This window comes from Coloeus monedula, assembly GCF_965178545.1.
Source record: "Coloeus monedula genome assembly, chromosome: Z".
Classification (NCBI taxonomy): domain Eukaryota; kingdom Metazoa; phylum Chordata; class Aves; order Passeriformes; family Corvidae; genus Coloeus; species Coloeus monedula.
In genome coordinates this window covers 28,310,841-28,382,715 of record NC_138822.1, presented here as the reverse complement: position 1 = coordinate 28,382,715, position 71,875 = coordinate 28,310,841, and the positions used below count along the sequence as shown (strand labels likewise).

The following is a 71,875-nucleotide window of genomic DNA, read 5'->3' as shown; positions in this document are numbered from 1 at the left end:
AGCTACACAAACTACAAACTTTTCTTGTAGACTGCAGAAAGTGTCATCCCCAACCGGCAGTCTCTATCATATTTTCTTAGGTTAAAAGAAAGGGCAAAGGATCAGATATGTGGATATTTTTTTAAAAAGCCCCAGAGCCAAGAAAAGAAGAAGGCTGTCTGCCTAAGTCATCTGTAGGTACTACAATTTTCTGCCACAATCATGTTTGCATACTGAATTCTTTTAAAATGCTGATTTTAAATGGAAAGCACTGTCAACACTTAAAGAGGATCTCAGCAGCAAGAGCTCATACAAATTTCAGAGAAGAAAGACCCCAGGGACTGGCTCTGCAACTTATGGTATGCTTGCTAGAGAGATGTTCCCCATGACAAGAATTAATTACTTCATAGTAGTCTAATGTATTAAAATGATCTATGAACTATCAGCATAGTTTACACACTTGGAAGTAAAGGGGGGTTTGATTTTTCGATGAAAAGAATAACCAGGTGGCAAACAAAAAGCTGCTTCTAGAGCTGAATCATTTATATTTACTATTGAAAATAAGGATCCCCCTGCAGCAGTGCCAAATTTAGTGTGGTGTATCCAGAATATGCTGACTACATTATAATTTAGAAGACTACTTCTCTGCAGAATAAATAGGTACAAATAGGAAATTGGCTGAGGAGGCACAAGGAACAGGCCATTGCAAGTAATGGGAAGCAACTAACGCTGGCAGAGGGAAGGAGAACTTTTTTGGTGGAGGATGGAGAGGCTGTGTATGGACACAGGTGCTGAGGCTGCTGTGATGATCCATAGGACAGGAGGGAAATATTGATCAGAGACCTCATTTGTGAAACCAAACAGACACTATTTGGTCAACAGACCAAATTTAAGCTTTCTGGGCATCAATGGCTCCAGACAACTTCCAGTGGTTGTGACTATGTTCCCCACGCCAACTCTTCCCCACTTTCTCTCAAAGTTCTTACAATATATACAAAAATTTTATAACCAGAACGCAAACTGGAAGATGAAAGCAGAAGGATACTAAGGAATATATGTGAGTTACAAAATTATCCTCTAGTGGCATCTCATTTTCTCATTAAATGGTAGGTCAAAACTATTTGTTGCCTTCTGGCAGCATTAGGAGAGTATCACTAGCTAGATGCTATCAACATGTGCTTTCCCTGCTCCCCATTCCCCCATCCACAATTTCCTGATTAAATTATCACATATGTTTTATCACTAAAATATGGAAATCTTCACGGAATTTACATTTTTGCATCTCAAGACTTTTTAACTTCCTGAAAAACTGTTGTACTCACAGTTAGTGCTCACATCATTGCTATTACCAATATAGCACATGCTCCTTCTGTAACAGCATTAACTGGCTGGGAATTTTATTCCCAGCAGGCATCAAATAATTCACCACATGAAATCACAAAAAAAATTATTAAAGACCATGAGAGAGCAGACTTGCTGAAAATGTCTCCTAGCCTAAAAAAAATAAAGACAGAGGACAGTGTGAGTTAATATGGCTGCAAATCTTTGCTGCCTTGCAGCTGGTGAAGTCTCTTCATTTGAAGACACAAAGTAAAATCTTAAAGGTGATGCTGTCCTCCAGTTTAAAAAATATCCTGGACAGATTATAATCTGTGAACACATAACAAGAATCAGCTAACATACTGCAGACAGCATGTAGAGCATTTATGGTAAAAAAAAAAAAGGAAAACTTAGCATCTTGAATGCAAAAATGAAGAAAAAAAAATTCAGCATTTGTTCTATAAATCTGAAGAGCCTTCACTTGCTGAGGTGTGCCCACCTCTCCTCCCTCTGCTATCTCCTATTGTAATGAATGCATTCAGTATCACAGATGAAGCCTGTTGTCCAGGTCCAGTAAAACTTACATCATGAGTTCCTTTTTCTTTCTCAGACAGTATCTCTGCAATGGTGAAATCATTAGCTTCTATGACGAAATCCAATTCCTTCACATAGCTTGAAAGGATAATAAAAATATCATTATTAAAACATGATGATGCTTACCACAGAGGAAGAATGTCTGGGCTTTTTCAAGACTAAGTAATTGCTCCTAAACAGACTCCACCAAAGTACATGAATTTTGCCCCTGAGGCTCTGCTGGGCTGGAGGTACTAAAGGTAAGGACGCTGCAAAGGGACAGAGTGCTGTGAGTAAATATTCAGGAACTTGATTTTCAAGTCATCGCCAAACTCAAAAATACTCTTTTCTGCCTCTGAGTCCAGAGCCCATGACCACACTCCTCACACATCTCACTCACCACAAGGATGAAAAGTGCCCCATTCAATAGAAGGAGCTGACCACCAACACTCCATTGTTACATCTTTGTAGAATTTCAACATTCTTTTATGTTATTCCCACATGCATGGGATAGATGACAGTCTTTTAACCGCCTGCCATCAAAAGATTATTTCCCTGTCCATAATTCAGAAGGCCAAACATGAAAATTCTTCAGGAATCTTAATATGACTAAATTTGACACTTGTGATCAAGCGGCGCCAATATAAATTTACAAAAAACCGTATGCTTGTCTGGTTTGAGTCAGGTCCAGTGAGCTTTCCACCAGTTCCTGTAACAGACATCGCTGGGAAACATTTTTCTCTCTGACACACTCAATCTTAAACAATCTAGGTTACTGGGAAAAGAATGAGCCTTGGAAGGCATCCAAACTACTCAATCATTCTGGCAGTGATGGAAGGCCAACTGCTGGAAAAGTTTTGCAAGAGCTAAACGTAACTGTTCTAACAAGACATGTATAAGCACAGTATGACACTCTGGCACAAAGCAGGCCACAGCCTTTATGTGCCTAAGTATTACTTGCATATTGAGAAGGATATTTCCTTCTAGTCTGCCACTTTTTTTTTTCTCTCATTTTTTTAAAAAAATCCCTTGAATTCCTGGTAACAGTGACACACTGAGCATTGATTCATTGACGAAGGATTCAGGAATACATTACTGATTTATTTAAGGCACTGAGAGATGGTGACATCTGAGAAAAGAACTAATATCTTTCTGCTCTAGTTTTGCATGGCAGACAAGAAAATTCTGCTTTTCTGCAACCCCAGTACTAACTGCAAGCTTTTACCTTTTTCAACTTTGTTCCTTCTTGTAATCCTCCTAGTGTATTTGTCCTTACAGAAGTGGAACTGATCATGGGAATTAGAAAGACTTCAGGCAGCTTAAGCCACTAAACAGATAAATAGATAAGATGAGCAGCCTGAAGAGCCACTGAGAACAAGTACCCTTAATGGGAACAAATACAGGCAAACAATATGCTGTAATTTCCATTAGCTCTGGGTCAGCACAGAATGGAGCATAATAAATGTCACATATAATTTATCAATGCCCAGCATTCACTTTACAGTACTTGAACATTAACACTGAATATACTTTTTGAAGTTTGTACAGAGCCTCAGAAAAGCTACCGAGTCTGCAAATAATGTAAGAGATTCCATTAAATTATATAAACATTTAAATGTGTGTGCAAAACAGAGAACACAATAAACTACTCATATTCTCAGCAATTTTGCTGCCTGTTTAAGTGTTAAACACCAGGTCATGCTTTTGCAACAGAGATGCTCCGCAATGACAATCCAAAGCCAAACACACTTCACCAGCTGCCAGCTCACCCTATACAATGAGGGAGAGGAAGAGTGCTTTGATCATGACATCACAGATGAGGCTGTTCATTTACTGCTAATGGATCCATACATTGAAAAGAACAAGCAAAAGCACACTCTCTGCATTTCAGAGGGTCAGCACAACCTGAAGACCTGTCCTCCTGTGCCCAGATCTCATCTCTATTTAACATAAAATTTCCAAGGGAGAACAATGTTATTGTGAAATGGTTTCCCTGTAATGAAATGAAATCAAGATTTTGGAGTTTGACAAGCAAGGGCATGTAACTGACAAAAGGCTGATACCCACTGAATAAGCTCTTGTTTTTATAATCCAGAAGTGGTAATTGTTAGTTCATTAAGTATCTGAAAACGACAACTGAAGTTAGTTACCTTCACTTGCTCCTTTGTGAATTTTTATGTTTGTTTGTTTGGGGTTTTTGTTTTGTTTTGGTTTTTTAAGATATTCTTAAAAACTGGGATGTTTGCCTGTGTTTTCTTTCCAGATTAATACACTGCTTGATAACTAAGAGGATGATGTGGCCAGCAACTTACTCTGTGATGTTTCCAGTTACCTAAGCTGCCTGCAACTCCAAAAGTAATCAGTCTTCATGATTCGTTATGAAAGCATTCAAAATATAAAATGATTGTAAATATTATTTTTAATTTTATGAAAAAGAGTACCTACACTGTTCAGTGTTCATACATACCCATATCTACTTTGAATATGTAGAAATTTTTCCTTCCCTATACAAGGTCTTCTTTTCAACTGCTTCTATTTTAATTTTACCCATATTGAAGACCTAGAAAATCAAAAGAAGGGGGCAAGAGGGGAGGGAACACAGGTTGGACGAGAATCAATTTTTTGCTGCTATTTTTCAGTGACAGAATTAAGGGAAATAAAATAGAGTTAGTAAGAAGCCAGCTTCAAACAAGCAAGAGGAGGCAGCTGTAAGCTCTGAAACCTCTTGCCATGGGATACTGCAGATGCCAAAAATGTAGATGGATTCAAAAGAAGCCAGGCAGCTTCACAGATGACAAATCCACTGTTTGATATCCCAAAACACCTAGAAACCATCTTTGCCTTTGATAGTCCATTAATTTCAACTTGGTAAAGCCTGAGAAAATGTTTCAAAGGAGGTAGATGTCCTATTGTGTTTCACTTTCCCTGGTCTTTTCTGGCCACTTCCATCAGCTCTAACAGAGTTGCACTTGTTACATAGAAGTTTCACATTTTTTACCTCAGCATAAAGCAGAAGTTAAAACACCAGGTCAGATAAAAATATGATCTTACTGAAGGGATTTTTCCTGTAGGTTATTTTTCTAAACAACTTTTCAATTCATCACAACACAGAAAAGCTTCCTCCAAGAAAATTTCCTGTTGTGTGGGGACCTCTGAAGAGTCTGGCAGAAGAGACTAATTCCCACAACCTCCTTTCAGGTATTTCTACAGGGTTGTAGAGAGTGGCTTCCCTTCCCGTGCAGTGGGGCCCTGACCGTTTGCTTTAAGAGGCCACAAGTCATACCTCTGAGGTTCACAGACTGAAGGGTTGTAGATGTACAGGACAGAGCAACAAAAAAAGCAAGAAGGTAGGCCGTTGTCATCTGCCTGAAATTTTGGTGTACTTGGTTTTCAGGACATTTATTACCTGTGGATCCAGTAGTGTGATGCAGTATCAGAGAGGCCTAACATTTCACCTGAGTTTCTGGGTTCACCTGCGTCTAACTTCAATCATACATGTACTGGATGGCATCCAGACCCCATGTCAGAATCCTTTGCGACTCTTAGGCCATAGCGAGTCACCATATGGAGTTCCAAGCTTTTGGGCTACAAGATATATACATAACCAATTTAGTAATTAACTAATCATTGGTGCAAATGCCTTACTGTGAGTCAAACCCACCACTCTTCAGCAGTACGCACACAGCAGGAGATTTTCTTGGAGGAAAGGATGGGAGCAAATGGCCTTAAGTTGTGCATGGGGAGGTTCAGACTCGATAACAGAAAAAAAATTGTCACTGGCAGAGTGCTCAGGCACTGAAATAAGTTGCCCAGGGAGTCTGTGGAGTCACCGTCTCTGGAAGTGTTCTAGTGTAGAAAGAATGAGATGGCCAAGGGTCAACAACACATTCTTTACTGTTACTTTGGCTATCCAGGTACTCACCTTTGTAGGGAAAAAGGAGCAGATAGAATACAGTTTCCAACAAGATTATAACTAGATTTATCAGTACTCACATGACAACACAATGACTCACATTAGTGAAGTATTTTGAATTCACAGAGTAATTTCTCATTGTATTTCTGGATAGGGTAAAACCCTGTGGTTGCTGTATCTTCATTTATGAATATGAACATTATTACGTGAAGCAGTCTCATTAGGAGCCAGACTTGACCATTTAGTATTCTTTTATTTTGCTAGGAAGAAATTGTTGTGGGTTGAGTTAGAGTAATGCTTAAGCATTTGATTGTGTGAATAATTTACTCTGTGTAATGGTAATACATCACTCTATTTTCCCTATAAATCTAGAAGTGCTGTTTGGAGCTAACACCAGTGAGCACTGAAGGCTCTTGCTGGAGATGGAGAAGATTGAGTCATTAGCAATTCCTGGGTAAAATACTTGAGCAGCAATCTTCACAAAAATACAGTTGGTCACACCATGGAAACTAAAAGATAGTTTTTTCTCTTGTCCAGCTTTACCATTAATGCAGAAATCTTGATTTTCATTACTCTTCTTCTTACAGTTCCAGTTTTCTCAAGACAGGATTAATACTGAGTGGTAAGAAAAGGAGCCAAGAGTCAGAATTCCTCTGTACTGTATCTGGTCATTCTACAGACTTGTTAGACGACATTCAGCAACAACAGATGTATTAAGATTGAGTGATCAGAAAAGCAAGAGATAGCAAGCTAGCACCAAGCTTTTTAGGCCTGGAAACCACAGCTGGGAACTGAACCTCTGGCTAACACTACTAAATGACAATATACAGATATTTCTACATGGCACTGTAGATGATCCATTTTCCTACAAGTCACACCATTCTGATAACACTTACCTATTCATGGCTTGCTGTCAAGTTAAATTTATCCAAGTCAAGCACTTTTAATCTTTGAACCTTCCATTGAGGAAGTGGAAATTATTACCAACATCATAAAATGAGTGGGTGCCGCTTAGACTGAGAATTAGCTCCTCAGAAAGTGGTTGCTCACAAAATAACAATGGAAAAAGAAGTGCCTGCCTTTCAAGTCAGTCTCTAATAGGAATAGAAGCAGTCTGTAACAAAGGATAGTTGTTACAGTTTGAATCCTACAGTAGAAATTTAAAAGATTAATGAAACAAATAAGATTTTTCCTTTATCTTAGTACAATCTGAGTAACAATCCTGCCATTTTAGTAAGACATCCTCCCTTATAGGCAAAGGAGAAAAGCATAACTAAACAATGGAAAGAGAGAATCTTGTTTAGAACTATGGAACACAGATAAGAAAATGCTGAATTCACCAGATGTGTCCACAATATTTGATTCAGCTCTTTACATTTCAGTAGATATATGGAAGCAGTGGGGTGAATACTGCAAGAATAATTTCAAATAAACTGAAAGAGGATTGACAACCATTGTTGGAAACTGAATCAATTAATGCTAGTAAACTGCTTTTCTGGTTTTGGGGGGATAATAGTCATAAGTTAAGAAGAAATCTTGTGAGAAATCTTTTGACTGATCGGAAAAGGAGGAAAATTACACAATTCTCTTAGTCATGAAACTTTCTATTTTATTTGGTTTAAAATAATTTTAAATAGTTTTCATTTGTCTGTTGCTTTTCCAAATATGTGTTTCCAATATCTAGTGAGGTTAGTATTTGTGGGAGGTGAAGTCTGTGGCCATGTAGATTAATTACAACAGAACAACAGAGGCTGGAACATCATTTGAAACTACCAGTTGTCCTTTTCTATTTAAAGACAGTGAATTACTTTGTTTAACGTTCTCCAATGCACATAAAAACAGTTCCTTAGCTTTTCTGAATGTAGTTCTCAATCATGATTAAGTAAAATTCAAAAACTTACTTAGCAATCTTGTCTTTGTAAGTTTTACAAAAGTCTCATTTAAAGCTTTTACCCCAATCTCTTTTCAAAACAACATACTATTTTATTGTGGAAAGACAGTAGAAAATTAATTTATAGTCTATTATAAAAAATATTTTTCCTGTTATTACAGCAGGCTGTCTTGTAGCATAGAAGCCTGTTTCTCGTCACTGACTAGAGATTCATTGTAGGTATCTCTAACCAACAGGAATCTGTCATTTTAATTGACAGTTCACTTAGGACTGACAGTTATTAAAAGCAGACAGCTAAAACAGCTCAATAGTTACCTAGACCACAGCATCTCTTTTAGAACTGTAACAAGTATTTTTAAAAGTATTTAAATCAGAATAACAAACAAATCTGGACTACTGTACAAAGCTGAACTTTGGAGAGGCTGTTGTAAACATTCTTTTACTGATGGAACACATTGAGATGGTAAGAATATTCTATCATCGTGGTTTGGGTTTGGTTCCTTCTCCAGCACCAGCTTTCAGCTTAACACTGACACTCCACTCCGGGGCACTAGCCCGCAGCTCTTGATAGATCAGATAAAATGGGTTTAGATTCATCTTATTATTGGAACATCTTCATCTGATGCCTTAGTCAGTACCGTCTCTGTTTAGGCTGTCCAGGCCTATCAAGGAGCTCATGGTCCATGCTGAAGTTGAGTAACAACCCACAGGGCTAATCCCAGAGCTTCATCCATCTTTCTTAGTCTGGAGACTTAAGTGGAGTTGGGGTGATAAGGGCGGGTTATGTCAAGATTAATGGTAACATCTGTAATGATCTGTGGCTCTAGGATTTCCTTCTTCAACATATCAAGATGATAAATAAGCTGAGGAACTAGTATCTAAGCTGTGCTATGTTTCTGCTTGAAAAAAATTTGCCATATTTTCAAAGCCTCTCCTTAGAGAATGAAAGGAAATGGCATTCAATGAAGAAAAGCACCTCCTCAGTTATGTCAAAATAGTCTGTTTACATATGTATGATACAATCAAGACTTATTCTTTAAACACCAGGTACTGGGCTCAGTTAAAAAGTATTCTCATATGCATGAAGCAGAGAATCTAACATGGTAAGCCTTCATTAGTGCATAATGTTTTCAGTATCATTATCCCTTAGGATTAAAATTTACATCATTTTTTGCTCCTAATATTTCACTGATGTTTTTTCTTTTCCTTTTGACAATTTCAGTACTTCAAAATAGATTAATTAAATAGTTATAAATTAATTTTAAAAATTGCCTGAGCTCACAGAAACAGATATTTGCAGGAAAAAATAATTTGTACCTTAACCTTCTGTTTGGAAAGACAAATCTGTTCAGGTCTTCACAACACCTAGAAACATTCAATATATGTCACTAATTCAGTTGCGAAAAAATCAGTACGTTTTTCACATAGTTTTATCAAGTTAGTATTTTGGCAATATCTTTATATTTATCCACTACATAATTTCTTTCCATCGCCCTTTAAGATCTTGACATTGGCAATCACAGTATACAAGCTTGAATCCCAATTTATATAGAAAACCAAGTCATTCCTCAGAAAGGCAGTATTCCAGATTTGGGTCTTCTGTTTATGAGGAAATAATTCTTTTTGGTCCCCTAAAGAAGGCCAGGATTGCAAATTGCATGTTGCCATGCATGTGATATCCTCAGTGTTTAACATTAGCCAGCTGGGGCCACTTTTGGATTCTGCGATTCTGTCTAAGCAGAAGGGCCCTAGGAAAAACCTAAGCATAAAGGTAAGATCTTGCAGTCAATTCACTGTAAGGGCAAAGAGTGTTTCTACAGCACAGCCACAATGCTTCCACAGCTAAGCAGGGAAGAGGAGAAATGTGAATGTTTGTCTTTACTCATTATGGGCTTTCAGCAATCAGACCCTTGCTTCCCTTCAGGAACACTGGTATTACTCCATTGTCTACAAGTCCTCTTGTGTAAAATGAGGCTCTGCGTTTTCTTCTTCCAAGCAGTTTTCTTTTTATTGTTGTAACTCCTGTGATATTCTCATTATGAATTTCTCATTAATTATTGAGAGAGATGCTGCAACAGGGACAGCACCTCTAGAGGGGACGTTCTCTCCTGGGTCAAGTACCACTGTACTGGGGCCCATTCTCTTCCTGAGGACAGACAACCTTTCCTACTTCCAATTGCACAGATTCCTTACATCAGTTCATGCATTTTCCCGACTGAGAAATGACATTTAATCACAGTAAGCACCCAGCTCCTGATAGATCACAGTCTGTTTCTTGTACAATTTGCTGTCTCCAAGCCTAAGCAGCAGTCTTGTTCCAGAAATACATTTCTAGGCACCACCTTCACACTAAGAAAACTGCACTTTGTGTCTCTTTCTCAGCTGGCTATGTGGTTTTGCAGTTTCTTTTAAGAGTGTTTCTTGGACCTCTCACCATTCCCAGAGTAAGTACCCTGTACCCCAGGAAAAGTCCTTGCGCAGGCACAAATTATGTTACCAAACGGTTATAAAATAGTCAGGCTGAAGAAGCTATTGTAAAAAGAAGAAAGATCTATAGCTGCAGCAGGAGACATGACACAGTGCTGATACACAAAATTGAAACCTCAGTAGATAAAAGGTAAAAACTTATAAAACAGCCAAGTGTGTTGTGGTACACACCAATTTTAGAATAATTTTTTACCAGCCATTCACTTGAAATACTTTCAACTCGTTTGGCAGTCTAATTCTTCTATGCCTCAGTGCAAACCTCTTGAATGCCATTAGCATTATTCAACATTCTGCATCTAATTTATTGAGCTTCTTTGCTATGGGATGTTAAACAAAATAATCATGCATTAGGCATAATTAGAATGTGACTAAATTAATTTCTGTAATGCTGATTATAATGGGTAACTGCAGAAGTAATTCACACCTCTGTGCTGCAGAACCAATATGATGCTTAAGTCAGCTTGCTAAGTATAAAAGGTACATGGCACATAGACTGCCATGAACAAGCACCATAATTTGCAAAATATTAACTGAAAGCATGCCTGTTGACTTTCAGAGTAGCAATTTACACTGTTTCATAATAGACTATGATAATGTAATCACAGACTGCTGTAATTGCACTGAATTTGATCATTGAATTCACAGCTCTTCCTTTGTGCACCCAACCAGCCATTTCATCCTAGAATGCAACCACCTTGGGCAAGCACGATTTGCCCTCGTGACTCTCTGCTGGTTGTTCATCATAATCTTTCCCTTTGTGCACTAGAGATGGATTCCAAAAGCACGTGCAGTGTGTGCTCCATGACTGTTTTGGAGACTGAGGGAAGTTAGATGAACCAACAGTTCCCCGTATCCTCCACTTAACGTCTGTTAAAAATGGGCACAACAGCCTCAACCCAGTTGTCAGGGAGCTCCTTGATGCCAGTGCTGTGATAGGCAGTGATAGGCAGTACTGTCACACTGGACAGCATTCGTGCACAAGTCCTGTGCAGCCCCATGGTTACAAAGTGACTTCAGAGCTCTGCACTCTAAAGTTTCTAACCCATTTCTCCCCCACTGCTGGCAACTCCTTTCCCTCAGAGAGGATGCTGGTACACACTGAAAACGGAGGCAGGCTTTGCCTGTGGAGACTGAAGCAAAAAAAAAAAAAAAAAAAGTATCAAGTATTTCTGCCCTTTCCATATGCACCAGTGGGTTGTCATCCTCACCCACCAACACAAAGGGAGCTGCAGGGATTTCTGTACAGATGGTGCTGTTTACTCTAGCACCATGAATAAACCATCTCAATTAAGCACTGATGTAAGCACTGCTGAAATAGCTTACATTTGTCTTGATTCTGTTGAAATTTAATTCTTCAAAGAGAACTGGGCAGTCATCCCTCAGCCTTTCATCAACCCAAAGCAATGGGCAAACACAAAGGTTAATCACAAATGTGAAGAACAACAACCAGCTGCACAACACTGTGTGATCAAACCTGATGTTCAACAAAATATGTAACCTGATACACTCCGAAAACACATTTACCTGGGCTTTAACCTTTGCTCCACAGGACAGGAAGGGACATGTTGCATTACAACAGGCTGGTGACTTTTCAGTTCCAGCCGTGCCAAACAGATGGGACACTTCCAGAGCAGCAGGAACACCACTGGTTGTAACAAAATAATGTCATGACTACGTTTTTTTCAGTGAGCTATACTTACAAAATACTTCTGAGGCATGTGAATCTGAACAACCCTCAAAAAGTGTTTGGAGTGCTAATGGATGGGATGAGTTGCTAAATTCATGTCTCATTCTGAGACCAACACTGGGCAACTTGAGAGACAGTAAGTGATAGATCTTCAGCTGTGTAACTGTAAGGTGACTATCAGCTTGGCTACAGACTAACACAGGGTGAAGGAATCCTCTGGACCTAAGTTTAGTAGGTAAATTTCTTTTTATTTCCATTGCCTCTACAAAAATAGCAACTGAGTGAGGATTCTACAAGTATTTTATTCTACCTTATTCTGACTTACTCTGTGGGTGATTTCACCTAACTGCAAATCACCAAGCTGGTCTAATCCTTCAGGGTGAGCAGCCTTAACCCTGTCATAATCTAACACTCATAGAGCCAGCACATTTTTTAACACACTGGATAGTCAGGGAAGTAGTATGTAATTCCATTTAGCCACATGAACTGTGTCACAAACCAGCAGTGCATACATCAGTGGAGGAAACTTTTCAGAGACTGCTACTAAACAGCAAAGCTCTGTGATGTGCCACAAGCATCAGAGAGCTCATTTAATCCTTCTGGGGAACACAGAATCACAGAATAGAACACATAACAGCCAGGGTAAAAAAATCCTAGTTATCTTTCATTTTTCTTTCCTCAATTCACCACTGCTTCACAAAAAGAAAAGCACAGGTATTAAGGACATTTAATGACAGCATTTTGGTCTCCTCTAACACATACTGCAAACACATCATAAAGGATGCCAGTCCTTGCACTGGCATCAAATAAGACACTGATTGGATGCCTCATCTCTAAAAAGGTAAATTATTTTTATTAAAGGATCATTTTTCATAAAACAAGTAATTCTTAAGATACATATGGTTATGTGCTAAGATTAACATACAATGTTCAAGAAACATCAGCTGATGCCAACAAACAAGACAAACTATTTATATATTAGTGATATTTAAACAATGCTAAATTCCTTCAACACAGATCCTGAACAGAGTTCAAATATGCCAACAAATACCCTACCTTTTCTAACTCACAGAATGCAACTATCTTCCAGTTTCCTTACTCTGGGACTACAACACTTGCAGTATGACAATTTGCACAGATATGAGAACTTTCTAACTTTTTTTTGAAGAAGAAGAGTTAAATTTGAAATAATTTCAATAACTCCAACAAGAAGTTGGAGTGCTTCAAATCAGAGGTCTATGCTAGCTACTGAACAGGGTAGCCAATGCGAACATTTGCATCCCCTTACTCTCTCTGCATGTTTGCATGCATCTCCTCATAATACCTCTATTTCCACTTGAATGAAAAACGAAAGCAAAGACTCCTAAGATTGAAAATTTCTTATGGGTCAGAGAAGAGCAAAATTCACTGTGCAGAGTCTGAATCCACTCAGTAGCAAATTCAGGTAGCACAGTCCAACTAGCTGGCTTAGAGTCAAAACAACCACAAGTACCAAATCTGTTTGGAAAAAATAAGTCAAAAGAAAATAGTGGAAGTACTGAGACCTAACTTGACAGTACTGCTGTGTGCAGGAGTAGCTAGGAGCAGCAGCTGCAGTCAGGAGCCAAAAGAGCTGAGAAAATCATGGTGAAAAGGAAGCACAGGAACAGAGGCAGGCATAGGCTAGAGAGGAAGCTGAAAGGAGTGCTGCGACACACAATAACATGGAGAATTTTAACAGCAAGCTGCTACTCAGAGCTAGCTTAAGATGGGCTTGACATTGTGTAAGAATGGTAAAATCCTCAGCAGCTGCCCTGCTTGGAAGAAAACCTAGAGTTAACAACTATATCCCTTAATCCATCTAGATATTTTTCCACACCCTACTGCATATGCCATTACAAAAGCACCAGGCTAAAGTGAGTTCTTATGGGCAACACAAAGCCCAAATTATCAAATTCAGCTGTCACGTGTGTTACTTGTAATCAACAATTTTTGACTCATACCACAAAATACTGTCCTTGACATCTCAAGTAAAGGAATAATGCAGGAAAGAGCAGGTGAAATATCTACTTTCATCCACTAGCAGGAGGAAATTATTTTTTATTTCTGAAGAAGTTTTTTATTAATGGCAAAAAGTTGTTCATTGTTTTGATATGGGGTAAAAATGACAAAATAAAAAGACCAAGAACAAGAAGCAATCAGAACTATTGGTGGAAGACTCTGCAGCTTTAATAATAGTAAAACACTCCTGAAATAGCAGTGACGAATAGAAATATTGAGAAAAAGACAAAATAAAGGAGGTGAGATATCACTTACATCTAAACACTACATTCTGAAGGTTATTGAAGTGTTCCAGGTGGACTTAAAACATATCTGTGTATGATACATGAAACTGCATTAAAGACATTTAATGAGGTCATACAGACTGCAAATATTATGTCAACTGTGTTATACATACATCAGTCACAAAAATTACCCTGATGTTTCTGTTCTAAGAAGAATAGCCTGCTTGGCAGAGCATGTCTTTTTTCTTATGATGACATCAAACAGACCATGAAAACAGAAGCTGAAAAAGAAAATCCACTACTCTACAATCCCTACAGGTTTTGTAGATAAATCTTGTACATACAGATTTAAACATCTGTGCCCAGAAAGAGTTCTTGGATATCAGTGAAAAAACAGACACATGCACTCAGCAAAATGAAGTATGTCCTTCATGAGTAGAAACCCTTTTACCACTGCTCTGTGGCAGTCTGTGAAACATGAAGACCAGAGCACAATTGATACTTCCACATTCAAGGAGGGGCATACAACATTAGAAGATAGCAGGTCTGGAGTATATAAACAGAAATACATTATTCCTGCTAATTAAATTGTAGGCCCCATTACTACAGGATGTTGCGAAGGATAAATGGGTTCTAAAAGAGATTAGATGAACTCAGAGAGAACAAAAGGTCTGTCACAGAACATTAAACACAACTGTCAGGCCACAGCTGGGTCACAGAGTATCTAATTGTCATCTGCTGAAAGGTGCTATGATGTGCTTGAGAAAGGATCACTTTATACACAACCAGGCTGCTATACTACATCTTTTCCTTCTTCCTGCTGGAGACAGAGTACTGGTCTTGACAGACCCTTACTCTTATCCAAGATGAAAGTTCTTTATCCACTTGTCCTTCTTCCACTGAGGCAGGTCTGCCCTTATTAACCCTAGAACATTTTGTCTTTCTTCAAAAAATGATTCATTAAGATCTTCTAAAGGAGTTACAGTAAGGCCTGCAAGCTGAGAGGTTCATTATATACTACATCGACATTTAAGGGATTTTGGACTGGTTCAGATCAATCCAATAAATAATAAATTGGGAGCAATGGGTCCTTGAGAACCATATCACCAGAAACCAGTAATTCTGTGGTACAAAGGATTTTCTTAAATCTCAGTAGCAAACTTCGTAAGAAACCTCAGGTATACATGATGGCTTTAGACTCAGGGACAGTAGGTTCAAATTGGACATTAACAAGAAATTCTTCCCTGTGAGGATGGCGAGACAGCAGGACAGGTTACCCAGAGAAGCTGTGGATGCCCATCCCTGGAAGGGTCCAGGGGCAGGCTGGAAGGGGCCAGAGGGTTGGAACTAGCTGATCTTTAAGGTCCCTTTTAACCCAAACCATTCTACTGTTGTCTGATTCTATGTTTGCAGATAATTTGTTCCAGTACACACAACTAAAAGGAGTTCTATAACGTAACGGCATTAAAAAGAAATTAGATATACGGTACAACTAACCCTCACTATTGCTTCAGTCTTCTGCCAAATGTAATGAACCACCTTTCAAGTTTATTTGTTGAAATTGCACATATTTGTATTAGTTACTCTGTTGGTCTGTGTATGTAGCTCAAGCACGTGAAATACAGCAAAGGCCTTGTTCAGGAGATTCTTCTGCTGGGAGGAAGACTCTGAAGTAGCACAGTTCAAGTTAATTTCACTCATTTCCCAAACAATACGCAAACCTTATTTTTTGAAACCTAAATATCAATTTGTAAAAAACCCCATCTGATTTAATTAAAAATTCCCCAAAACAAAGCTTTTTTTCCAGTAATCTTTTCTCCTTAAGAAAAGATACAATTTTCATATGAAATTTGGCCTCCCAAAGATCTGGTTTTGTTTGTTTAGTATGGTGCTTGGGTTTCTTGGGGTTTTTTTTGAAGTTCAACCATTTTTAGTACAGCTGGAAATCTTTGCCTTCAGAAATAGATGTCTGCAAAAGCGAGAAGACAACTGATTTTTACAAACATCGTAAGAAAAGAGCTCTAATTGCAGAGGAACACAATTTTTAGTTTAATTTGCTTTAGACTAATCTTAATAAAGTGTTAACAATTCAGACTTCTTGTTTTATTTTTGCATCAACAATGACTTTATTAAGAATAATATAGGTTTTGATCTCCGGCACAGGAGTTACATTCCCACTTCTTTATTTTCCCTGCAAGTCATTTTTTCATTATAAACTACGTTTTATGCAGCCATAGAATCAGAGAATGATTGAATGCCTTTGGGTTGGAAGGAAATTTAAAGATCATCTAGTTTCAACCCCCTGCCATGGTTGCTCAGGGCCTTGAATCCAAATGTGTGTCCATTGACAGAAGAGCCCAACACAACAAATACTTTAGCTGCACATAGTAATTTTTTCTCCAAGTGAAGTGAAGAAAACTAGGCAGTTATGCATGTTCTAAAATACTCTGTCATATGTAGATGCATAAAATACAGCACCAGAAGAAGCACTGGAACAGGAAGGTGTAATCACCATCCCTGGAAGTATTAAAAAAATGAGAAGTCTGGCACTTAGTGATATGGCTTAGTGGGCATGGTGGTATTCAGTAGAAGGTTGGACTTGATGGTCTTGAAAGTCTTTTCCAACTTTAATGATTCTACGATTCCAAGACCTAGTATGATTTTTGGAATCCAGTATTTTTGGTAATTGTACTGTTACTCAGAGGGAAATCTTATACAGACAAAACCCTGAAGTATTTTACAGCAAAGCACTTTTCATGTATGTTAAAACACACAGACTCTGATTGAAGAGACTCTGCAAGTGAATCCAAGTTTCCTCAAGTTGCATTGACAATTTGGATAATTCTTCCAAGAGTTTTGGCTCCGATGAGAGAATCTTAAGATGTAACTGAAAATGAAAACAAGCAGTTAGTGAAACAAATACAGATAACAAAAAAATTAAGAGACTGTTTTTCCCATTCAGTTCCAATACTTTGCTTTCAGGAAATGTCCCAAGTAAGTAAAGGACACTTTTCCTTTGATTAATTTCCTCTACTTAATACTGCCTCCCTTTTGCTAGTCTTTAAAATCCATTTTCCATGTACTAGATAAGGCAACAAAACATCTTAAATATGCTATATTTTTACTAGATCATCTTCTGGCAAGGCTGCTGAATCTATCCTCATTACACACGTCCGTAGAGGGTAACTTTCTCCACTTTCTGACCTGCATCACAAATTCCTCTTTAGGCTAGAAAGGCTAGACAGATGTGCAAAGGTCAATCAGGATTATTATTTTAATTATCCATGTTGCATACATCAAGAAGAATGATGCCAGCACACTCTATAGAGATGCATGGTGTCTCCTTATGTGACAAACAGCAACCTTGTTAAAGCAGAAGGAAGAGAAACCTTCTGATCTTGTAGCAATTATTACCACTTAGCGGATGGAATAGTTATTTCTCCAGGCTATAATTTAGGAGTCTTGATACTCAGCTTTAGTCTGAAAGATAGTAGGTTTAGTTTGGATACTAGACAAGTTTTTTTACCGTGAATGTGGTGAGGCACTGGAACAGGTTACCCAGAGAAGCTGGGTATTGCCTGATATTACACGTGTCTGAGTGTTTATAACAATGTTCTCCAAGTAAACTGTTATTAATTGCTTTCACAGGGTTTCAAAAATCAGAGTATCTTAAGCACTTGTATATCAGAAGGGTTTCAATCTTCTGCAGAACCATTTCGTCTCTAAGAGTAACTGTTACTGCACTTCAGTACAATAACTTTCTAACTTACACCTGCCCTGGAATAATTTCATTAGCTCTGTGAGACTCAACAGGTAACACAAGAAAGGCAGCCCACTGACATGGAAAGTAGGTCAGGCTTGCAATGTCTAGTGATAAAGCCAACAAAATATCTAATTTATTTCCCAACCACTGTGCACTAAATTCTTTGCTTATTTAAGATGTAGCATACCTTAGTTTTATAATTAACAACAACTAAGAAGTTAAGCATGTACCAAAAAAATGAAAACAATTTCAAGAACAAAATAAGAACAATTCTAAGAACTAGAACAAAACCTATGTGGCAGGGACCTCTTCACAACATCTTTTGTTTTGCAAGTTTTTCTTGACTGTCAGCAAATGAGTTGCCAAATCATCCAACACATTCAGTTAGACATTTTATAACCATTCTCAACCAAAATCACTTAAGGTAATTCAAGCAGACAATTTATACGTTTTTACTGCACAACCATAATTCTAAATAGAACTAACATAAAATTTTTTAAGAAAATTGCTACCTTTAAAAATAGTGCCAGGTACGCCTGAGCAAGTTCAAAGTTGTACTTCTTGTTCAGCATCATCCCAATCATTCTCAGAAAGCTCAGCATCACCTCCGTTGAGCCACCACCTTCAGGGGCCAAACCCCGTAGTTCTATCTCAATATTAGATGGCCCCAAGCTTTTCAGTAAGTCAAGTGGAGCTTTATCTGTGTGAGGATATTGAGGGACACATTATCAGTAACATCTGCAGAACAGAATCTTACAGATCTTTCATAAGATAGGCTTATTCCAAAATTCTTAAGCAACGACTAGGAATTTCAAGTTTTTACTGTTTCCTTGTTACTTTGTTTTCAACAAAATATCTTCCTGTCTTTAATTTACTGTCCCACCACATACTAGCAGTTCAGATGCATTTTAAGTTCACCTTGAAAAATACAAGCAACATCTTTGTATGTTTCACTTTTTTTTCCTTTTCTATCTTCTAAGTTAAACAAATTTTCTAATTAACCACATAACTTTTCATTTCACATGACAGAAAGAATGCACATACTTGAGATTTCGAGCGTTAACTGTGAATATACTCTGAAAGACAGAGAGCACTACTTTTACTAGGCATTTTTACTCTAGTTGACATTAAGCAAAACCAGAGATCTTCTGGTGCATCTAACATAACTATTACTTTTGTTAAGTGAATGCCTTATGCTTGCCTGGGACCTGGGGGAAAATTTTTTCCATAGCAGAAATACATGCAAATTACAAACTTTCTTCCTCTTAATAAGTGTTCCTTCTCAGGATTTCTACCATCCTACCTGATGATCTATGAGGATTCCATCCATTTGCTTTAAAAATGAAACTAAAAATATGTTTGGCTGCAAATGCAACTGATAGTCATAACATTTTTAAAATGTATTCTGATATTTTTTTTGCTACCAAGTTGTTAAGAAGACCGACTTCATGGTAGCTAATGGTATTAGACACTGGCTAATATTCTTTAGGTGGCATAAATCAATATTAGATCCCTACACAAATCATTAGCTAGTTTTAAATATAACTGATTTTAACAGTACTAAACAGATGCATCAAATATCTTTTTTTATGACATTAAACAAATGAAGCTTGGAACATGTTGTGAAGTTGACACACATACAACATGGAAAAAGTTGCAGCTCAGTCTGTGTTCCACACTCCTGACCCAACGTGTGAAACCCTGTTTCCATCCCCACAGTAAATCAGAATGGTTTCCAGCATGATTCTTTACTTGCATGGTCCTTCACCTTTAGAAGAGATGGTTGTAATCTAGCAAGCAAAGAGCCATGATCCCCATCAGCAGCTTCCCCAGCCAGGATCACTGGGCTCCCTGGATTGTGGCTGTGGCACAGACCCTGGAGCACACCTGCCCTACAGCAGAGGTGGCCCGAGGCAGATCCACATGTCCACTACCACAGTGCATCAGAGTGTACTTGCTGCCTCCAGATGCTTGGCAAGGTTTTGAAACACGCACCTCTTCTCTGAGTGGATCTGAAGCAGTTTAATAGAATACTGCCAATCAAAACACTAAAAATACAGCATAAGAACACACACCATTTGTGACAGATAATAAAGTTCTGCACACAAAATGTTTTAAGTGCACTTGAGTAAGCTGGTCATCTCAACATGTTTAAGCAGGGGTAGAAGAATTCCCAACAGAACTGCTTTGTGGACAAGCTACTGTCCATTTACATTTCAAAGTTAGCTATATTAGCAATCATTTCCAAAAATTTGAGTTTCAAGGATTCTGCAGCATCACAAGACAAACATGAAAAACAGCTGGTACATTCCACAGGTCATTTAAGTGATTGAATTTCAAAATGAACTGAATGTTCAAAGAAATCCAACACCTTATTTTTGTATCATTTATTTCTTCTTAAGCTTTAAATTATAAGGCAATGAATTAACACTGTAAGTTTGCTGAATGTCTGGTGAAGTAGCCCTTGAAAGGAGAACTTACAAGCACATTATGCTTCTATGTTTCAGTGAATCACCAGACTATTCCTTACCAAATCAATACCTTCCTTCCTTCCTTCCCCTACAAATAATACATAGCACCTTTTCTGGGTGAGATCATCACAGTTTTCAAAAAAGGTTAATGACCTTAGGAACACAACCTTCTTTCTCTGTAAGGGTTTTAGCCACAATTGGGTTCCATGCTGCAGACAAGCCGCAGTACCAATGGATCTGTGACCTAGTCTGGCTATCTGTTTTAAGTCATTTTCTTTGCCTTTTCTACTGTACTATGCATATTTTTTCCCTCACATCTGTTACAATTCTGACATTAGAAATCACATATATATCTCAAAATAAAAGCAGCATCAACATTTTTTGTGAAATATTTTGTTAACTTACATTTGTTGGTGCTCAGGGCTTCTTCAAGATGAATGTAGAAATCAGATTTTTGTGCCAGCACTCCGAGGTTTACTACCTTTGACTGGACCACAAAAGCATAACAGTGTGTACATGAATATGCAGACATATTTTTACAACTCAATTAGATTATTTTCCTACTGACAGAATAAGACTTTGAGAAATAAAGCAATAGTGTAGTGAGTTAAAACTGGTACTTTGAAGTCTAGTGATTTAACTCAATCCTAACAAGCATTTAAGATTTCTTTTAAAACACATTACATAAACACAATTACATTGATTCTTGTTTTTACCTGTGTATCATTTTCCTCCTCTGGTGGAACGTATCGGGGTATAAGACCAGGAACTGTTGGGATGAAGAAAGGTGCTGACTTTGGAACTTTTGGTGGCTCTCTTGGTTTATTTTTTTTCTGTTAATTAGATATTTGAATTAAAATCATTATCATCGTAGTAAGAGCACATGGGAATATTTTGTTTGTCAACAGTTTTATGTTTAAAATACTTTGAAAACTAGATCTAAAGACTAACTGAAAAGTAAATATACAGGTAAAATCTTTTACCACTAATTATGAAGCTACTGTTTAGCAGAAAAACAGCCCCTTTCCCAAATCCCAGGAACTGTGAAAAGCACCATATAGACTTCTACTGCAAAATCTTGGAAAATGCCTGAAAAGCAGGATCAAGTTTCATGAATAGGTAATGCATTTCATAGAAATAGGGCAAATGTATCTGGATGTATGCTATTTTTTTGCACAGTACCTTGATAATATCAAGGTTGAGGAGATTTTTCCACCTTGATTCCGGTAACAAGGAAAGGGTCACCAGCTGCTCTCCCAATTGCTCAGGTGAAACATATTCTATCATCTCATCACACGGCTCTTCATCTCCTGACACATCCACATCTTGCAGAAACAGATATCTTTTATAAACATTCATACGCCACATTCATTTTTTAAAAAATCAAGCCAAACACTTTTATTTATTTCGCGATTTTTGAATAACAAATGCATAATAGTTATAGACATAGGTGCTAACATAACATAGAGCTGAAAGCTACAGAAAAAATGTGTATTAGCCTTATGAAATATTAAATAATTTTAAAAGATTAGAGCTGAGATGCAGAACTGAATAACCAAAATTTTAAAAAGTAATAAGATTTGTCTACTTTGGCTGAAGTTATACAAAACCAATTTATAGAATTCTTAAAGAAAACAAAGTTTTGACAGTAAGCCATTGTTCTAACTGTCTAAATATATACACAGTCATTTTAGTTCTAAGTTACAAAGCTGTGAAATCCTTGCATTTAAATCCTTGCACCATATTCACTACCTCATCACAACCTCTTCATAGGTTGACTGAAGTGGCACATAAAAATAAAGAAAATCTCAACATTAAAGCACAACATCCCACAAGAAAAGCTATACTGTCAGTCACTCAATTTTCTCTTGATTTCCTATGTGGTCTTGGCCAAATATGTCTACTTTCCCTTCTTTTTGCAAAATATTACTTGGCTAAAACAATGAATTTATTAAGACAAGCCTGAAACAACAAAGGAATGTAACCCATTAAGAGCCCTTAGCATCTAAACAGGAACTTTACATTTACTGAAGACAGAAAGTGGATTAAAACTTTCTGCCAGAATCAGGATAAAAACATTCACAGTGTTGGGATGAATCCCGTCTCCCTAATTTAAGTATGTAAACAAGTATGGGCTTGCTACAGCAGCCACCATCACAAAGTATGTTCTAGTGGCCAATAGTTTTTCCAGTGTGATTTTCCTGCAGATGGAGTGCAGGCACTCCAAACTTGGGCAGACAAGACCTCCATCTAGAGGACTTCTGAAGCACAATCACTTCTATTAATTTAGCAAAAAAATTCCACTTAGGCCTTTCTTTCACTGGGCACAGGCACACGGCAGGTCAGCTGAACCCAATTCTCTTGCCAACAAGACAATGGCAATGAATCTATGGCATACAAGCAGGGAAACAAACTGCAAGGGGAAAATAAAATACATTTTCATCTGAGGATTACCTTGCATGGGGCAGGTGCTGGGGAGTGTCACCAAAGAAGGTTCATAATCTGCAGGAAGGTGCCGCAATGACACAAGTGAATACAAAGAACGGTTTGACCTGAAAAAATAAGACAGGCATTTTAAAAGTCATCTCCAGATGAAGGGGAACAAGTACTTCAGACACAATTTATACCGCAGTCTAATACTGCTTCAGTGTGGCAATTCACCAGGCTCTGTTCAAGATTAGTTCTCCTCATCTACCAGATAAGCAAGAAATAAAGTGTGGCAATAGACTCACCTGAACATCTGCAATGTAAATGTTATGTTCAAGTATTATTGCCAAGGACATAATAATAATAGGCTGCAGGACCTCCATGTTCTTCTTGAAGTGAGGCGCCCAGAACTGAACACGTTATTTTAAGTGTGACCTTACCAGTGCCCAGTACAGGGGCAATAATTGCTCTAGTCCTGCTGGCCAAAAATATATTTACTTGTGCCAGTGCTCAACCACCCTCACAATCAAGCATTTCTTTCCAATGTGTAATCTAAACCTATCTTCTTTAAGTTTGAGGCCACTCCCCCTTTTCCTGTCACTCCAGCCCCTTATCCAAAGTCTCTCCCAGCTCTCCTGGAGCCCCTTTAGGCACTGGAAGCAGCTCTGAGATCTCCCTAGAGCCTTCTCCAGGCTGAACATTATGCACAAGACATTATGCAAAAATAAATGATTCATCCTGCTTTCACAGGATTGAAATACGCACACAAATGATTCTGGCAAATTTCTTCTTTTGTCAATATAAACTAAAGCTAGGTAAAAACATCTGTTGTTATTCACAAGGAAGCACGTTTATTTAACCACAGGAAGACTTAACAGCTGAACACTCCTCAGGCAAAACTACAGCCAACATATATAACCTGAAATAATCTGCCAGCTGAATGGGAAAAAAATCCAAACCACTTTCAGAGTGTGCTACTTCAGTACTGGACCTGAACAGTCATTTGCTTTAAAGCTTTATCAGGAGGAAACTGAACTAAACCACATTTTACCTCTGTGCTCATTTATCACTAATAAAGATAAATAATCACAATTTTCATACACTGCTCAGAAGTCTCAGACAACACTGTATAGCAGGACAAGAAAAGCACTTCAGAAAGAAACACTATTTGAACAAGGACATTTCAAAGCGGGGGGGGAAATGGAGTCTATGAAAAACTTTGGGAATGGCATAACAGGAATTATTAAGAGTATGAAACATTTAGAAAAAAAGAGACCATTTAACTATCAGAATAAATATTTTAACTGCATCAAATTTTTAAATTTCATTATTTACGAATTAGAGCAATACAGAACACCTGTCTTAATAAGAACCAGAAAACACAAAACATTGGAGATGATACTTCACAGGGCAATTCTCTATTTGCAGTACAAGTGATTATAAGAACTCCTTCCCATCCTAAATTCTGTGTAGAAACAGATTACATACTCATACTCACCATAAATAAATTCCAAGATCATCCACATGTGCTGAAGCCAGAAAATCTCCTGTAGGGGACATAGTAAGGCTCACAGCTGCAGAGTCGACCAAAAAACAATCTATGAGGCTATGGAGAAAAAAACACAACAGAAAAATTATCAGCAAGATAAACTTGTTTATCTACACATATCTGAATTACAGCTGAATGCAAAGAGGCCACTACAAGTATGGACACAAACCAGGGTAGCAGAAGTATCCAAATAGATCATATCAATGTAGCAAGTGAAGAGCACTGTGCAACAAAACACTTGTCTCTACAAAATTCTGGATAAAGCTGGCACATCCTTAGATAAGCACACCCTGGGGAATATGTGACGAATTATTAAACTCCTTGTACCTAACACAAACCTTCTTAGTGGCCATAAATTCTGTACTTCCAGTCAGGCCCAGCTGCTCAGACTGACAATTCCCTCTCTCAGCATACTTCATATACACCTGGTTAATACTAGCACATAATGTTTCTAAAATAAAGTATGAACTGTACAATGTGAAGTTTGATTATCTGCAACAGTTTTGGCATTACCATATCTTCAGCCTGATGAACCATTCCTTGATAATTTTTTTCACTATTGCAGAAAATCGAAAAAAGACCATGTAAAGACAAACTTAAAATATTTATTATGCCACTATTTTAACAATGAGACATTTAAGTTCTGGATGATGCACTCCCTAGCAGACTTCCACTCAAGCCCAGGTTCAAGCATTGCTTGTCACTTGTTGAAATATAAACTTCAGTTACTCCAAATTTTAAGTAAAAGTTGAATTTGACAACTAGTTCACCAAGAGAAACAAAAAGAACAAATGAAGAGTGTGAATACTTTGTTCTTGTTTACAGCTCTACAGCCATGTTCCAATCACTAACGATAGAAAAAATATTGATGTAACACAGCAGTTCAAAACATAAAATCTTGTGGGCATGTATTTCCTTAGATACTGAGCACTCCTGTGATGAGCATGAGAGAGCATGCCAAAAATAAAAGCCTTTTTTTCCCCTTAATGGGGTGTTTTATTCCCTCTGCATGTTCTTAGACACATGTTGCAAATCTCAGGTAAGAAAAAAATCATTAATCACTTTCAGTATAAACACTAAACCCACAAATCCCAAACTTATACCAGATACATTTTGCACACAGTGCACAGTGGTGAAAAAAATTTACCCTAGATAATTTTTTTAGTTTCAAATCCATCCTTTTATCACAATCCTTATCTGTAGCTGAGAAAGTCTGTTCAATAAATCAACCACAAAGAACTCCAAAACAAACTTAACAAGAAATTAAGTTTTTCTACTTACTGAACTTAAATCATGATTAAAATTACAGGCCTGGGGGAAGGAGGGATCAATCTACACAGGAAATAAGACGTGCTTGTAATTTTTACACAAAAAGCTAAATGAATCCTGCCAGAGGACTGAAGGCATAGACCTTTATGCTTCCTGCCTAACTGCAAAACTGAGACAATGCAAAGTATAAAGCTACTAGGCTCACATTTAACAAGTCTCTTATGCTGTTTTTTTTCTCAAGTGTTCCATCCAAACTATGAACAGTCAGCTCGTATCCCTGATTTCTTAATTTGCCTATGCAAGCCACACAGCAGAAAATCTGCATAATGCCAGGGTTTCTGCTTATAACTTTCTTCACACAAATTGGTATTTTTTTCCCCAGTTTTCAAAAAGCCCTACAGCAAAAACACGCACTAGGAAGACTTTTATTACATAAGAACAGTTAAGCACCACTGTCAAGTAAAAACAGATGTCCAGTTAATAGATATCAGACCATTTATTAAAGTCAGTTGGTAATTTTCATAAATGTTGGATTCTAGAAACACGTTTTCCATTTTTTTATAAGAACTATATCAAAGTTGATGTTCTAGTTCCTGAGATGTCTCTCCTATTTATGAGCCACAGAGGTAAAGCAAGCATCAGGCCTTTTATTTAAAGCTGTTCCTCCTTTTCAATACATTCCTCTGCCTATAGCTATGGGAAAACCTTGCCATTACATAACGGAAATGTAATTTCACCTAATTACTTTTAAAACCAGGGTCTAAGTACCTGCCTAGATTTCAGCTTGACCCGAATTTCAGAGACAAGAGACAAAATATTTAATTTTTTTTACATGTAAAGGAGAACTACCATCAGACTGCTTTAAAAACATTATGAATAGATTCTTACCACAAAGTATTATGTTCTTAAAGAAATGAAAAATAGAAGAAACTGATATTAACTAAAGCTGCATTTTTTTGTAGACATACTACTTTGCAAGGGAAAGAGTGTTAGAAAGACAGAGTGCTAATTTCCTTCCCATTTACACAGGGAAGAAGACAATGTCCATCCTGCTCTATTTTAGACTAGAACATAGTCTATTTTAGATGGTGCAAGAACAGGCCAATTGTTTGTTGAGATGCAAGGCACTTGTAGTAGTAAAATGATAACTCTTACAAGTATACAAAATTTACCAAACCACATCAACAAAAATAATCAACCCGAATGAAACCTTTCAGTTCCAGGCACAACCACCAGAGCTGCACACTGCACAGTAGTACCTTAAATTCCTAAAAAAAAAAAATAAAAATCTATCCGATGTGCTGCTGAAAGAATGCACTGGCAGAATGCAAAGTTACTTCTCAGCTTTTTTCTATGCTCCTGAACTTCTTTTGTGTACTTGTCTACTTCTCAGCCAAACTTTATTCTGGGAGAAAACTACTCACAGTGGATCACAAGAGAGTATTTTTGGCAGTTGCAAGTACAAACAAATGAAAAATGTAACTGATGTAAAGCCATACTGTGTTGTTAAAATGAATGTAAGTGAAAATGGGCCTCTCTTTACAAAACCAGCTGGAGTACTGCATCCAACTCTGGGGCCCCCAGCGCAAGACATGCATGAAATTAGAGCAGCTCCAGGAAAATGAGCCAAGGCCTGGAATACATTTCCTATGAGAAAAATAAAGAGAGCTGTGGTGTTCTTCACCCTGGAGAACAGAAAGCTCTGGGGGAGATAACCTGGTGGCTTTTCAATACTTAAATGGAGATTAAAAAGAAAGATTGAGAGATTGATTTTTAACAGGGCCTATGGTGACAGGACAAGTGGCAGCAGCTTTGAACTGAAAGACTGTAGGTTTAAATTGGATGTAGGGCAGAATTTCTTTACTATGAGGGTGGTGAGGCACTGGAACAGGTTGCATAAACAAGTAGTGCATGGCCCAGCCCTGGAGGTGTTCAAGGCCAAGCTGGGGCTCTGAGTAACCTGATCTAGTGAGAAAAGTTCCTTTCCACATCCAGTTAGACTAGATCTTTGCTTCCATCGACTGAGGGAGCTGGGGTTGTTTAGCCTGGAGAAAAGAAGACTCAGAGGTGACCTTATCACTCTCTACAACTACCTGAAAGGTGTCAGGTGGGGGTTGGTCTTTCCTCCCCGGCAACAACTGACAGGACAAGAGGACACGGTCTTAAACTGCACCAAGGGAAATTTAGGTTGGATGTGAGGAAAAAGTTTTTTACTGAAAGAGTGATAAAGTTCTGGAATTGTCTGCCTGGGGAGGTGGTCAAGTCACCATCCCTGGATGTGTTTAAAAAAAGATTGGATGTGGCACTCAGTGCCATGGTTTAGTTGAGGTGGTCTTAGGGCATGGGTTGGACTCGGTGATCTTGAAGGTCTCTTCCAACCTGGTGATTCTGTGATTCTGTAAACTCAAACCACTCTATGATCCTACAAATACCTCAGCATATCAGACTGCAATTCACCCTAAGCAATCTCTTGCCCTTTAGATTATAGCACTGCTTCCAGACAAAGAACAAATTCACACTCATTCACACTACATGGAAGCTCCAGGTGTCATCAACAGATCTTCAGGACAGTGTTATTCTGTAGACCCAGAAAAAGACACACATTGCTAGCACTGGACACAACTAAAATAGTGGACAGAGTTGCTACATCAAGTGCAACTTTGAATCTGTCACATCTGGTGACAGATAACCAAGCCAGAAGGTTTCTGCCATTTAGCAGACAGGGTATTATTTATTCTGCTGCATGTTTTTAAACTGACTCACCATCCAGAGGGAAGGTCCCAAGTCTTAATGGAACAGTCCATTGATGAAGTTATCAGCCAACGACCATCAGGACTGAAAGTCTAAAATAAAATAGTCAATTTTATGGCACAACTGATAAGCCAACCCCACAGGAGGCCCTGCCAAGATTAGACTGCTCCCTAAAACCAGGGTGAAATGGTCTGGCCATAAACCAAAACCGACAATACATTACTGAAAGTGAGAAAAGAACAAATCTAGAAGCTTTTTAAGAACAGGTTCAAATGTAAAACACAGGACATATCTCACTGTTGGTTGAAGCACTTTGGTCCTCCCTTTTACATTGAAGGTGAAACCTATTCCTAAGCATGAAGTTGAGTAAGTTAAGTAAATACTAATTTAGTAGAATTTATAAGTAAATTTGAAGCTAAAAACTATTTTACTGAACACTACAATGGACTATTACATAAGATTTAACCAAATATCAATGTGCTGCATAATCTCAGATCTGTTTTCAGCTTGCTTGTCTTTTCTATATACACAGCTGAGACTACTGCATAATTTTGCTCCCCAACGTGGTTTTCATTATTCCCAACGCTTTGTTTTGTTTGACCTCCAAATCAGCTTGTTGCCAAGTTACAGTAAAATCACAAAGCACTTAAAAAATAGATGGCAATTTGACCACTTTACATTTTAAAGCTAACATGGCTAGAAGTGCTGTGGAGCTGAACTACAGCTTTACTGTTCACAGCTGAACATAATACCCAGTGATTTAATACATGCAGAGAAGTCCACCATCTGTGAAATCTGTTAGGTATCTGTGTATGTCACAAATGAAAATGAGTTAACAATTACCATGTCATTAATCCGTCCATGGTGTCCTGAGAATGTCCTAACAATCTTCCTGGTTTCTATATCCAAAACACTAATAGTGAAGTCATCAAAGGCAATTCCCAGAATACCACTGCCAAGAAACATCAACACATATGACAGGGAATACTCAAGAGACAAAAAATAAAAACATTCTAACATTGCTCTAGGTATTGTTTATCCTAAAAATAGGACATTGTTACATTTCTTCAGTCTAATAAAATCTCTTGTCATCCTGTGTTTACTAGTCAGTTGTATTTCAAAGCATCAGAAATATAAATTCTAATATATTCTAATAAAGAATACTGGTTACCATTCTCGACAAGTATGTTCACCAAAAAATACGCACATGAAATAACTCCAGTTTCTTACCTGTCTCTGTGAAGCAGAATTCCACTCGGAGGAGAAGGAAGTTCAGTGGAATAAACCAGATCTTTCATTTTGAATTTCCAAAACTTAATTAATCCTTCACTACCAGCTGTGATTACCAGCTGGTTCAATCCATCCACCACTACCCCTCTAATGGCCCCTTCATGTGCTGCAAGTCGAGAGAAAAGAGAGTATTATTTCAGGATTTAAATTTAGCACAGAAATCAGCTGAATGACAAACACTATTTGGTTTATCTTTGCCTGACTACAACAAATGAGTAGCAAGCATATGACAATTTGAAAGACACTTGACAAGATGTTCCAATATTCTACATTTTTTTCATCTCTACAGAAACTAAATTGATTTCAAGTAAACATCTAGAATACACGTAAGAAGTGCAATTGAAGTGGAGTGTTAGCTCTTATTTCTGCTTTCAGTTTGGGGAACTTTTTGTGATTGTGAGATTTGAGGGACTTCTTGAATCACTTAAGGAATAGTTCCAAGAGGCCCGACCACTCCAGAAAAAATTACAGCTTTGGTTCAGGCACAAAGGCTGGGAATTTTCCTAGGCTATTTCACACTGCAGTGTAAAGGCAAGACATAGCTCCTCTGGTTTTGGATCAATTTCTTAATCTATACGAGAGCTACTGGCCAGTAAGCAAAATTAGAAAATTCATCCCACTATTAACCAACGATTTTACAAAGAGACCATTTCGTATTTGCTGAGCTAGATGGCTTTTAGAAATCCAGTAAGTCTTAACGGTTCATCAGGACTCTTTCCTTGTTTCTACAACAAAAAATTCAGATCACAAGTGCCAAAAACATGCATGAGAACACATGACATGAAATATATATGTATGCAACTATTAAAAGGAAACGCCAGAACACTGCCACATTATGTTCTAAATTTGCAGCTAGATAATTAAAAATAACACCATATGCAAAGAACTGGACTTGCTTAGGACTTCAATTTTCCATTTACATGAAACATTCTTTCATTTCCAAGCAGGGAGCACAAAACAGATGGAAAAATTTATCTAAGAGCTAGAACCCTATAAAACAAGAAGCCAAGTATTGGAAATGAGATTATCTCAAAAAGAGTGGAGGCCAGAGTATCTCATTTTAGTGCTAACCATTTTGGTAACTGACCATTTTGTGTTAAATAAAACCAAGGATATACTAACATCAGAGCTGTTATAACTATCAAGGATCCTTCAAATCAGTTTTCTGACTGCAAGATAGGACAGTGCAGTATAATTAGAAAAACTGAAATCTATCCCAAATTCAACTCAAAAACTATTTAAATTTTTCAAGATGACAGAACATCAGGTGACTGCTGTTAAGAGCCAGTATTTTAGAAATTTAGGAGTTCTTACCTTTTTCTTTGCCGTAACGCCCTCTGTGAATGCCAGACTGCATGTTGTACACATCTACCTGCCCAGTTGACATCCCAATTACAGCAAAGTTACCACATGAGGTAATGTCAACTGCCTTTCACGGGAATAAAAAAAAAAGAATAAACAAAACAAAGCACCTATGCAAACAATTCTTTAGGTGTCTATCAATCAGTGAAGTTGTTAGAAGGTACACAGCATATCGGGAATACAAAATACTAACATGTTCTTTGAGGAAACCTGCAGAGAACAAACTACATCTCAAGAAAGCAGAGGGAGAAGCTCCTAAAATGAGCAAATAGACAACATGTAATAAATATGGCAGTGCATGGTTATGAAAGGTAATGAAATCCTAGCTTAGTGACATCCAGCAGAAGCCATAGATAATAATATCAGCACTGTTAACTTAAATAATCAAGATATCCACAAATATAGTCCCTAAGAGAAAGTGTTAAGCATGGCAGCTGCAAGCCTCTTTCAATGCCCATGTTACCAATACCCTCCCAAATTAGGGTAAGGTCACGTAGAGTTCAAATAGGAAGAAACAAAGAAACAGTGGTCTAGATGTCTTTGGAACAGTCCAAATCTAGTAGTCAAAAGAAAACTGGTTATTTACAATTTAATTTATCTACCACTTAACTAGTAAGCGTAAGGTCAAAAAACAATGTACCACAACACACAGGAGTTGCATGAAGCCCTAGCAAAAGAGGTGTGCCACAGTAATTCCTCCTTTAAGAAGCTGATAAACTTCAGCAAACATTTCTGTCTCTGTCACTGTGTGTTTGACACAATGTTGCTGTGTCCAGCTCAACTGGCAAATTTTGAGGTAATATCCCGCTTGCAATTTGGAAGTACACTTTCCTGTATTGCCAAAAAAAGCCCAAGCCCAGAGCTTTCAGCAATCTGCATTCTCAGAGCAAGTTAACCATCACAGGCATACAGACAACTCTACATCACTGTGATAGAATAAAGAAAAACACGAACCACCTCTCTGAACCAGAAAGTTGAACTGAATGTTTAAGGAAAAAATGCAAATGCAAAATTTTTCTTAAAACCATAAGCATTACAAACCATCTCCTTGAACACACTGAGTTGGCAGAAATCACTCTGCAAAGCAACTAAGACACATCTAGACAGTGCTTTTTCATTCTAAGCATTATTTCTGTACCAACAGGAATAAAAATAGCATGCAGTGCCAATCTGAAGAAATCTTAGCCTAAATAAACTTACTGTTGCATAGATGTCAATAGGTTTGTGTTTGCTAAATTCTTCTGGCCTCAGTTTGTGAGCTCCCATGGAGGTTTTCTGATAGTTCCAGGTTGTACAGGTTATATACCCTTGATGGCAGGCAATAATACCATCCCAGTCACTCTGATGTGCCACTTCTGCAAGGTAACACAGAGTCCTTTTAGAAGCAGTAATTCTAAAGTCAAACTTAAGGTCTCCTGATATTTTAAAATACCTTTGGACAGCACAGTTCATATTTAGTGTTCTTGTTGCACAGTCAAAAGGCTACCACTCAGAAAAACCACTGGGCAAAGAGTTGTGCATATGCAGGGTAACTAAAATGCTAACAACAGAAACACAAGCACTGTTTAGTACGTTACGCTCTGTGTCTTTGCGTATTTTAGACTCTGCAGTTTGAAAAGCATACTTCAATGTAAATGTTTTAAACTGGCTTAAATGGTTTAGACTGCTCAGACTGTACACGTTTCCAGCTGAGTGTCTTAAACGTTTTCTTCAGCTGTTGAAGCAGCAGAAGTCACCAGGTAACCAAGTCAAGTTTAAGAGCTAAATCCGCTTCACATAGCAAAATACTTTCTTTGCATTTCCAGGAAAATTCTTTATCAAACACTTGGTATCCAAACTTTGTAGTCAAATATGATATATGGGGATTTAAATAATGAACAAGTTTGATTTTTTCTGGAAATTTAAAAAAATTGAGAGCCTGAAACTGTGATTTCTAGAACTTCAAAGATTAAAACAAGATACAAACTGGTTAACTTAACCAAACAAAGACAATACAGCAAAAAGAAACAACTCTAGAGTGTACTTAAATAAATGGAGGTTCTATGTATTTAAACACAGGCAGGTCTAGCATTAATTTTAAAATTTAATAATTTTAAATAAAAACCTTACAGATATACACACATACTGGCAGTAAGTATATACAAACAGTCTGTATCACTGAAGTCAAATGGCTCCACAAAATTGTAAGTCCAGATCTTCCAACATAGGAAATAGTAAATCATCCTCAGAAGAGAAAATAGCTACACTTTTGACAAAACAGATTTCAAGTCTGAAGAGGAGGTCATTAATTTAAAGAAACACATTTTGATGAAGCAAAGATAATTGTAATTCTGCTTAAAGAAGTTAGTTTCATTATTTGCATACTGAATTACAAATGAATGGATTACTTGAAATTCAACTTTGAGAAGTGGCTCAAATAAATGTACTGAGGACTCAAAACCAACTGTAACTGCAACTGAGATTTCCTCAGCTGACAAATATCTTCATCCTCCACCTAGCTGCTGGTTTTCCAGCCTGGAATAATATGTACATCAGGAGATTTTGGCTCCCATGCAGGAGATTTTCAAGCCAAGAGGCAGACAAGGATGTTTTAATATAAAATGCTCTTTTTGAAATATTGGAACATTTTATCAAGACAAATGCAATTTTAAACTGACACTCAGTAGCTCATGAAAGGCCACAGAATAATCTAATCTTCATATAACATGAGCTTCCAAAACAGTAGTGTTTTGAGGGTTAAAAAATTAAATTAATACCTGAAGATAATATATTTACATTTAGTCTGTAATCTATGTCAAAGATCACTTACCTGAAGCAAAGGCTGTAATCGGTGGTAGTGCCATTGTATCCAGCTTAAGGCCTTTCTTTTTTGATTTCTTTTTGTTAATTGAACCTTAAAAATAGACATTAAGGGTCTCAGTCTCATGGTTAGAACTGAGCATAACGGTTTAAAAATGACTGTTAACAAAATGCAAAGCTCCTCTTAAATTTAGAAACATTTCGCTAACATGAACACATCATTGTTCCCTAGGTTTGAAGAGCTAAGAACACTAATATAGAGTTTCTGTCAGAATTCATGCAATGCTGAGGAAATCATCAGCCTTTTACATTCACAGATGTGAATTCGCCACTAAATCTCTTTGTTCCAGGATCCTGTGCTGAAATCCTGAGGCACAGGTTCCTCCATCACAGCTAAATACATGGTCCTACAGACATGACTATATAAAGCAATAAACAGCATCCTTTCAGTAACCAAAGCATCTTGAATTTCAAATTTATACCCAAATTAATTCTTATGTGTCTTTTCAAACAGATCCAAATACGTGTATAATAATACAGACAGATACTTAAAACTACAAATTATTTTAGTCTTTCTGATCCTTGCTCTCCCAAATGAAAATGTTCCTTAACCAGAGCATGATGCGCAACGTGTGTTTAAGTACAGCTCTACACTAAATCAAAGGAACTCAAGCCAATAAATATGAATTGGCTAATAACTCAGTCAGTTGAACAGAAGGGAAATAGGGTAAAAAGTTGCAATTATGTATGCTAAAATGTCAGCTACTGCTTTACACATTTTTAACACAAAAATCATGCCCAGTGAAGTAACATACACCGCCAGGATCAGAAATCACTTTTTCCAAGTACAAACAAGTATAAGAGTACACTTACAGCAGGAAGGACTGAGTTTGCAAAATAACTCAGGTGACTGGCTTTTATAGAACAGTTAAAATGAAAATAAGGCCTGTCTAATATTTACATAAATACTTTTCAGGACTTCTTTTCACCCATGTTTGTATTTTGACTGAAATACTTACCACGTCCTAAACTTTTATTGAACTTTTCATGCACTGTTGAAAAAGACTGTAGTGTTCCATCTTGACCTACGAAAGTATTAGCACAGAGCAGTGAAGGGCAAAAATCAACTTTACTCATAAGCTATTTGAGAAAGAAAAGTAAAAGATAAGCAATTAACAACTTTAAACACTATAATAAGGTATATACTAAAATTTCTGGTCCAAGAGTAAATACAGATACACTGTAAGTAGCAAAATAAATGGAGCCTAATTTTCTGTAGCCTACATCCCATTGCTACAGCTCGGCCCCACACATGTTCACATGAAACACTCTTCACAGACATCTTCTCCATGTTCAATTCCTGACCCTGTAATGTCATCATTGAAATGAATTTCATTAATGAAATTTTATAAAGTTTATTTGAGGAGATGCCTCTTCTAAGGAAACCAGTAGCACTTGAAAGGAAACTAATTCATTTCTGCTGCACAAAGTTTTACCACTGTTTCAGAAAGGAGTGTAGAGAGTCAGTCTCTCTACACTGCAGATACATCAGATCTCAAAGATTAAGACCCTTTTCATTGTACAGGTTGCCTCTGTGCCCTCTCCACTGCACAAGCAAATGTGAAGATTTGTTAAGCAACACTTGATTGATACTGCGGTTTGTCTGGTGTGAGCTGAAATACTGACAAGTAATTTGTTACATGAATTCAAGTCACTAGCTGGATGATCGGCAAGAGATCTTAGTACAGGTAATGTAATGCTTTCAAAAGTAGCCCATGCAGACAATTAATTACTTAAGAATAAGTAGAGACTAGGTAGTGAGTCCCTATCACCCCACTACTTAAGTGGTCTGGGGTACAACACAGTCTGACCTGGCACTTCCATTTCCTAAGCAGTGTTTTCAAATACACTAGTTTCTAAGGAAGGGTAGTCACTTACTCATTTTTACACTTTTAGATTAATATCTCAGTAAAAAGCAACCTTGAAAATAAATATTACAGATACAAGTAAGCTGTAATAAATTACAAAGACAGTGCAAGCCACAAAGCTTGATCAAACCAGTGGAAAAAGGAGTTATTAAAAATTAGTTTCTAAATACATTATGCTAATTGTTCCCCTGCCACAACCAAATTTCTCTAGCTGTTACAGGTTTCATTCTGACTAGCTGATATTTGCTCAGGAGATAATAAAACAATTTTTATTTATCAAATATCTAAATACAGATGATAAGAGCAGCTCCTTCGCTATTCTGCTTTCTAGTACTCTTCAGCTTACTTGCTGATACCTTAATCTAGGGAAACATTAGTTTCCTATTAGAGTAGGAAAACTCTAGTGAAACACTTTGTTACAGTAAAAAATTACACTGTTTATGTTAACTACTTACTAAGTTTCATAAATACATTATACAACACATTAAATATAATCTAGTATATTAATAAAGACACTTAGCTCTGCACGTTTTCTTTATCACGGCAAGAAATCAAACTGAAAAAGAATGGGAATTCATACCTGCACTAAGAATTTGCTCTCCATTTTGCCCATGGTACCTGATTTTTGTTGGCGGTGCGCTATGTCCCTTTCGGCTTCTCAATACCCGACCTGTACCACCAGGTCCATCAAAAATCCACACCTGCATCCCAAAACAAGCAGAAAAAACAGGCTGATAAACACTGACTTGCCAAAAATTGCATCTCTCGTCAGTGGAATATGTTTAGCTGGAAGCTGGTGCAGCCAACGTCACACACTGGCTTTCACCCTTTACCTAAAGCTTTGGAAGTTTCCACCACAGCACCTGACTGCTTCCTGTTCATTCTGCCCCTCTACCAAAGCCTAGTGGCATCACAGTACATGCAACACAAGGGACTTTTATCAACAGCATCTGCTTATGATCCAAAACATCATAAAAATGGATCAAGATTTAAGAGAGTGTACTGGGATATAAAGTGTGGTTCTGGAAAAGTGGGTCTAAAGCTTTGTTCTTCAAGGCAACTACTAAGCAGTAAATGAGGCAATGACAACATAGCAGCAAATCTTTAAACTACACTCCACTACAGTCCAACTGAGAACCAGCAACTCGAGTTTTGTATTGGTTTCAGAGAGCAGCAGCAATTGCAACGCACCTGTAGAGCATTATCAGCACCATTTGTAATAAGAAGTGGCTCTCCAGGGACAAATGACATGCCAGCTATTGCTGTGGAATGGGCATCTTGCATCTGACACATCAGTTTCTTCTCCTCTAGATCCCACAAAGCAATGTGTCCAACTGGGCTACCAGCTGCCATTATTGGGTGTCCATCTGCTCAAAAAAAAGAAAAGTTCAAAAGGTTTGCCTATTGATATTCAGCTCATCCCTACTGACTTGTCACATCTGAAAACTGATGCAAGAAAAGCCTACGATCACAAGGAAAAAGAAATCTCAAGTTGATACTAGAAATAATATATGTTTTAACAGAAATGTTGGAGTATGTCAATCAGAAAAAACCCAAAACTCACTGATAATAAAAACCAGGACTTTTTCATATCAGATAACAATAGAACACCTAAATCCAGCAATCAGAGCTAGAGGTTTTGCGTGAAAACAGAATAGATATTGACACAAAAAGGCTCTCCTTCTACTTCTCACAAGTCTTTCCACAGTTTTCTCCAGTAGCATTCTTCCTCAACAAGGTAATCTCTATCACACTAAGATTCGCAAGTCTATTCAAATAGGGATTAGATTCACTATCAACAGCTCTGCAGGAAGGATCAACATTAAAGTAGCTAGCTTAGTAATTAGGACACGTTCATTAGATAAGAAAAAGCTGTGAACATAAATAAGATTCCCCAGTAACATCATTCCGTAGTCACTCAACTATTAACATTCTAACATTCTCTGGGGGGCAAAGACACTGCTGAGAAGGAGGTTTGGACACTAAAGCAAAATGTACTGATTACAGTAACTCTGACAATTGAGTACTCTGCTAGCTCTTGGCACACCGTAAACAAACTTTTCTTTTCAAATATGCTGTATGTCACTTCATGTGCCCAAAGAACACAAGAAAATCCTATAAAACAGCTAGCATGATGAAAATGCATGATCTTCTTTACTTATTGCTACCTTTTCTAGATTACCTGCAGCCTTTGAAAACTAAAAAAAAACTCTCAGCACAAATTTGATTCTGAAATGTTTTATCAAAAACTATTTTCCTCTGTCCCGCTCAGTTTTAGTGCTTTCATACATGTTTTCACTAAAAAACATTAGGACATACCTGTACGAAAAGATATTGCTGTGATGGGACCCCAGTCCTGCTGAAATTTCATCAGAGTTTCATCAAACTTAATATTATGTACAATGATATGACCAGATACAAGGCCGACTGCAACAACATCCACTGCTGGAGCCTGCAAGAAATGAAAAAATTCTGTTTCCAGAAGCTGTGACTCCTCTGAAGAACAGATCACTTCAAGTGTCCAGTAGCTCTGGTGGACCATTATACACCCTGACACACTCCCCACATATTTACAAGTTTTGTCCTGGACAACTGCTGACCATTTTCAAAGCTGTGATCAGTGCCACAAAAAAGCTTTAACTTATTTTTATATCCAAAAATAAAAATAAAGCAAATGCCATTAAAAAATCTTTTCCTGAATCAACAAAATCTACATTTTATCAAACTCCAAAGCAAAATAAATTTGGCAAAAAAATACCAGTGTAATGAAGCTTCATGATACAAATGCAACTTGAAAACCTGTGAATTCATGATATCATTCAGTGAAGACTATAGACATGATGAACACAAAAAAGGTAAGATGCTAAATGCAACCGAACTAGGAATAGAGGAAGAGCAGATAATAAACCTTCAGTCAAGAGAGGGCTACTACAAGTCCCTGGGAGAATACAAACCATCTTTACTGCTGCCATTTTAAACAATATTTTGCCTGCTGTTCTTGACCAGTTACATATGAAAAGAAAAGATAACAAAAATACTAACTTGTTGAAGAGTTGTGACTGCTGAGCCCCATCCTGGAAATGAGTACAAGAGTTTGCTGTAAAACAAACATAAAAAACCCATAAATCAATTAACCCTTGGGTATTTTCCATCACAAAGTGGTTGCTTTATATGTACGTACACAGAAAAGTATATCAGCTGTGCATCTGTCCTTATAAGTAAGATAGAAGGAAAAAAAAAAAAACCTGTGATATTAATAAGGCTAAAAATAAAACTTATGGCTAATTTTTATTGAAAAAAGCCAGTGTTGTGCATTAATACCACAATGGTGACATAACTACATGACACAAATATATGAAACAAAATAAATATCGGTGATATCATGGCAAGCTGAGTTAGGAGAATGAAACACTGATTTATGCAAGCCAACTTAACACCTATCTGCAGTATGAACATGAACATGCAGTGAAGCTCACCGTACCTGTAACTTTCATGATTTAGAAAAGCAGCTGCTCATGGTAGGCATGAAATACTGACATTATGGATGATGAACTACTGGGATTACTGCATGTCTACACATCTCTTATCTGAGTCTAAGGCTCAAATGCTAGTAATTACCTCCACTCTACCTGCCAGCACTCTGCTGGACTCAAAACAACCAAAAAAGCCAAGCTTGGAAGATGGGAGGCAGGAGGCCTGAACATGCTTTAACTATTATTTTAATACCTCTCATGGGAAAGCTATGTGATTCCAAGAAATTTAAGAAAAAAAAGTAATTCCTGAACAACCCCTGACATTTTGCAAGGAGAGTAAACAACACGCAACCTGAAAGGCATCAGCATTCAGGGAGCAGCAGCATTCTTTGTTCCTGGAGATATACCAACTGAAAACCTGTGCCAATACCTAGTAAAAGATTCCATACTTAACAGTATCATTTGTTGCCTATCAAACTACTTGGAGCATGAAGTGTAGCCAAAGTATCAGAATCTTACTTGGATCTTATATTCCATAGCTGCAAGGTTCCTTGTTCACTCCCAAGGAGAATTTTATTCAGATAGGTGCTGGGATGCAGAAGTGCAGAAACTGCAAAAGTGGCTTTATCAAAATCTATTTGAAGATACTCTTCTGCAAAAACAGTAAGAAATAGTGTTAGTGCGGTTACCCCTACAAATCTGCAGGCTTGTCACCCCTTCACAAATGTAAAAGCAGGACCGATGTCTACTCTTCAAATCCTGCAACTGGTGTTTCTTACATTACAGGATTAGCTAATGTGTAACAGGAGAGGCTAAACTGCTTTATGTTGTAATATCTGTTGGCTTGAAGGTGTATTTTTTCACTATGAGCCTACCCACTACAACAATACTGGCAACACTGTAGTGATTTGTATCTTTCTGAGCTATTCCTCCTCCTGCCTGAGCAAAACACCTCATTTGATTAACCCGCCTTTTGTTTGTTATCGCAACTCCAAATCTCTAAAGCCTGGTTACAGACACTTTTGACAACCAGCACGCAGGGAATAACATTGGTCACACCAATGAATGTTTTCTAAAGAAAAATGTTTGGGGCACTGAAGCACACTTTTACAAAGCACTTGACAATAGCATGAGAAGATGCTGATGCAAACAAAAGGATTATTCATTAGAATTTAGTCGTACCCAGTCTGGTAAATATCAATAAAATACAGGGTTGCAGAGATAATTCCAAAGCTGCTCTATCACAGTCTTTATGAGAAAATGGAACACTAAAATGTACTTTTCATATAAACATTCTCTCTTTAAGTCTATGTGGAACCTTACTGGGCCTCTCCACATGGTACAGTATCCATTCACGAAACATTACACCAGGATTAGGACTTCAGATCACCCATTCAGTAGCACAATCATTTAAGAATTTTCTTTAAGAATTAACTACTTCTGAACATGTGCATTTAAAAAAAGCCCTTCTTTTTAAATTACTGAATGTCTAACAGTGCTATCCTATAAAGCAGCAACAAAAATAAAATCTCTCACCTTCTGACTGTATATTCCAAACAATAAGAACATTATCGACATCCACAGAGATGACGTGATCACCAAAAGGCTGTAGAAGGTGTATCCTTGCCTTGTGGCCTTCATAGGTATGAACCACCTACAATTTCAAAATAGAAATGCTTCCAGTAAGCCGTTAAGGTAGATTTTCATGTTAACATAGTACTTAAGGACAGCTAACAAATACCAGCAACAAGTTCAAAACAAATTTATGGAAAGGTCGGACAACTTGAAGTGGAAGATAAATAATTGTATCTGATACTTAAAACTGTTGACAAAAAATATGATACCTAAGTATTTTAATTATTTATTTTCAACTAATTTAGCTTACATGAAGCGATGGGTTTTTTAAATCTTTAAGTAGCTACTTAATTATTGTAATTAACACACAAAACACAGTTCAGCCACTATGGAATTTGCTCTTACATTCTCCTGGTTTAAGCTTTTAACTCCTTATTCTACAGTTTGTTTCCCTAAAACTGAAGGTACCAAACATCTATGGAAAACGGCATCCATATAAAATTAACTGCCTTGATACCACAAACACACACAACTGTTTTGTATTACTGAGTAATAAGTAAGTTAATAGAAACCTCTTTGTTCCTGGCAAAAGCATGGAGAATATTGTCGTATGAAGCAAATATCAACATGCGATCTGCTGCCAAACATGTGATGTCTTGTGGCAAAGTGTTACCTGTTGATCAAACAAAAGAAAAAGTTAAACAATTTTCAGGTTCCTAGCAAGAGAGAAAGCTCAACAGTGTACTTTTTTGGCATGGTGACCCACAAAAAAAGCCCTCTGGCCAAGCATTATGTTGAATTTTAGAGAAATGCACACATTTCAGAAGAATGCAAATATAAACTACAAAACATTTCACCAGTAACAACATTATAAGTAACATAAGACTGGTAGGTCACAACGTAGTTCTTTTGAAAAACATTAAATATTTAATTAATTAGTGAATTATCTCTGCAAGTAAAGGTACATGTTAGCTTTGTGAGGGCTGGAAGCAGACAATAAATCAAAGTCTCAGCGTTAGCAAGGCTTATTAAGGTTAAGTTATGCTGCAGGCCTCGGAGTTAGCCACCTGCTCCTGCACCTGACTCCTGACCACACTGAGAATTTAACGCTTGAAGAATATTCACTCCCCACCTCACAGCTGGCTCAGAAAGAGTAACTAAGATTGGGATATTTACTTTACTAGCCCAAAAGGTAAAAGAGTCAAAGTTCCAGACCACACTGAGAAACTGGTGGTGTAGTCCCAAAAGGTATAAAACTGAAAAATAAACACCGTAGGGAATAATACTCTCCAAGGAAATATAAAAATGCAAATTAAAGCACTTAACACTTCGGCAGAGAAACACCGGATCAAAAATCACTGTGGGAGTGCACCTATGATACAAACTTGCATGGTCACACAGCAGCCTTTCCCACAAAGGTGCTTTGTACTGCGAATCAGTAGTAGACACAAAGAAAACTACACACTCTGCTGTACTGCAGCACAGCTTCAAAAGGAGGAACTAAAATAAGAAAGCAAAAAAGGTTGCACTCTATGAGGTTTCATTTGTTTGACCACATCTTCCCAGAGCACCTCTGAAGTGACTCAGGCTTACAACCAGGTTACAGATACCCAGTACTCCACAGGAGCTGTATGCAAGGCTGCTTAGGCTAAGACAGTTTTAGGCAGACCCAAATTAAAAAGTTCAGAGTGCCAACCACAAAACATCAAGAAACCAAAAGCACTGTAAAAATAAAGGCACAGCATTCATTTTTCTCAATTACAATTTTGTATGTCAACATCTCAATTTCGCAAAAAGCTCAGATGATTACATATGTAAGATGACATAGCCCACTGAACAGAATATGCAATGTTTTTATAATTTTGCAAGATGAAATTAATCTACATAATACACACATTAATGTGTGTACAGCTTTAACAATGCACAGCTGATCATCTAAATCTAGTCCTGGTTGTGTGACATTTGTTCTCAAATGTCTCTGTTAATAAAAGAATAAAAATAATAAAAATAAAAAGGTGCTCTGTTAATAAAATATATTTTATATATGAGGTCTCTGTAAAAACTTAGTGGTATACAGAAGTAAAGCCCCTACTTTTCAAGACAGAGTGCATCCCTCTGAATCATGTAAATGTCAAATGAAAGGGACCTTTGGAAATCAACCAGTTCAACATCCCACCAGCTCCTCACAAAGCTTGATTATCACCAGTACTAGACTGGGTTAGCTGCAGCTGTGCCCAGCTGAGTCTTGGACACTTCAGAAGAAGTTCTGCTCAAGGTCTACACAATAGCACACTTACCTCTCAGATAATTTTCCTGCCCTCCACTGTGACCCTCTCAAGCTGCAATCTGTGGCTGCTGCCCCTTGCTGCTCTGTCTACCACTACCACCATCAGCACAAATCCAGCCCTTCAGGTAATAAGCTGCCTCTGGGTCACCCTGTATCTTGCCCTTCTTAGCACTAAACAGATGCAGTTACTCCAGTGTCTTTTCATACTGTATGCTGGATGCCCCAACACTCTCTTGGCTCCTCAGCATCCCTTCTGCAGGAGAAAGAGGAGCTGTGGAAGGGACAGAACCACACTAACAGGGTGCTGCAGTCCAGGCATGGCCTCATCAGCGTGAGGTGCAGCACAAGAACAGCTTTCCTTGACCTGCTGGCTGCATTCCTAATGAGGCTGGATATGCAGCCTGCCTTACTCAGTTACCGTGTTGTTGGTCCACATTCAGGCTGGCACCAGCACAGCCCCACCTTCTCTCCAGCAGGATGCCGTGCAGCCAGTCAGTTCCCAGCTTGTTCTGTCCCAGGTGCAGCAGGATTCTGCACTCATCCTCACTGAACTTGGCAAGGTTCCTGCTGGCCCAGGCTTCATGTTTTGCAACAGCTCCCTGGACTGAAACTCTGCTGTTCTGGGTGTCAGCTACTCCTCCTAAAACAGCATCCTCTGCAAGCTTAACCTAGGAGTGCATGCTGCCTCATCACCCAGGCTGCTGGTGATGGTGCTGAAGAAAGTGGGCCCTGCTGTTGCCACCCAAAGTGCTTTGTCACCAAAGGCCAAGTGAATGTCAAGCCATCAATTCATATTCTTTGTATCCAGTACAACCAATTCCTAACACTCCCTGAAGACATCCACATCTATTTTCTTCATGTAATTATTTTCCTCCTATAACACTCTTCCAATAATCACAAAACAACAACAAAAAGAAGGGATCTGAAATTAATTCAATAAATTAATAATTGAGCTTTATTCACTGTGCAATCCTTATGGCTCAGAGGTGTTTTTGGAAGAACAACATGGTAAGAACAGAAGGTTCACAAGGTACGTCTCTAAGAGACTAAATCCCAGTTTCAACAGCACACTTATTTCCAAACTCATATTTTAGATTTCTGAAACTACTTTTAATATATTTCAGTGTAAATATTAGTAAGTACAATTTATTTTTTTGCTTTTGAGTTGAGAATGAAGTGCAGATGTCAGACATATTAAAGAAAACCAAACAACAAAATAAGAGGAATGAACAACTTATGCATACTTACTCACAGCAACAATACCAAGCTTCTTCACCTGCAACGAAAATGTTTAAAAGGTGTTTTTAGTGATTGGTTGCAATGAATTTGCTATAAATAGAAATTAAAAATTCCAGGAATTAACCTAGATCAGACAATGAATTTGATACCTCACAAACCAGAAAAATGATTCATCCTAGTTTACAACACTGTCTACTGAAAAACATAGAGACAGCAGGTCAAAAGGAATGGGACAATGCATTTGCCAAAAGACAGCTACTCACCAACAGTAAGTTGTGTTTCCTGATATATTTTACCCTAATGCACAGAAAACTAAGGACATGTTCAGTCACCCTGAGGAACTTGGGTACCTTAAGTTTCTACATCATCTCTACTTCTACCTTATTTTCACTACAACCACACTGTATTCTAATTTTACCTCTGTTTACACAGAATTTGCTTTAGTTGCAAGCATCTAAGCATCTCTGCCTAGTGATGATCACTACTATGCTTCAAAGGCTGTGAAGACTGACAGGAGCGAAGGCTCAAAAGGCGCCACAGAAGCACAGGGAAATCCCTGATATCTGCCCTCGGGTGTTCACTATACTCAAACCTGTGTGTCCTACACACTGAAAATGCTTCGATTGAACACAGGGAAGTAACGGAGTCTTCCTCTTTTGAGACATTCCAAACCCACCTAGACACGTTCCTGTGTAACTTGCTCTAAGGTGACCCTGACTTGGCAGGGAGGTTGGTCTGGGTGATCTCCAGAGGTCCCTTCCAACCCTGAGGGGGTTTAGGATTCTACATTGCAAAAAACGAGTCCGTCTGAATTCTGTTATGCTCATCCGTTTTCATACAGGAGTTTTAATAGGATCTGACTGCCCCCCGCCCCTAAAACGTAATCCTCAAAAGCTAAACCAGAGCGGGGGAGCTTTGATTTATCTTGTAACGAAGGAAAAGCTTCAGTACCTGGGCGCTCCCGACGGATGGGCTGTGCCGCATCGGCTAGCGCTGCCCGCATGGCTAAAAAAGCCCATTCCCGGCCTGTTTAGCCGGCAGCCTCCCTCCTTCCCTTCCTCCCTCGCTCGCTCCCGGTCACCGCCGGCTGCAGAGCCGCGGCACCGGGGCGCCGCAGCCCCGCACACGCTCCCGCATCGTGACGGCGAGGGCGGAGGGGGGGGGGGAGGAGGAGGGGAGGAAGAGGCGGATCTGCCTGCACGGCCCCGGCCTCCCCACGGCCGGTCGGAACGGGAAGGAGGTCGTGAAAAAGGAGCGGGGACCGGGACGCCGCGTACTCACGTTGTAGGTGTGGACGCTGCGCCCGACGGCGACGGCCAGGTAGAACTCGCGGTGGCGGCCGTGATAGCGCAGGACGTGCGGGACGTGCCCGCTGAAGCGGCCGAGCACCCGGAACGCGGCGAAGAGCCCCGAGCCCTCCCGCGCCATCGCTCCGCACGTGTGCGCGTCCGTGTCCGCATCCGCCCGCCGGCCGCCCGCCCTCCCGCAGGAAGCGCCCGCCCGCTTCCGCCGCCCCGCCCCGCCCCGCCGTGCGCCGCCGAAAGCGGCCCCCGCGCCCGCCCCGCGGCCCCGCTCCGCGCGCCGCGTACGGGCACCGTGCCGCCGGGGCGCGCAGGGGAGCGTCAGCCGCGAACTCCTCCACAAACACTCCTCGCAGCCGCGACTGCGCGGTTTTTTTCCTTTTATTCTTCATTTTTGTATCCCCTTTTTTTTCTTCATTTCGCTATCCCCTTTGCCCTCGCGAAGCACCAGGTGCGGTTGCGGGTGCGGGTGGCCCCGCCGCAGAGGCGGCAGCGGAGCGCGGGATGAGCCCTCCTCCGATGGCGCATCCCATGGGATGCCCGCGTCGGCAACCTCTGAACTTCCCGATGTTTTCGGTTTTTGGTGGTGGTGGTAGTGTTGGTTTTGTGTGTGGGTTTAGGGTTTTTTTTTTAATAAATTAAGGATATTAAAAAAAATACCAACCCGCAGGATGACTCTGTTGCTATGACTGCACGGCGGACAATGCAAATGAAGTCCGGCAGAGGCGGCAGAATGAAAAGCCGCGCTACCCCCAGGCCACCTATCCCAAGTTGTTGTAGCTTCTCCACACTGCCATCAGCTCCCGGGCTTTGTTCTTGTCGCACGGGCCCGGGCTTACCGTCCCAGGGGCGCTCCCGGCTCTGTCCCCGGGGCTGTCCCGCTGCGCCGTCCCCGTACTCTCCTGTGACGCGCGCCAGCCGGGGCAGTGCTGCTGCAGGACGGACCGGGTGACGCGCCACAGCTCCGGCCGCTCCCCGCATCCCCGTGCCCGCTCCAGGAGGCATTCCAGCAGCCGACCCGCTCGCTCCACCCGCCGGGAATCCTGCGAGCAGACGGCCCGGTCACGGCCCTTAACTCCTTTTCCCTTCAGCGCCTCCCCACGCATCCTTAAAAAGAGGCTGCCCATCCATCACTTCTCGCTCCTCGTCCTTGCCCCATTCTCCCCGGTTTCCCTTCTTTTCCTGCCTTCCACTCTCGCTCACTTTCCCCCCCTCCTCCTTTTTCCCCTCCTCCCCTCCTCCTCCTTTTCCGCCGTACCTTTCCCTTTTCTCCCTTTCTTTCCCCCCTCTTCCCTTTTTTTTTTTTTTTGGAAAGGGAATGCCACCTAGCCGCCGGGGAGTGCGCGCACCGGGGCGAACCTCGGACTGCTGCATGCCCACCGGCTCGGAGGGCGCGTCCTCGCAGGTGTGAAAATCGAGTTGTAGCTCCTGGAGGGAAACAACAACAGGGGATGCTCGTTAAAGCCACGTCCCATGGGGTCGCCTTCGCCGGCTGCCAGCCCGCCTCGGGCACCCCGTTATAGACATCCCTCCTGCCTCGGCGCCCCGTGTCGCCCCGTCGGGGCCTCGCAGGGTGTGGACGGCTGCGGGAGCCGGTCGGCGGCCGTGCGGGGCAGCCGGTGCTGGGCTGTGCTGGGCAGCTCCGGGCTGTGATGCCCGAGCCAGCGGCAGGGCTGCTTTCTCCGAAAAACACTGCCTGGTCTTTGCGCTAAGGGCCGGCTGCGCGTGTGAGCTCTCAGCGTAGCTTCTAAGCCACTTATCACCTTTGCAACCGTGACACCATCTTCAGCGTCGGTGAAGCATTATACAAGCGACTTTCAGTCCTGCAAGTCTGCAAGGCGCTGGGAAAGGTCGGGTAGCGCTCTGGCAGCGGCCGCCCGGGCTCCTGCTCTCCGTCCCTGCCAGTCCCAGCCTCAGCGAAGCACATTTTAGGAAGGTCGCCGGAGGAGAGCTGGACATAACTTCAAGGTCCTGTTTCACAGCTACCGGTTTACTAAACTAGCCAACTCCCGGCTTGCTAACCGGGATTTTCAGAAAGTAGCTGCCGGTGGTCAAGGGTAAAAACGTGGAGGCAGTGCCGTCCCGACAGTTTCCCTCCGATGCCACCAGAGAAAGCACCAACCTCTTGTGTAAAGGTTATGTCTGCATCCAAAACGTTTAGTAGATCCTCTTGTATCTTGCCGTGGTTACAGAGGTTGAAATTGTAGGTGGATCCCCGCGGTAAGAAGGCGAGCTGAAGGAAGATGATCAAGCTACAAAGGACTGTATAAGAAAAAGCCAAAGGTTAATTCTCCTGCACCGCTGCGTGACCCGACAAGGCACGGAAGACAGCTGAAGAGAGGGATGCCCGTGCTTCAGAAGCACTAGAGAAACTGCTTGGTTACCGTTGTGACTATCCATGGTGTCTTTACACGTTGTTTTTCTCCTCCCGGGCTTCAGATCGTTGCTGGCTTCATATATGTACCTGTACGCCTACGGAAATAAAGGTTTCCAATTCCATAACCGGGGCTCATTTGGACGTCTCTTGCACCTCTTTCCAGAACTGTAAATAATTATTACTCAGTCTTGACGTTGTGTCACTGATTCGAAAATAAAACCGGGATAACGAATAATAATCAAAGGCATCATCCAAATACAAACCAAAACAAAAGAAAACACAAAAGCTTTGCAACAGACAACCTTGCTTGAAACAAGTGTGAGTAGCCCTCCCTATAACTACGTGGGGTGCAACTTCAGCGTGGAATGTTGCAGTAACACCCGATTTTCTCTTGAAGGAGAGAAAAGTGCTTCGGGGCACCTGCAGAGGGTCTGCCCGGGTGTGGGCGTGCATACCCTCCACACTGAGGTTGCAGGGACATCTCCAGTGCCTCATTTTAACACGCTAGCGCGGGAGCAGTGGAGCGTAGTGGTCGTTTCTCTACCCCCGTCTACAGTTTGGGGTTTTTTTTTTTTTTCTCTCGAAGGTGAACGTTTTATCTTACAAACCACTTTCCCCGGGGGAGCCTCTTCGCTTGCTTAGGTTTCGGGGAATGCAGGCGAGGACCACCTGCTCGGCTGTGGAGACAGCCTAGCTGACAGGGCAGTCGGCTGCACCGTGCCCTGGGGACTGGGATGCGGGGGACATCGGGGGACAGGCTGCATCGTGCACTGAGTATCGGGATGATCAGGACGACAAAAAACAGGCTGCCCCCGGCACAGGGTATCGGTATGAGGGGGAGTCGGGGGCCAGTCTGCCCCGGGCACTGGCGACCACGATGCCCGGGCTGCCGGGCTGAAAGGAGGCATGGCCCCGCTCTCTGCCTCGCTCCTCGGCGCCTTTCTCCTGCCGGCACCGACGCCTCTGTCACGTTCAGCACCAGCTGTTCCCTGGTCCTGCTGAAGTGTATCACGGAAAGTGCCCCGGGAGCCTCTGCGGAAGCCCCGGCCGGGGGCGTGCTCGTTTTCGGGGAATGCTCCTCCGGCATGAGTCATGAGGGAAACCCTGGAAGGCTGCTGCGGGACAATGCGCCTCTCTGGCCCGCTGAACTGGGGACCAGCCAGAGCAGCTTAGTCATCAGTGGGTGCCTGTCCGCTTGAGTGGGTTCCCTCCCTGCTCTCCTCTTGGATCTCTCCCTTTCCTCTTTGTTTCTTCTCGTCCTGCAACTCGCAGCCCAGCTGGGAGCTGCCTCTCGCTCCTCCCGGGGCTGGAACAGCGATAGGCGGCCGCAGCGCCCGGGTCTCCGCTGAGAGCTCCCGGTCTCTATTTCAAAGCGTGGCCACAGTCCTGTGACTCCGTGAATGTGTGTATGTGTCTGGTTTTGTGTGTGTGCGTGTGTATACACCTAATTCTAGTCATAACTAACTCAAAATCGATGCCTTAATAGCTACTGCACTAATGGAGATGGATCTGCAAAGCGTCTGCAAAGCTGTGCCGAGCTCGGTAGCCCTAGAGAGCACTTGAGCGGGTGCTTACCTGCGTTGCTCTCAGTGTCGCCAAATTCCAGTTTCCTAAAGGATGTCTTGTTCTCATATTCTAGAAGGGGTTTTCTTAACTTGCAAAGTTATGTGCTTTAGTCTTTCTCCAGAGATTTTTGTCTGAAGTTGCTAATGGGCTTCATGCATGTTATTAAGTTGATAAAAATATGAATCTGTTAGATAGTTTTGTGTTTCTCTGCATAATCAGAGGTGCACTACAGCATAAAGGTCACCTTAGGTGAGTTTTACTGTACACCAGAGGACCAGCATCATAATCAATGAAAAGCCTGTTTGTGCCATGAATTCAATGTGATACTAATCTAAGGTCCAGGAAAATGTTATTTTTTACTTTTCATTGTTGATTTGCCTCTACTGGACAGCACACGAACCCTTGTGAATAGCTAAATAAAGTGTTTATTTGTCCCTACTAAACAGGACATGGCAAACTTGTGTGGAGATAAAGGGTACAGTTATGTTTTAATGCAAGTAACAATGGGTTGAAACTCTTTTCCATCACTGGCAGTATGCACATGCGTTTATTTCTGAAGTTGTGTCTCCAAAGATAGTAGTAGAACAAAGATGTAAAAAACAGTGGCAATATACTCAGATTAGCACATGAAAAAAAAATGTGGTTTTTAAAGGGAGCAGAAATATATGTGGCTATAAAATATACCTTGGCATTGAAAACATACTTTTAAGTAAGTTCAAATGAAAGCCTGTTAGGAAAAAGAGAATTGTCTTCTTCTTTAACCACTTTTTCATTTTGTATGGAAAATTTCTGTAAATAAATAGTGTCTCTAAAACTTTTCTAATCCCTTAATTTGCATGTAGCAGTAACCTCAGAAACACCAAATTATGATGGATATGTGTTCAAGTTTTCTTTTTCAAATTCTTCAGAGAGAAAAGTTAAATTACTGACATAAGTACCAGAGGGGGGGTGGGGGGGAAGAGGACATTAGAAAAATCTGATCATTTTTATAACTACAGTAATTCAAAACTTTTACTTGCTTCAAACAAGAGTGCCGCAGCCTCACTTCTGACAGGAGTTTCGGCCCAAGCAGTTGGCCAAATTCAAGGGGTTTGGAAGTGGTTTCTATTATGAAATATAAGTCACAAGAGGCATTGTCTGATGTATATTTATACTTACAATACACCTACTTTCCTCCTTAATCCCTCTTTCCTGGATGAATTGAAGACCTCACATTTGTGGTGGTGCTTGAGCAATGGGAAGATGGGATTGAAAGATAGCTGTTGCTATTTTGCTGCAGGTCGAGATGGTATCTGTGGGTGGGACTGCTACCAGCCCTCACCAGGAGAAGAAGAAAGACAACATGAAGTCATTGACTTTGGTAGATATTTCTGATCAATATTATTATATTTATGTCATTATCATTTATTATTTTGGCTTGTATTTGCTGAGCTAATTTTGACTAAGATGTAAGCATCTTGGTACATGTAGCTGGAAGGCAAACTTTATGCTTCTTTTCTTTTTTGTAAGTATGAGTAACTTATTCTTTCTGAAAACCTCTCACCACTACAGAAAGCCATCATACTTTGGATATATAGGCTTTGGAAATTTTTTTAATTCATCACCCAACCAGCTAATCAATAAATGCCCTGCCTGTTGCAGCTTGGGTGTGTGAATGCCACCATCAAGAAACCTCAGCAAACATGAAGGTGATGTTAGAGATGACCTTCATGCACAGATCATGGGGACAAAAACTCAATGGACTCACATATTTTCATATGTTTTTGTTAAAAGAATTTTATTTCAGAAAATGATGCAAATCTTTTTCCTTTGAAGCATAATAATTTCCAACACAATGGAAATTCAAAGTGGTGCCCACAATTTTTTTCCGCATTCCTTTATGATGCTTGGAGCCTGCTCTTCCTGGTTGTGGACACACAAGACTGGCTGGCTGTCCCTTAGGAACTCACCTTCTTGAACACAAGCAGCAGGTGAATGCTGGTGATGACCTCCACATGCCACCTGGAAAAGGCGCACCTGAGGGTGGCTGGTGGCTGGCAATGACCAAAACAGCTCTAAGAGGGTCTAGCAGCTGTTGCCTTTGGTACTCCTCAGCTTCCACCAGAGATTAAAAGACATGTCAGCAAAACACAGGAGCATGCCCACATTATTGGGTAAAAACCTAACCATTTTTGTCTAATATGGCCATGGTACATGATGGTATTTATTTGGGTAGCTGCTGTCTAGACCATCAGCACATATGAAGGACTTGGGCATGTGAATCCTGAGGTGAACACAGGATACCTTTCTCACAATCCTCCCCATGTGCATGGCTTCTACATGTGCATGTAAAAACCCCCTAAGTTTGAACATCCAAGTTGTCTAAGTCCCACAACATCAACTGCTGACACACACTTTCTTGTAAAATCTTCATGAGCACATTTTCCTCAGTACTACTTTTTTTTGTACTAACTTCCTGTCTCTTTAGGAAATTGAACACCCATCCAGGAGAGAAGTTTCCAGGAATCAGACTGATGGCCACCTTGCTCTGGCCACACTCACGGGGATCCATGCTCTTAGCTGAGTCCCTTTCCAACAAGGTGGACTAATCATAACAGTGGGGATCTGTTATTCTATATACAGATCAGTTGCCAGAAGGCATAAAATGCACATTACCAAGAGGAGTCACAGTGATTCACTGCCAGAAGAAGCCTCCAAAGACTCATCACTCTTGTGGTTAATAATCCTTGAGGGATTGCAGTCTGCGAGTTAAACATACTTGTCTCTACTGTCCTACCCACTGCCATTCCCTGTTCTCTTCTCATCTTCTTTTCATCTGTGCAAGCATCTTCTGCCACCACATCACCAATGTCAGCCTCTGAGTCTTTTACCCTTCTATTCTCACCCAGTTAAAATCATTTTCCAAGTCCATTATTAAATACTTATTTTTAAGCTTTTACCTTTCTCCGGTAGAGAAGAGTTTACCTGCCTTCAAACTCTTCCCTCACTTTCTCCTACCCCTCATCTTTTGAAATCCCATGTGTCTTGGGGTGACCTTATGATGTGTATCCCATATCGCCGCCTATGCTCAGAAATTAATTATTGGCCTTTCTATGCCTCTAAACTGAGCCTGAGAGGGGGAAAGAAAAAAACTGAGCAAAACTTTCTCAAAGCAGTTTGCAGCTTGTTCAAGGTCACATAAAGATAGCAGGTTTTTTTCCCAGCTGGGGCAGGAGGAGCGAGGAAGCACCCAGCTTGCAGCTTTTCAAGTCAGCTTTTGGCCAGTTGTTTCAGTTTCTTGTTCTCCAGAGAGAGGCTGAGAGTTGGACTTTTCCTTCTCTGGAATTTCATATTTTTTCTCCCTTTTCTACTGGACTGCTTGATTGCTGTAACATCAGAGCACATCGGGAGGACTTTCCACCGGGCACAGAGGGCCTGGCCCTGGGCCAAGCCCCAGCTCCGAGGAGACCAAAGGGAAGACTCGAACACTTTCCCAGGTTTTTCCTCTACAGTGAAAGATTTTACCATTTAACATTATTTTCCTTTCCCATGTGTTTGTTAAATAAATAGTTTTATCTCTTTCACTATCCTTCAAGGAAAATTTATTTTTTCCCGAACCTGGTGGGGGAGGGGTGGTTGTGCCTTCTCTCAGAGGATATCTTTCTAAATTTGGCCAAACTGGAACACCATGAGAAGTTGTTAAAAAAAATATTAGTTGCATCTATTCTGGTTCACAAGCCCTGAAGTATCAGATTGGAAACAATGTAACAGTTCTGGGTATTCTTGGCTCGTCTTAGTTAAGGGTGTTCAGATATTTTAGTCTTGTGTGATCATAACTTATTAACATGTTTAACTTTCTTTGAATTGTGTCTTGCATTTCCTGGGTTAATGAATAGGCATTGCAACAGTGCTGCCATTATTCCTATCCTTTTTTTTCAGCAGTACTCCAATATAACTCCAGTATTCTTTTCTCTCTAATTTAATATGCTTACACTGAAATTTACTGTTCTATGATTTGAAGTGTAGCATTTAAGGATAAACTGAGAGGAGCATGTGGAACTACTTTGATCATGTACACTGTGTAAAATCTGAACAAAAGGACACAGTCACTTCAAACTGTAAAAAACTCTCAGCACTCCGCTGAAGTGTAATGAATTTTCCATTAGAATTGAGTACCCACTGACTGTCATTGCAACTGTATATACCTAACTGTATAAGAAACACTTCTTGAACCACTAAAGCAGGGTGAGGAAGCTCAACACATTAATTTTTCTTTCAGATCTTTGCTTTGAAGCCACCACATTTAGACAGGGAGGTCAAAGATTTTCCAGCTAGAAAAGATGAAAAAAAATCAATTTCCTACATTTGAAATATTTCACCGACTGTGTGGCGTTTGTCTCACCCAAGAATTATTTCAGTAGAAATCCAGTTGAACCATTGATGTGTTTTGTCGAGGGAGATACCCTGAGGCACTTACTCAGCAAGGTGAATTGAAAACTCTGAATTCTTGAGAAAGTCAGTCTCCATGTTATTGAAACGAGTGAAAGTGAAAGGACATCCTTACCTTGATCAATGACGGGACCCACAACTTCTGGAGAAGTGGAAGAATGATATATATACAACTGGAGATGTTGATTGCTTAATAACATTTCATTTTCCTGATAAGGAACTGATAATTTTTAAAAATCAACAAAGATCCTGTCCCTTCTCCTCTATTTGCTCTTCTATGCACTTTGTTGCTTTTTTTGACTTTGAGCAATGTTGATTTTATAAAATAATTCTGAACATTTCAGTTGCACACTGTTTAACAGGAGTATAATTAGACTAGTGCTGCTGTAACTTCGACATGATCAGTGTAATGAAAGGGTAGTGAAAACCAAAAGATAAATTCGTAATTTTTGTTTTCTCACAGGTAAAGTAAGTAAATTATTTAATTGTGATGTGGCTGAATGAAAGGATAAGTTCTAAATTAAATGTTACCAATACTGAGATATCATATTCACTATGGAGAGCAACCTAACCTCAATATTACAAACATCTTGCTACCAAACAGCTTCTTGTCTTGCCATTTCTGACTGAAGCACATTGTTGACAATCGCCTTTGTGCTGTTTCAGTAAAAATTTGAAGTGAGTCTAGACAATACTGGAAGGTTAAGATAAAAATGGGATTAATTTGTTCTATTTCTGTATTTTTGTTAACAGAATTTTATTTCAGAAAATGATGCAAATCTTTTTCCTTTGAAGGGCTGCAGAAATAATCAGAATTAAGCTTCTTCATAATCGCCAGATCTATTTAATCTCATCCAACTTCAATATGCTTTATAATTTATTAAAGGAATATGGCAGTTAGCTGTGTTTTCTCTCTCTCTACTCTCAAAAGGAGCAACATGCCAGAAATATTCTGTATGTAAATAGTGCTGAACTATATTTTGCCAAGAAAGTCTGCCAAGTAGAGTAAGACATAGATGTACTGCAGCCCCAGGGAAAGCAAATGGAAATTCCTGGTAACTGGAACTAAGAGGATATCCAACTCTCACTGTACTCCTGATTTAAAGTATATGCACTCAAAACTGAGATTCTCAGTGCTGCTGCTCAGCTGTTGCATATCCCAGCAATACTCATTCCCTACAGGAGGCCCTCTACCCAGACATCTTTCCTAATAGCATACCAAATAATTATAGTATCAAAGAATGGCTTGGCTTGGAAGGGACCTTAAAAATCACCTGCCATGGACAGGCACACATTCCACTAGACCAGGTTGCTCAGAGCTCCATCCAGCCTGGCCTTGAACACTTCCAGGGATGTGGCGTCCACAACTTCTCTGGGCAACAGTGCCTCACCAGCCTCACAACAAAGAATTTCTTCCTAATATCTAATCTAAACCTATGTTCTTTCAGTTTGAAGCCCTTACCCCTTGTCCTGTCACTCCATGCTCCTGTATGCTCTCCATCCTTCTTGTGGAGTCCCTTCAGGTACTGGAAGGCCATAATTAGGGCCTCCAAAGCCTTCTCTTCTCCAGGCTGAACAATCCCAGTTCTCTCAGCCTTTCCTCATAGGAGAGCTGCTCCATCCCTCTGATCACCTTGGTGGCCTCCTCTGGACTCTCCAACAGCTCCAGGTCCTTCCTGTGCTGGGACCCCAGAGCTGGAGGCAGCTCTGCAGGTGGGGTCTCACCAGAGCGGGGCAGAGGGGCAGAATCCCCTCCCTCCCCTGCTGCCCATGGGGCTTTGGATGCAGCCCAGGACACACTTGGCTTTCTGGGCTGGGAGTGCCCATGGCTGGCTCATGTCCAGCTCCCACCCCAGCACCCCCAATTCCTTCTGGGCAGAAGATCAAGGCTCTGGATCTGTTCATCCCCAGCCTGGGCTGGCACCAGGGGTTGTTCTGACCCAGGTGCAGCACCAGCAACTGGCCTTGTTAAACCTCATGAGATTCCCACAGGCCACTTCTTGAGTTTCTTCTGGAGGGCATCCTGTCCTTCAGGAGTGTCAATTGCACTCTCAGCTTGGCGTCACCTGCAGATTTGCTGTGTGCACTCAATCCTTTAATCTGTGTCATTGGTGAAGATATTACATAGCACCTGTCCCAAAAGGTGCCCCTAAAAGACCCATCTCATAGTCTTGGATTTGCATTACTGCAAATGACCCATGGTCTCAAGACAACGGAAGGGGAAGGCTACAGGTCAGGGAAGCTATAGCACATGGCAGCACCTTACACATGACTTCTTTGAACGACCCCAGTTGTCAGCCTGAGAGAGTTGTAGGAATATCTGCGCTGAAAGCACTGCAGTTCATTCTTTGTTACTGTATTCATGGCTTCCCTGCTTGCCAACCCAACAGCAGAGACAGGCAGGTTGCCTGTCCTGCACATGGAGAGGACAGCAGCATTTCCCACTCACTCTAGAGCCCAGACCAGCAATGCAAGGAGCTGCTGCCTCCCGTCCAAAAGTGGCAGCACCTTTGGCATCAGTCCTGGTGGGACTAGAACCTGGGAATGGAGATTTTGCATCCTGCCAGAACTGCCCTCCTTCCTGCTGGTAATTTCTTCACTGGCTGATCTGATGTGTGCTTCAAGATAAAACTATCCCAAAGGCCAATAAGGTATTCCATTGGATAAGGTAACCTGTAGCATGTGTGAGGCTAACAAAGCTGGAATTTAGGTAAATTTGTATATCCATTTCACCTTATTCATGTGCTATGTTCTGTTCCAAGTTTCATGTCGTTCCAAGCCCTTGGCACACACCACAACCCTGTATAGTCTCTGCCTGCAGACTCTGAGCTACATCCTGTGCCCCAGCCTAGCTGCAGGCACCCACCTGCTCTCTCAGCCCTGCTGCCACCCCTGCTTGCTCTCTCCAGAAGTCTGCTTCCAGATAACCCAAAAGCCATACAGTTCTCTGTTTTTAACTTCCTTCTTGCTTGCTCATGTCTCCTGTTAGCAGCAGCCAGCCCAGGTGAAGGCAACAGCAGAGGGTAGGGAATGCTGTGTCTTTTGCACCCATTCCTGGGAGGAAGTACTGGTTCAGTCCTGCTGCTGGTGTTGGTCAGTTGCAGTCATAGCTTGACTGGAGCAAAACCTTTTCCACAAGTTCTGTGTGATGAGGAAATGTAGTAAGCAGTAGAGGCATCAAAACAGTGTGAACAAGTTTAATTTAGCACAGGGTTGAGCTCAGGGAATAAAGAGCTCAGGTCTGTGCATAGTCTTGACAGCTGCAAGGTGGAGGTGTCTGACTTTCAAAGCAGGATGTGAAGTAACACGGGGTGGAGAGGAAAATGAGACTTTGGATTTAGATCTGTGATTAAGCAGTGCTCGGGAGGATGTTCTCCACTATAGAGAGGCAGAAACCTTATCCCTAGGGATGCACGTGAAGCCCACAAGAGGAGCCACATGCAGCACACAGCAGGAGCCACGTGCCCACATGGTGCTGACTGGCTGCACACAGCCTGACAGGTGGCCACATAACAAAAACATACCAGTTAGTAAACCTACATCCTCTGATGTCACAGCGAGACACTCAAAATTTAGCAGAAGAGGGGGAGGTCATAGGGAGAGGAAATGTAAATCATAGGGATTTTTTCTGTATTCTTGCCCCTGGCAAAGGAGATGTGGGATGCCTTATTGGGAATTGTCCTTGGACAGTAGGGTCGTGACCTGCAGGGATTTAAAAGCCAAACACTTGTTCAGCTGCAGCTGCTCTGTGTCCACTCAAAGGCAGTGAGGACTTAAAGGAAACTGGGATCCAGTCCCTGCTGCAAACGGAAGTGAAGTCTGGTAGGTTAAACTAAACTGGGAGACATTGTTCTTACAGCCTAGATGATCAGGTTCAAATAAGGTTGTGACTGGGAAGTGCCTTCTTATTCACACAAGTGTATTTCTCTATAACATCTCTTGATGAAAATTCTGAGCAGCTGGCAGTAACTCACTTTGGCATTTTGGCGTTATGACTGTTTGCATGTTGGAAACTGATGTCTTAACCATGCTTTTGAGGACTGTTCCATAAAGAATTTAAAACCCCTCTGGCACCACCGTTTGTGTAAAACCAGACATTTCGGTGGCTTATGAACTGAGAGGTTGCTAATCCATTTCCTGGTTTTTCCGGTCTTAATTCACTTTGTGTTATGCAATGTGAAAGAAATCAAAGCTGTTGTTTTCAGCATTGTTTGAAGATGGCCACACTCTGATTTCCTAATTGTGGGAAGAAGATAGAAAAGCAGCAGAGCAACAATTTATGAAACAGAGATCCTGTTGCCTGAGACGCTACATTAAACAACTTCTTCGTGTACCGTGTGCCAGTCTTCAGTGTATGCCACACAAGCATTCCCACAAAAATAGCTTGGTCAGAGATTGACTGAGAACAGGTCTTTTGCTTTTTCAGTTCAAAATACTATTTTCCTTTTATTTTTTGTTAACAGAAGCTGGTAAAAATTAAAAATAAAAAAGGAAAAATAAATTTTAAAAAACCCTTTAAAAATCATAGAAACTTAAATTTATGATGATCCTGATTTATTCTATATGCACACAATAGAGAGCTACTGAAAAAACTGGCAGAAATATTTGTGACAATGGTCTTTGGAAAGATTAATGCAACTTTTAGCATCATGTTATATACAGATGTTTCAGTTATTTCACAAAATCCATAAATGGAAACACAGCACATAAATTTAATAAAATTACTTAAAAGCAAGAGAAAATAGAAATGTTAATAAATGTTGTCTAGAAACTAACACAGTTTTTCTGTGAAGAATAGACTGCAGAGTATAAGTGTAAGTACACTTTTTCCAGGAAAATATAACGATACATATAATTTTGAGAAAAAAACCCCAAATAACTAGGAAACGTAAGGGAGTTTAGATGTGGCAACTTTTTCAGACAAATACTTTTTTTTAAAGGTTAACATTTCTTTGAAAGACAAACCATCATTATCTGTGAGGATTTTCTAATTCCCCAGTTTACAAGTTATTATCTTTGTACTGGAGCTGAGCAGTATATAAATTTATCATAGAATCATAGAATGGCCTGGGTTAGAAGGGACCTTAAATATCATCTAGGTCCCACCCCACTGCTGTGGGCAGGGGCACCTTTCACTAGACCAGGTTGCTCAGAGCTCCATCTAATTCCTCTTTAGATGAAAGTATTTAGATATTCATTGCCAAGAAATGTTTAAAGCAGATATTTTGCATATTGAAATTCAGTGCTTCTCATTTATATAATAACAATTAACTGAACAGTAAGAGTTGTTTCTCTTAAGAGGAGAAACACAGGTGGCACGAATTAATTACTCCTTTTGTGCAGTTCTAGTTAATTCCAAGGAATGTATGTGCAATATCTTTTTCCTGAGGCTATGAAAAGGTGGTGTAGAATGAAGGAAAGAAATGCTTTTGACCATACTCTTATCTCATGATAGGGTTCAGAGTACAAGCCTAATTTTCATGTGTTGCAGAAGTTCCTTTTTTTCTTTTGAATCTCAGAGAAAGATGCTCAAGCAGGTCTCCTTCTGGTTTTGTACTAAAAACCAGCTCTCTGGTAGAAATTACTATATATTATTTAAAATTTCATAGAATTATAAGATCATTTGGGTTGAAAGAGACCCTTAATAGCACTGAATCCAACCATAACAATGTCTAGTCCACCACTACACCATGTTACTACACCATGTATGCCACATCTACCTATCTTTTAAATACCTCCAGGGATGGTGATTGTACCACCTCCCTGGGCAGCCTGTTCCAATGCCTGATGACCCTTTCCGTGAAGAAATTTTCTCTCATCTTCTACCTAAACCTTTCCTGGTGCAACTTGAGACCATTTCCTCTCATCCTGTCACTTGTTACGGGGGAGAAGAGTCTGACCCCCATCTGGATACAGGTTTGTCACTGCAAGGCTTATCTCTATTGAGCCTGTTTTTCTCCCTTTCCCCTTCTAATCTCATTTAAAGCTGCTGCAATGAACCTGGCTAACTGCAACAGTCCTTTTTCCACTTTGAGACAGGTGTACCCCATTTGCTGCCAGCCAGTCTGGTATCATGTAGCCCAACCCACGGGCAAAACCCCTGAAATTGTGCTTGTGACACCAGTCATGGATCCAGGTATTGACCTGCTGGGTCTTCATGTTTCTTTCGTCATCATTTCCTCTAACTGGAAAGATAGAGAGGAATAGTGCTTGCACTCCTGATCCCTTAACCAGTCATCCCAAAGCCCTGGAATCTCTCTTGGTTGCCCTTGGACTTCTTATTGCAACTTTGTCACTGCCTGCATGGAAAATCAATAGTGGGTAATAACCCAAGGGCTGTGCTGGAGTAGGAAGTTTTGTCTTCATGTGTTTAATGAGGACCCCAGGGAGGCAGCAGATGCTTGAAGATATTCAAAAGGCATCTAGACACAGTCCTGGTTACCCACCTAGGCTGTCAAGAGTAGGAAGAGATCTTTAAGGAACCAGTCCTTTACATCTTTGGGCTAAGACAATGTCCTTGCAGGGGATCAGTGTCCAACCTCTTTTGGGCTGAGTAGGGTAAATCACTGAGGTCCCCTCACTTGAACAGATCATTCAAATACCATCTGCTTCTTTTTACTGCTCTGAATGATGGTTCTATGGTTACCAAGCTCTGTCCAGCCCCATTTTGAGTAGGCCACCCCAAGAACAGTGGAGAATTCGACACCTCTGCGCAGTTTTGGACTGCTGGCAGGTTTGAATCACAGCTTCCAAGGCATTGCACCTCTGAACACACCACCAAGTCAGGGTTAAACATCTAAGGGAATTTGACCCTCAAAACTGTGAGCTTGATTGATTTCATGGACTGCCTTTAAGTAGTACTTAATACCAGACAAAGTATTCTCTTGGGGGGTGGAGGCTTGAGGGGTGGAGGCTTGGGGGGTTCAGCATATAACAGTGATATCAGAATTGCCATCAGACCACATGAGGCTGAATTTTCTAGCTTTGAGCATTTCAAAATATTTTAAAATAAATTTGGCCCAAAATTCACGAGCAAAGCAGGAAATTAGTGGGTAAAATTATGATTTCACCAGGTAAAATCCCTGGTATCAGACGTCTCAGTCTGTTTACAATGGTTAAAAATCTCTATTAGTCTCTTTAAAGGATTTCCTTTCGTTTTTGACAGAGTGAGTTTTTGTTGTGGTTTTGGTAAATGTTTTGTTAAATCTGGTAGAACTTGACAAAACCACTTTAAGTGTATGCAGTTTACGTTTAGACAATGAAACACTAATTACAGGATAAGAAAAAGTAGATAAATACACTATTTTTTGTGTGTAACTGACCACGAAAAAGTTTCAGATAAACTGGATAGAACAAAAAAATATTTTCCAGGATATTTTTCTCTACTTAGATTTTAGAAGTAAATGCAGTTAACAGAAAGTAAAATTTCTCAACCTTCCTATAGCTTTTAACTTTGAAGAAAAAAGTGTGTGCCCGAGAAACCACTGGCCTGAATGCAGCTATTTGGGGCAGAAAGCAAACACAGAAAACTTGCATTCTCCCATTTTTACACTGGGACACACATATAAGTGTATATCATGCCAAATACTAGAAATAAATAAGAATTTTATCAAGTCTGGACATTGCCTTTTACCACTTTCCAGATATGGTTGCTTTTATGAGAAACGAGATTATGAGTATCACAACTCTTGGATCTGGAGAAATCAGCTCACTGGTGAGTTTGGGAAGTCCACTGTTGCACCAAGCAGTTTTTCAAAGTAATTGAGATGAGAAGTTGAAACCTACTGCATCTAATGGCTAAATTTTGCATCCTATGTGTTGGGTTAACAGTTTTTGAAGAAGACTTGTAAGGATCAAATCTAATGGAGAATTAATCTACTTCAGTGAAGAGGATTTGATTACACTTTTACAGATAACTCCAGATAAGGTTTGCACAGAAGGGGAAAGAAAATATTGATAGTACCATCCATAAAGAAATCACATACTATTTTACATCTCGGCCACTGAATCACTCAAAAACTGTGTTCAACTTCACTTGCTAACACCACACAACAGATAAATCAGCTATTTGGAAGGAGAGTCTTAAAAAGTTTCTAGATAAGGCATTGAAAAAGAAAGAATGTCATTCTCAAGATGTAATTAGGAACAGAAAAAAAACAAGCCCCTATTGAGTCTGGGGTTTGATACTCAGATTACAGATATTCTAAAACTTATTATGGAGAAATTGGGAAAAAGCCCTGCAAAGCAAGCCACTTGAACTTCAGTATTTTTTAGGAGTGGGAACTAAATGGTTTCTAAAATTACTGAGATTATGAAACAGTTCATGTTGCCTGTCCTAAAGAGGTATGAGGAAGGTATCCACTAACTTCTTCAAAAAGGTGCTTTCAACACAGCCAACATATACAATTAATTGAAAAGGTTCTGCATTTTACTATTTTCCTTTTTATCTTTAATTCTTTGTGAATTTGCCATACCTTTCCAATTTTAAAAGAGTATATCCCATATGTGGGCTAAAGCTATAAGTATTTAGTACAGTGTCCCCTAAGTAAGGATTGAAAGAATGACACCACTGGCAAAAGCCCTGTTCCCATCCTAATAATAGGTATTATATTTTAGAAAGTGTCAGAAAAAAGCTAACTTCTTGTCCAGTGGAAATCAACAGAAGCAGTAGCATAAGGAAGTAAAGACAAGCTATTCCCATTCCCCCATAACTGATTTCTTGTTTTCTGGGCTAAATATGTTAATTTTTAGCCATGTTTGACTAATCATCTGAGTACTACATTATTATACACAATATATTTGGATGGATATGTACCCTGGGAAGAGAGAATGGCTCAAATGAATGAAGCTTTACTACAGGGTGGCTTGGAAGGTAGAACAAGTGGGAAGAACACTTTGATGGGTGTCCTTGATATACTATACTACCTAGAAGAAGTGGTGGATGAAACTTTCCTTAAACAACTGGAAGAAGCTTCAAATTTGCACGTCCTGGTCCTCATGGGAGACTTAAACCATCATAACATCTCCTGGAAGACACTTGCATGTGCCATGTCTAATGTATACATATGCAACACCTCAGATCGTTGTTCCTGGAGAGAAAGTTCTCCATTATTTAACCACAGGCAAACTTCTGTACCACAGTTTTAGCCAAAACCAGAAATGTCATACAAGCTTGAATCACACAGCTTCCGTTTTCTATTCTATTCTAGTCTAGTCTAGTCTAGTCTGGTCTAGTCTGGTCTATTCTATTCTACTCTGTTCTGTTCCATTCCGTTCCATTCCATTCCATTCCATTCCATTCCATTCCATTCCATTCCATTCCAACCTCCCAATATTTGATGTAGTGCTGGATGAGGACAAAGAGGAGAGAAGACAGTCTACCCCATGAGCCTCTGAGGCCAATATTGATGACATGTTAAGAAAAAATGAGCAACAACATGAAAATCACAAACTCAATAGCACAGATCTTCCAATAAACATCATCTTATGTACCTCCCCAAGGCAACACCATCTCACCTGTGGCGAATCCTGTTTTCTGGTTGGGGGTGACCATGTTTGTAGGGAACAGAGGAAATCCATGGACAGGCCTAGAGCCAAAGCCATATTTAACACAGCATCGACACAAGCTATTTGCAAGTCTCTGATTAAACCAACATGATCTTCATCATCCAAAAAAAAAAATCAACCCCAAAAATGTATTAGATAGTTTGCTCGTGATATTCTCCCTCTGTAAATATTTATCCCATTAGAAAAGTGATTTTCAGGGAAATTCCTTGAGACTGCTGGAGAATACTACCCCACTCTGAGAAAGTCTTTTACTTCATTACTGAACCCTGGTAGAGAATAAAAGCTGTACCCTGAAAATAAAAAGACTTTTGTAAAGGAAGATTTTAATGTAGGAGCTGAAATAGAAGCTGTTTGGCTTGGAGAAGCCAATGTTGACTAAAGACAGTATTGTGGTTGTTTTCCCTCTTTTGATGGTGATACTTACAGAAAGAACTCTGCCTTTGTCTCTCTGAAACCAGTGATTATCGTAACTAAGGGCATGTATAAAGGAATAAGATTATTTTTTAAAATTAAATCATAGTGGGTAAGGTTCCAATTGAATTACAACTGGCAGGGATTATGACAGGAAAATGGAGCTATTTTTAAAACATAGTAGTAGTTACTGAAGGAGGAAGGAAACAGCTTCAGTAGTGAATATAAACAATGGCAACACTTTTTTGCTCATAAAAATACATAGAGCTAGAACAGCTGTCAAGAGATGGTAATTTACACCCTTCCTCAAGGCATAATCATTTATATCTACACTATTTCTGACAGAGGGCCTGTCAGCATGTGCTTGATCACACCAAGTTATGAAAATAACATGACTGTTCTAGATGTTTCTGAAGAGCTTCTATTCAAACAGTATTTTCGCATGTCTGTGCTATACCATAGCTTAAGGTCATTGATCAATATCTTTCTTACCTGATGGAAAGAGAACACAACACTTTGCACTTAGCATTTGTGTTCTTTACTCTAGAGAGATGTTATTTTGCCTCAGAGAACTTGTACTTGAACTGAACAACCAAAATGTGTTCAAACTACATTTAAGGGTCAGACTTCTAATAATTCAGTCAACATTTCTTTTTCAAGAGAAACCAGATTTGACTTTGCAGCTGAGAGATTATGAGTCTTGCTGAAAATGACATTTTAAGTTACAAATCACATTATGAGGTTTGCTTTTTCCTTTTCTTAAATAGATGAATTATGCTCAGTTTTAATAGCATTTTTTGCTTTAATCCTAGTAACAGAAAGTTAAACTGTGGCTGGATGTTTGATTTACAGGGTTTTAAAAATACAAGGATTAATCACTTCCCTTCCATCCAATGCCAAGGATGCTAGAGGAGAGTTGTTAGAATTCCTTAGAAAAAAAGAAATAAATTTTTGGGGATTTCACAAATTTCATAAACATTTTTCTCTTTGCTTTAGAAATGATCCACATCTTACCCATCTGAATTTTGGGTTTTTTAAGGTTTTTTTCTGTTTTTCTCTGAAGCATTTGCAGAGGAGAGCAACAGAGCTGGAAAAGAGGGTGGAGCACAAGTCTGATGAGGAGCAGTTGACGGAGCTGTGGGTGTTTGTTCTAGGAAAAAGATGGCTCAGGGGGGACTTTATTTCCCTCTACAACTCCCTGAGAGGAGTTGTAGATAGATGGGGATTGGCCTCTTCTCCCAGGTAACAAGAAATAGGACAAGAGGAAATGGTCTTAAGTTGCACCAGAGGAGGTTTAGATTGGATTTTAGGAAAAATGTCTTCCCTGAAACGGTTGTCAAACACTGGAACAAGCTGCCCAAGGAAGTGCTGGAATCACCATCCTTGGAATTGTTCAAAAATCTTGTAGATGTGGTGTGGAAGGTATCTTTATTATTGAAGAATGTGGTACTCAGGGACACAGCTTAGTAGTGGACTTGGCACTGTTAGGCTAGTGGTTGGACTCAGTGATCCTAGAGGTCTTTTCCAAGCTGAATTGTTCTATGATTCTATGATTTTCAAAACAGGTGTTTGATTTGGTATTTTCACCTTCAAACCTAAAACAATTCCATCATTTAAATGGAAGTTTAAGAAGAATTGACAAGAAAGACAGACTTATAAATGCCCTCAAACAGTCTGAGTAGAAAGATGTTTAATCCAGCAAGACCCAAACAGTAGGAGTGTGTGAAGTAGTGTATTCAAGAGAAGTTATGTATCAAGATGATGTTCTATGATGCTGACACTCCTCTTCTAAGTTATGATTATACACTCTTAAATTATGGTGTATAACATGCTTAGGGAAGGGACTGAATTTATATGGCCATATCTGAATTTCTTACTCCCCAGGGGTGCCTTGCTTCTTACTTGGATTGACCCTTTTGTGTGTCCTTCTGCCTATTGCTGCTTTGAGAGCTCATTTGGTGTAGCAGGGAACCGCCCATTTCAATGAAGGGGCTTCTGAGCACAGGGCCTGCATGGCTTTGGGCTTCCTGGTGGAAAAGTCTTGTGAATCCTGGACATTTGGAGACAGTGGCCTGGTCCTGAGTCAGCAGAGCTATGTACCTGCCAACCTGAGGAAGCTGGGGAGGGCAAATTCCAGTAGTGAGAAGAGCTTCAGAGAAGTTGTAGAAGTGAAAGGACAGCAATGAGACACCCAGAAATAATCTCACTACATCTGTCATGAGCTAAACCATGATCTTGTCAAAAGAGTCACTACCAGCCTCCCACATTTGAAGAGTGGCAGCAGGGGGGACAAGACTAAACTTAATCTCTGCTTTTGCCCAGCATAGGATTGAAACAGACGCAGGAGAACAGAAAATCAAGATTGAGGCCCATAATGCTGCAATTATCCTGTCTCAAGAAATTAATACTTTGGAAAAGAGACAAGTCATTTAGAAAACGAATGCTGCCTAGGCTTACTAACACAGTTTCTGACATCAGTGGTTCAAGGATTTTCTCAGATGGAGGCAGCTTTCCTTCAGTGACATTTAGTGGCCCTCAGTGGGCCTACCTGGCACGAGCTGGTCTAAGCCCTGCCTGATTTCATTCAAATATTTTGTTTCCATGGCTCCTATGGCGATTTATGCCACAGCTTGACGATGAGTTCTGTAGGAAAATGCTTCCGTTGTCTGGTTTAAATGTGATGTCTGAGACTTTCATGTGCATTTGTCCTTAGAAACAGTGCATATTAATCCCCTAGTGATGCCTTTTTCTGTCTGCTGGAAATTTTACAAATCCCTATCCACAGTTATGTCTTGCTGATGTAAGAGCTCCTAAGTCACCCATCACAGAGACTCCTTCCTCTTCTCTTTTCTGATTCGTCTTTTTTTTTCATATGAGAGAACCAGAACCACACTTGATATTTGTAATGAAGTATGTGAATATACACAATTGCAAAATTATTTTTGTTTTCAACTCTTTTCCAATTCATGTAACTGCAGGAATAATATCGCAACCAAAGAAAACTTGAGATTAAAACAATATGATCTGTTAAAAGACAGTATCTATAAATACTAAGTTCTTAATGGGTTCCAGTATTTTGTTTGTCTTTTTTGGATGCTTCTGCATATGGCACTAATGACTCTAACATCTATGACCTGAACAATTGTATCTAACCTAGAAAACACAGGTAGAGCAGTTTCTTCACATAAACATTCACATTATGTTCATTCAAATATTCTTCACATGTTGTATTTATCACTACTGTATGCCATTTTAGCACTCTGTCACTCTGTACTATGCAAACTTTAGAATAAGACTAGCTGCCAGAAGTTGCACTAAAAAATGTCAATTACTTTATATACCATTTGCAAAAGTTGTCATCTCACTGCTCAACTCTTTCTTCTAGGTCATATACGAGAGGGTCAACATTAATTCTTGAGAGATCTTGCTTACAATGTCCTATCATTGCGAAACCTCACAATTTATTTCTATCATTTATTTCTCAACATTTAGCTGGTTGTTAGTCAACCTTTTCCTCCCATGACAATTTAATTTCTTTGAGAGACTTTCACAGGAGACCTTGTCAAAAGCTTTTCGTGATTCCAACTGTGATGTATGACTGACTCACCTTAAACAACTGATTGCTTCAGAGTAAACTAGTAATGCTGGTGATGCACAATCTCCTACAAAACCAGTGCTATTTATTCCTGAGTATGATGCCTATCTCTGCTATCTGCAGATTCTCTTTTTCATTGCTGTAGTCATACATTTCCCAGCAATGCAATCAGACTTAGTGATAGTTAGATTTCTGTCCACTCCTGGACACCCACTGGGAATCTGGGGCCACACATTACACCAACCGGTCCTTCTCTGCCAGGGCATATTTGACCAGAAGTTCCACACTGCTGCTGCCCTCTCAGCTATTTCACATCTTGTTCTTTTCAAGCTTGACATGAAAGTTTTTTGCTGTTCAGCATCTCATTCAAAGCAGTTTTCTGAGAGAACCAAAATTTTATTCTCAGCCAACTCTTTAGACTTTTCATGTGCCATAAATGGAGCAATGCAATACTTTACAGCTATAGGTATTTCCTTTACTAGAGCATTTCTTTACTTTTTTTTTTGTCTGTTAACTCCACAGCTTCCTTGGCGTGGTGTCAGCGTCAGCTTCCAGAATAAATGAAAATACACTCATTATTTTGTTTTTATGTCTTTAGGTAGTTCTTCTCTTTGCCTGCGCTATTGTGGTTTTATGTTTAATTTCTCAAACATTCATTGGTACCTACACTTCATTTGTGTTTGACTCCTGTGTTAAAAAATGCCTTGTCTTACAACCATCATCATTCTGCTGTGGAATCCAGCTGCTTTTTCTGTGTGCGCATGTGTTGACTTTACAGTCCTCATTCATCTGCCATAAGCATTTACTTGGTTTAGTAAATAACATATTCATGATGCTTGCCAATAATTTATATTGTGACCTATTATTCCCAAGCTCTCTCTAAGAAGTTTCATTATTTTTATGTTGATCAGTGCACAGACACCCAGCCCATTTAAATAAAATACTAATTCACCAGGGGTTTTCTTCCTCTTCTGTAAGAATACTGCTCTTGAGCACCTTGTGGTAAATTCTACAGGCATCTGAGGTTTATGGATTGAGCGAGGTTGCTTGGATTGTCTGCAGATAATCCAACTTTGTTTTTCTCCTTGTGCGTTCTCTGACAAGTTGATTCAAGAGGCAGCAATTTACAATGTCTAAAATTTCAGTCCCCACGTCATAATCCAATGTGATATTTTCATTGTTAATCAGGTGGCACGGGAACAACTGGAGTATCCCATTGTTAGAGTATTTTCTCAAAAATATGAAACCCCATGAGAAGCAAATAATTCTTTATGTGGCCTAGTACAGTTTGTCAGACTTTCTGCTTTGTCTAGAACTGAATCTATTAGCTCTCTTTTCAGTGAATCAGTGTGTAGTTTTAGAAGAGGATATAGGAAAAACTAGGATCTCAGAAACTCTGACTAAGAAGTGGAGTCATCATGAAACCATTAAAGTAGGTCTCAGACTGCTCAGAGCTGGCAGACTGTGCAAATTCTTGGAGCATCTACTCTCCATCATGTTAAGAAACACACTAGAGAGAGGTATTTTATATTGATAACAGTAAATCCCAGTGGATTAAAATCCTATGCCTGTACAGGAAAATACTAACATTAGGACTGTAGTACTGCCCACTCAATTAGACAGACGGAGTAACATGTTAAGAAAGAGCAGAGAGGCTGCTGACAAAAATGAAAAAAAATGCAAAAAGTTGAAAAAAGCTGTGTAAAGTAGAATGAGGCAGGCAAACAAATTTTTATGCTGGTTAAACCATGAGAAAACATTCTTAGAACATGAAGTATCCTTGATCTTCAATAACACTCTGCTTAGAAGTCCAAAACTATTGAAGAACTGCTTGGCACTCTAGTCTTTTTTTTAATTTTGAGTTCTTCAAAACTCGGCAGCTGCTGCCATTTCAATCAAATATGAAGGAAATGAGTACTTTCAAAAAGAGTACTTCTGAGATGAGTACTTCATGCAGAGAACCACACTACAATGGATATGGCTGTTTATTGTCAAGCAGCTATGATTACACTTCTGCTTACATGGGTATGTGAGGTACAAGCCTCCAAGTTATTGGAGGTGAAAGCCAGAAAGCCAGTCTCATGCAAAGCTGTGGGACTCCATGCAGACTTCTAGCAACCTTCTAGAAATAGCACTGCAATGTCACTTTTTGGGATGCTTACTAGGATAGGCCCAATGTAAGGCTGAAACTGATGTGGGTTTTTTTGACCAGGTAGCCATAGCATAGCCATACTTGAGCAATAGGAAATGATGAGAGGGTCCCATTCAAGCCTTGGATTGTTTATTTTCATTTATGTGAACTGATAATTCATTTTATTATATGTTGGTCTTCTTAATCATCGACTTCTTCCACTAAAATCACAGAAGGTTGGAAGGGACCTTAAAGATCATCTTGTTCCAAACTCCCTGCCGTGGACAGGCACACATTCCACTAGACCAGGTTGCTCAGAGCTCCATCCAGCCTGGCCTTGAACACTGCCAGGGATGCGGCATCCACTGCTTCCCTGGGCAACCGTGCCACTGCCTCACCACCCTCACAAAAAATGTCTTCTTAATATCCAATGTACTCTCATTCAGTTTGAAGCGATTCCCCCTTGTCCTGTCACTCCATGCCGTTGTGAATAGTCCCTTTCCATCTTTCCTCTGGAGTCCCTTCAGGGGCTGGAAGGCTACAATTAGGTCACCCTAAAGCCTTCTCTTCTCCAGGCTGAACAATCCCAGTTCTCTCAGCCTTTCCTCACAGCAGAGCTGCTCCATCCCTCTGATCACCTTGGTGGCCTCCTCTGGACTCTCCAACAGCTCCATGTCATTCCTATGCTGGGACCCCAGAGCTGGAGGCAGCTCTGCAGGTGGGGTCTCACCAGAGCGGGGCAGAGGGGCAGAATCCCCTCCCTCCCCTGCTGCCCACGGGGCTTTGGATGCAGCCCAGGACACACTTGGCTTTCTGGGCTGCATCTGAATGATGGAGTGACATTCATAGCACTGCAGTAAAAATCTGTGTAATAATGATCGTAATCCTTTGTCACTGAAAGAAGGAATAAGTATTAATATTTCCTCCTGTAACATTTTGCAAGTGTGTTTGCTGACCACAGAAGACTGTCTTTGCTCACAGAAGTTTATGTTATTTTCTACTGAGGACCTATTGGCACTTGAAAGCTAATTTGAAGGAATGGTTATAGTTGAAACCACTTTTCAAACAGAGGCAAAGTGAGACAAAGTTTAATATAAGCTTTGAAACAAGAGCAATTCTGGGCATAAATCTGCAGTTGGAGTTTGAAGCCTGTTTGATGACAGGATCAACAAGTTTAAAGTCTTGATTCTCTTGCTTTGTGGGGTTTTTCTCCTGAACACCCAAAATGAAGATGGATATTCCTGATCATTTTTTAATAGTACCTTGACAGTTGATTTTACAGCTGTCTGGATTAGCAGATCATAATTAATGTAGCTACTTGAGAAGCAGACAAACAGGAGTCCAAATTTCAGGAAAGGAAAAAGTGACATAACCCATTTTCCTAGTCAATCATCAACACCCTGTTTACATGATTTGTGAGGAAAATAAAGTACAAAGGAGTTCTTACAGTATAAACTGTAAGAAGAGATGATGCAAATTTCATATCACAGAGAGTAACAAGAGAAAAGTTATTGCAGTGTATGCCATGCCATCTGGAAAAGAGAAAGTCAGACAGATATCACTTTTTCTGGAACTGAGCAGGAGGAAGCAACATATCCTACCCTGTGCAAGCCTGAACAATATTTTGTTTGCATTACCTTAAAAAATTTAGCCAGGACAACAAACATAAAATTAAACTTTAATATTTTAATTACTGATATCACAACACAGTTTCTGAAAGTTGTTACTAACTGAAATACAGAGGTTAACATAAGTGCCTTGATTTTACTTGGCACCTAGTAGGGCATGTCTGCTTGATTAGTCTTGTAAGGGAGAAAGTCAGCTTCATGGAACTTTCATGGAAAAATCTGTGGAAGTATGTGGGAAGAAGCTGGAAAAATTTTCACTTCAGGCAGAAACAAACAAATTACCTAAGAGACTCACTGGAGGTCTCAAAATTAGATTGGTAAAAAAACAATGAAACAAGAAAGCCCCAAACCAATGAAACAAAGACAACTACACACACATCTAAAGATGTTTCTTGCAAGAGTGTTTATATTGAACTGATTAAGAAATCAAATTGGAGGAAGCCATGTGAAAAATAGTATGTCAAACTGGGATCAGTTCTGTAAGCTGTGATTCCTCTCACCATGCTGATTAACAGCTGGTGGAGTACAAGGAAGTGGGAATTAGGGTCTTCAAGATAGCTTAAGACATGTTCAT

General features: G+C 39.8%; 1 protein-coding gene across 1 annotated transcript; it reads right to left on the bottom strand.

Moving 5' to 3' along the window:
• Positions 1–13,901: 13,901 nt before the first annotated feature.
• Positions 13,902–45,761, bottom strand: WDR36 (WD repeat domain 36). Its single transcript, XM_082301349.1, has 23 exons — positions 45,579–45,761; positions 44,307–44,334; positions 41,344–41,444; positions 40,733–40,850; positions 39,716–39,848; positions 38,766–38,820; positions 38,043–38,175; positions 36,915–37,090; positions 36,304–36,424; positions 34,815–34,880; positions 33,806–33,889; positions 32,197–32,351; positions 30,949–31,063; positions 29,575–29,740; positions 29,188–29,296; positions 28,357–28,436; positions 24,274–24,381; positions 22,803–22,900; positions 21,531–21,673; positions 21,065–21,181; positions 20,754–20,835; positions 18,390–18,577; positions 13,902–17,001 (listed from the first exon to the last, which is right to left on the bottom strand). The coding sequence occupies exons 1-23, from the start codon at positions 45,723–45,725 to the stop codon at positions 16,852–16,854; spliced, it is 2,673 nt and encodes an 890-aa protein (XP_082157475.1). The 5' UTR covers positions 45,726–45,761; the 3' UTR covers positions 13,902–16,851.
• Positions 45,762–71,875: the final 26,114 nt, after the last annotated feature.

Bases quoted from the DNA above. Each gene is read 5' to 3' on its own strand.
- WDR36 (XM_082301349.1), bottom strand. From the start codon at position 45,725: ATGGCGCGGGAGGGCTCGGGGCTCTTCGCCGCGTTCCGGGTGCTCGGC. The intron at 32,352-33,805 runs GTAAGTGATCTT...GTTACCTTGCAG, and splicing joins GATTACAGCCTTTGCTTCAG to AAGTGGCACATCAGAGTGAC. The intron at 29,297-29,574 runs GTAAGAAACTGG...GTTTCTTGGCAG, and splicing joins ATTCTGCTTCACAGAGACAG to TGGTATTCTGGGAATTGCCT.